This window comes from Phoenix dactylifera, unplaced genomic scaffold (assembly GCF_009389715.1).
Source record: "Phoenix dactylifera cultivar Barhee BC4 unplaced genomic scaffold, palm_55x_up_171113_PBpolish2nd_filt_p 001162F, whole genome shotgun sequence".
Taxonomy (NCBI): Eukaryota; Viridiplantae; Streptophyta; class Magnoliopsida; order Arecales; family Arecaceae; genus Phoenix; species Phoenix dactylifera.
Genome location: NW_024068501.1, coordinates 24635 through 96723, shown reverse-complemented (window position 1 = coordinate 96723; position 72089 = coordinate 24635). Strand labels below are relative to the sequence as shown.

Below are 72089 nucleotides of genomic sequence, written 5' to 3'. Positions count from 1 at the left end.
GACCTGATTAGATTGGGTTCAACCAAATTGCTTTGTTTTAATTCGGGTTTGACCAAATTTGATTAGGTGCAACCCAAGGGGATTAGGCTCAGATGATGTGGCAATTATTGGTGACATGGAATTGGATTTCATGAATTTTAAATAAACCAAAATTATTGCATGGCACATGGACCCATTGCTTGACACATGGCGACATTGTTTGTTATTTGAATTTAAATTCAAACATTAAGCAATGTGTTAAATGATTTTAATCACTCAAACCATCAGCCAAGGTGGCGTCTGAGTTTTTGAATGGATTAAATTCGAATTTCAAGAGGTGATTTCGAAATTATGAAGTGTTTTACCTTGCCGCATGGATTTCAAATTCCTTCCCTCTTGCACATGTGTTTAAAATTTGAATTTAAATCAGATTTGGTTGAGATCTGATTTGGGTTGTTCCTATTCCTTTGCATGTGCCAACTAAAAGAGGTTTTCTGAAAATAAATTTCGAATTTCGAATGAAAATTCGGAGGCCATTAAAAGGGGTCAAACATGGGCACCAAAAACACATCCATTGCAGCCTTCTTCCTCACCCGCCTCCTCCTCCTCTTCTTCTCCATTTTAGATAGGGTTTTCAGGGTGAATATCTAGAAGATTCAAGATCAGATCTGAGTCCTCTACTTCCCTTACAAACCTCATCTCTATCTGCTTCAAGACGATTGATCAAGAGTTGATTGAATCCCGGCGGGCAGATTTCAGCTTTCAAGTGTTCTGCAGCTGCTAGCACTGTTGCGGAAGAAGATCCTTCAGGACTTCGCGTGTACTTCTCGTAGAGGCCATTCGTGTGCGTGGCTGTGAAGTCAAGAATCAGATTCACAACTTTCATCCATCATAAAAGGTATTAATCTAGCATTAATCATTTATTATGGTGTCAAGGTCTAGGTCCAATTCCCCGAGGTTTTACCCTCTTTTGGGGCTCCTCACGGAGATATCTCCAGAATCCATTCGATGGATATTCGGAGATTAATTGGAATAGAGTTCTTAAGTTTCAGATCTGATAGTTAATCATGCATAAAAATTTTAGCATAATTGTTTAAACGATTCCGGCATAATCCTATGTGTTCTTAAGGTGCTGATTTCTAGATTTGATCTTGTAAGCATGCATGAATTAAATTGTTTGATTCGGTTTTTCCGCTGCATTTTAAAACTTAAAAAGAACTACGTATGGCTTGATCCCCCTTATGAAGGGGTACGTAGGCAACCCGATCAGGTTCAGCCATGGTTTTCAAAAAAAAAAAAAAAAATTCAGCATGCTAAACACCGAAGAACCTAGGATTCACTTTCAGTGGTATCAGAGCCAGATTCATGTTTAAACTTTTATGTTTTAATTTTTGTAATTAAATCTGAAATCATGAGCATGCTTAGATTAGATCTAAAGTATTTTTTATGATTAATTTAATTGCTGATTATGCATGATTAAGTAGATCGAAAATTTTGGATGCATATGATGCATGTTTGTGTTAGGATTAGTAACATGAATAAATCTAAAATCATAATATTGTTTAGATTAGATCTAAATAAAGTTTATGATTCATATGATCTTTGATTTTAATGAACAAATCAGATCTGAAAATAAAAGTGAAAAAACAAATACATAAGATGTATGTTGTTTGTATTAATTCATGTTGTTATGTATATGTGATGCATGAACATAAAACATAATGACTTAAACATGAATTAAATCTGATTACATGTGATTAATTACAAAAACTCAGATCTGAAAATGTGTTTTAAGAACTGAAAGATTGTAATTAATATGTAATTAAAAAGAAATATGCAATGATCAAAACTTTCATAAGTCTAAACTTAATTGAGAATTAAGTGTTATGAAATAGAATTGTAACTCAATTAATTGACATTGCATAATTATTTGGGCATATGGGTTAGCTTGAATCAAGTTTCTAGGATTGGGTTAGACCTAAGGTTAGAATCATACATGGACAAATAGAATTAATTGATCAAATCTAATTAAGTAGTAATTAGATTAGGTGAAGGAAATTCTAGGTCAATTTACAATAGTTGTAGATGGATCAAGTCCATGTCTTTGATTAGACCAAGATGGAACTTGATTTAGGCTCAGAGGTGTAGCCCGAGTCATTTGAGTAATCAAATCGAAATTGATTAACCAGTCGGTGTCTAAGGTAAGTTTGGCAGTTTTGACCGGTGGTTTTTAATTGGGAGCTACTCGCACTGATTCGTCTTTGTCGAGTTAATGGCATATCCCTTCCACCGATCTCACTTACCTGGCCGACATGGTCAATCACATTTTGATTGGATCACTTAATGATTCGAGTTAGCCCATGCCTTAAGGAAAATCAGTATGACTGATTTAGGTGTCTCCTTAACCGGTTTGAGTCTAATCTGATTTGGTGAAGTCAGTGGGAGAAATTAGACTAACCGGATCTTCTCATCTATCCTAATTATGAAATCCTCTAAAATTATTAGGTGCTTAAAATGAAATGGTTATGGAGATAACTAGGTCATAGCCTCCCATTAAGTTGGGTGATAATGGGTCCAATGTTTTGATAATTATTGGAGGCGCCACACGCCTGGTACTTATCAAGCATTGGAATTGTCATTCAATATATGATGAGTTAAGTGTACCTTCAATAGGCGGTCAGGTGAGCCGAGCCACACTCGGGCTTGATCGTCTATTAGTTGATTAGACTTAACCCTATCATTTAATGGTTGGACCTGACTAGGGTATTCGGTGGAGGCGCCACACGCCTGCCGAAGAACCTAGGGCAAAATTATCACTAGAAGTTGCTTGGTGAAGCAACCGGTTTAGAACCTACCAATAGGTGCATATGGGTTAGCCGAGCCACACTCGGGCCTATATGCGATCTATTGGGTTCTAGTGCCTACTAAAGAATTAGGAGTAATTTTTCGAATTGGAGGTAGAGGCTACCAATTTGTATAAAATAGTGGGAGTATCTTTAGACTAAAGTCCAAGTCTACTGTGTTTAGTCAATTCATATACTAATAGCCAAATTTTCTTTTATGTAGAAATGGCCACAAGTTTGTCACTTCGCTCATTATTGGATAATGACAAGTTGATTGGTCCCAACTTCAATAATTGGTATAGAAAGCTGAAAACTCAACATAGTCAGACCAAAAGGATTAAGGATGACCAAAGTCAGGCAGAATGCTTCTATTGTAAGAAGCAGAGGCATTGGAAGAGGAATTGTCCTCAGTAACTTACCTCACTTGACCCAAACAGGCTAAGCAAGAGAAAAGGGCAATCAGTTGCTGATCAAGATATTTATATGATAACACCTTGTAATTTCTCTATATGTGATAATTCGACCTGGGTATTAGATACTGGAAGTCCGTTTAATATATGCAATTCATTGCAAGGACTTCAGGTCAATGAGAGATTTGAAAACAGCGAGAGATTTCTGAATGTTGGAGATGGAAGATCTGTTCCAGTTCTAGCTTTAGGAAATCTCAAACTTATTTTCAATTCTCATTTAGTTATTTTAAGTGATTGTCACTATTGTCCTACATTCTTATTGAATGTAATTTCCGTAGGCCTTTTGGCCATGAACGGTTATGAAATTTCAATAAAGAAATGTTCTTGTGATATCATTATGAATGGTGTTACTGTAATGAATAGACAATTGAGCAATGGCATCTACTTGTTATCACAACCTGTTAATGTAATGTACACGTCAAGTAAGCGTCCTAGAATAGATAATGTCACGGATGTCTACCTTTGGCATCATAGGCTAGGTCATATTAACAAGAACAGGATGAACAGGTTAAGTAAAGAGGGAATCCTTGGTGTTAATGATTGTGAATCATTGACAACCTGTGAATCATGTCTTCTTGGTAAAATGACCAAATCACCTTTTACCGGAAAAGGTGAACGAGCCAGTGATTTATTGACCCTTGTACATTCTGATGTATGTGGGCCAATGAGCACAGATGCTAGAGGTGGGTATTCATATTTCATTACGTTTACAGACGACCTTTCTAGGTATGGTTATGTCTATTTAATGAGACATAAATCTGAATCATTTGAAATGTTCAAATTATATCGTAATGAAGTAGAAAAACAAACTGGAAAGAATATTAAAACTCTTCGATCAGATCGAGGAGGTGAATACCTCTCCAGTGAATTTTTGACATATCTAGGAGAAAATGGGATTCTCTCCCAATGGACTCCTCCTGGTACACCACAATATAATGGTGTGTCAGAAAGGAGAAATCGAACTCTGTTAGACATGGTTCGATCCATGATGGGGTTTGCTAATCTGCCCATATCCTTTTGGGGATATGCTCTTGAGTCAGCCTGTTATATTCTAAATAAGGTTCCAAGTAAGTCTGTAAATAAAACACCACATGAGATGTGGACTGGACGTAAGCCGATGCTCTCTCACCTTAGGATTTGGGGGTGTCCGGCGTACGTCAAACGTTTGAAGACAGACAAACTTGAACCCAAGTCTGACAAATGTTTCTTTGTTGGTTATCCTAAAGAAACTAAAGGATATTACTTCAACTTTGCTGAAGAACAAAAGTTGTTCGTAAGCAATAGAGCAATTTTCTTAGAAAAGGAATTCCTTGGTGAAGGAACAAATAACTCTAATGTTGAGCTTAGAGAAGTTCAACATGTAGAAGATCCGACACCATCTACTGAACCAGTTGAGTCGGATTTGATTAGATCAGATCCAGAACCCATATTAGATGCACCATTAAGGCGATCGGGTAGAGTACCATGTCAGCCAGACAGATACTACGGTTTCTTGGTCCGGGATGGGGATCCTATCGAACTTGATGAAAACGATGAGGATCCGATCACATATATGGATGCAATGCAGAGGTATGACTCTGATAAATGGCTTGGAGCCATGCAATCCGAAATGGAATCCATGAAGGTCAATGATGTTTGGACATTAGTTGACCCACCGGAAGGAATTAAATCCATAGGGTGTAAGTGGATATTCAAAAGGAAACGGGGCGCAGACGGAAAGGTAGAGACCTATAAAGCCCGTCTGGTTGCCGAGGGTTATCGTCAACGTTATGGTATTGACTATGACGAGACGTTTTCTCCTGTGGCAATGCTCAAGTCCATTCGGATTGTGCTTGCGATAGCAGCACATTTAGACTATGAAATCTGGCAAATGGATGTAAAGACCGCATTTCTAAATGGAGATTTAGAAGAGGAAGTGTATATGATACAACCTGAAGGTTTTACATCTGCAGATGAGTCTAAAGTGTGCAAGCTTCAAAAATCCATTTATGGATTAAAGCAAGCTTCACGGAGTTGGAATATACGTTTTGATAAGGTAATCAAAACATATGGCTTCATTAAGAATGAAGAGGAACCTTGCATTTATAAATGGGCAAATGGTTCAGTTATTATATTCCTTATTTTGTATGTGGATGACATTCTTTTAATCGGGAATGACATTCCTACATTACAAGGAATAAAGGTTTGGCTATCATCTCAATTTGCCATGAAGGATTTGGGAGAAGCATCTTACATCCTAGGGATGAAGATCTATAGAGATAGATCTAGAAGATTGCTTGGATTATCCCAATCCACATACATTGATACTATACTGAAAAGGTTCAGTATGATTAATTCCAAGAAAGGCTATCTTCCAATGGGCCATGGAATTAACTTCTCTAAAAGGGATTGTCCGACAACCTCTCAAGAAAGAGAGACTATGGATAGAATTCCATATGCTTCGGCAGTGGGATCTATAATGTATGCCATGACATGTACTAGACCAGACGTGGCATACTCACTAGGAGTAGTGAGTAGATACCAGTCTGATCCAGGTAGCAACCACTGGAAGGTTGTCAAAACCATCCTTAAGTATTTGAGAAATACTAAAGATCAGTGGCTTGTCTACGGTGATTCTGACTTAAAACTTGAGGGATATACCGATTCAAGTTTTCAGTCAGATCAAGATGATAGCAAGAGCGTGTCGGGATATATCTTCACTCTTAAGGGTGGGGCCATCTGCTGGAAGAGTTCCAAGCAGCATACAGTGGCAGATTCTACATGTGAAGCAGAATACATTGCAGCATCTGATGCAGCCAAGGAAGCCGTATGGTTGCGCAAGTTCATCACCGAGCTGGGAGTGGCACCTTCCATTGATGGTCCAGTTCCTATATTTTGTGATAACACTGGAGCCATAGCTCAGGCAAAGGAACCTAAAGCACATCAGCGGACCAAGCATATTCTGCGACGTTATCACCTGGTTCGAGAGATTATAGAACGAGGTGATATTGATCTTCAGAAGATTGACACAAAAGAAAATCTGGCTGACCCATTTACCAAAGTCCTCGGCATCAAAGAGTTCGACGAACACAAGTCGAAGATGGGTATTAGATACTGTGCCGATTGGCATTAGGCTAAGTGGGAGTTGTTGGAATTTGTATCCTAAATGTCAATCGTCAGCATATTGATGATTGAATATTGTAAATAAATTGACAAATTAATAAAGTATTATTTGGCATTATTCATCATTTCATCTTCAAATGAACTCTTATATGATGAAGTCCTTAGGACTTATGTTATGATAAAGGAGGATTTATCTTTGAGTCCTTAAACTTGTTCGCGACCAAATGATATGTTGTTACTAGGACGACAACATTATCGAGATTAGGTCGTTGTGTGACATATATGTTGGTTGTCCTCTTAACCAAGGAGTGTGGAGACACTGGTATGCCACACAAGTGAAGTGTAGAAGTATATTTCACTAAACGTGACCAATTACGGAACGCTCTACTGTCGAGAGATGTTCCGAGTGGATATGGGTATAAGTTTGGCCCTCTGACCTGAGACCGCAACCTGTGACTAGCAAGCAACTCACTGTACTTTGGTACCGGACTACCTGAATTTCTAATTCAGTGACGGAAGGTCACTGGGTGCAGTCAAGTACTTGCGTAGTCAGTTGTGAGTCAAGATGGAATTGACCCCTCCTGAAAACAGGAGATAATGTCTTATGATTAATTTAGCAAAACCTTGGCCAGGGTAATCCCAGTGAGGAGTCACGGGATATCTAAAGTTAATCACATAATGGATGTACTAATTATAGGGTTGACAGTGAGCTCTAAGTCATCCTGGCATTAGGAGTCAAAGGGATTGAATTATACAGTAACCATAGTTCAGGGTTCCAGAATATTTGCTTCGCATATATTCGACCTATCCGGACGTCGGGTACCATTGCTAGATGGTCACATCGATTAGTGTAGAAAATTGTTCCTATACTACCGGCTTAGGTTCGAACCTATGAGGTCACACGCATAGAAGATTCCTGATTGATCAAGAAAGCTGATGAATGATTAAGAATCATTCAGGGGTAATTTGGTCAATTTGATTGGCAAATTATCTTATAAAATAATTAAAGTAATTATTGAAGGATTAATTAGTAATTAAATTACTAATAAACTCAATTTGATTGAGTAATTGTGCTAAGGATGAGCCAAATTGAATTGGATTCAAGTTTGGGCTCAATCAGGGTTTTGACCTGGTTGGATTAGGTCAGAACCAAAAAGGACTTAAGCTGATCAAATTAATTTTAAATTAATTTATTCTTAATTGGGGATTGACCTAATTGAATTAGGTCCAACACAAAGTAATAATTCAATTTGATTGAGTTTGCATGAGCCAAAATTGAATTGGATTCAATTTGAGCTCAATCAGGGTCTGACCTGATTAGATTGGGTTCAACCAAATTGCTTTGTTTTAATTCGGGTTTGACCAAATTTGATTAGGTGCAACCCAAGGGGATTAGGCTCAGATGATGTGGCAATTATTGGTGACATGGAATTGGATTTCATGAATTTTAAATAAACCAAAATTATTGCATGGCACATGGACCCATTGCTTGACACATGGCGACATTGTTTGTTATTTGAATTTAAATTCAAACATTAAGCAATGTGTTAAATGATTTTAATCACTCAAACCATCAGCCAAGGTGGCGTCTGAGTTTTTGAATGGATTAAATTCGAATTTCAAGAGGTGATTTCGAAATTATGAAGTGTTTTACCTTGCCGCATGGATTTCAAATTCCTTCCCTCTTGCACATGTGTTTAAAATTTGAATTTAAATCAGATTTGGTTGAGATCTGATTTGGGTTGTTCCTATTCCTTTGCATGTGCCAACTAAAAGAGGTTTTCTGAAAATAAATTTCGAATTTCGAATGAAAATTCGGAGGCCATTAAAAGGGGTCAAACATGGGCACCAAAAACACATCCATTGCAGCCTTCTTCCTCACCCGCCTCCTCCTCCTCTTCTTCTCCATTTTAGATAGGGTTTTCAGGGTGAATATCTAGAAGATTCAAGATCAGATCTGAGTCCTCTACTTCCCTTACAAACCTCATCTCTATCTGCTTCAAGACGATTGATCAAGAGTTGATTGAATCCCGGCGGGCAGATTTCAGCTTTCAAGTGTTCTGCAGCTGCTAGCACTGTTGCGGAAGAAGATCCTTCAGGACTTCGCGTGTACTTCTCGTAGAGGCCATTCGTGTGCGTGGCTGTGAAGTCAAGAATCAGATTCACAACTTTCATCCATCATAAAAGGTATTAATCTAGCATTAATCATTTATTATGGTGTCAAGGTCTAGGTCCAATTCCCCGAGGTTTTACCCTCTTTTGGGGCTCCTCACGGAGATATCTCCAGAATCCATTCGATGGATATTCGGAGATTAATTGGAATAGAGTTCTTAAGTTTCAGATCTGATAGTTAATCATGCATAAAAATTTTAGCATAATTGTTTAAACGATTCCGGCATAATCCTATGTGTTCTTAAGGTGCTGATTTCTAGATTTGATCTTGTAAGCATGCATGAATTAAATTGTTTGATTCGGTTTTTCCGCTGCATTTTAAAACTTAAAAAGAACTACGTATGGCTTGATCCCCCTTATGAAGGGGTACGTAGGCAACCCGATCAGGTTCAGCCATGGTTTTCAAAAAAAAAAAAAAAATTCAGCATGCTAAACACCGAAGAACCTAGGATTCACTTTCACCCGGCTCCTCCGGAGCCTCGGGAGCAGAATCGACCCGTTGCGGGCGTGATCCACACTATCACTGGGGGCTGCTCTCGGCCCGTGAGGAACGCAGGGGGCTCGACGGAAGCGTCAGGGACGGCCGTCGTAAAGAGGCAGAGGGTCGGCAATGTAATCACCTTTTTCTGATGAAGATGTAAAGGGGGTTCAGACTCCCCACGATGACGCCATGGTGATCTCCCTCACTATGGCAAACTATGATGTAAGGCGTGTTCTTGTGGATAGTGGAAGCTCAGCTGATATTTTGTTTTACGAGGCCTTCCAAAAGATGAGCTTGTCCAGACAGTTGTTGCACAAAATGTCCACCCCCCTCGTAGGATTCACCGGTGACGCTGTCCCGGCGGAAGGTGTCGTTGAGCTGCCTGTGACTGCGGGCGTCGCACCCGCAGAAGCCACGGTGCGACTCGGGTTCTTGGTCGTCCGTGTTCCCTCGGCCTACAACGCTATCCTCGGGCGATCCGGGCTGAACGCCCTTCGCGCGGTGGTCTCCACGTACCACTTGCTCATGCGGTTCCCCACGGCGGTCGGGATCGGAGAGGTCCGAGGTGACCAACCGACCGCACGGCAATGTTTTCTAGCAATCCTCAAAGGGAAGAAGCCCGTGGAAGCCCTAAGCGTCGAGTCCCTTGATGCCAGAGACGAGGTGGCCTTGCGGCAGGGGGAGCCGGCCGAGGGTGTGGTCGAAGTCCCCCTCGAGGAAGGCCGCCCCGACCGGGCGGTCCAGGTCGGCGCCAATCTCGACCCGGGAGCTCGGGCCCGGTTGGTGGAATTCCTCCGAGCCAATACCGATGTATTTGCCTGGTCGGCGGCCGATGTACCTGGGATCGACCCGGAGGTCATTTCTCACGCCCTCAACGTCGACCCAACCCACCGACCAATAAAGCAGAAGAAGAGACACTGTGCCCCGGATCGAATCCGGGTGGTCGACCAGGAGGTAGACAAGCTCTTGGAGGCAGGATTCATAAGGGAGGTAAGCTACCCCGAGTGGCTGGCAAATGTTGTACTTGTCCGGAAGGCGAGCGGGAAGTGGAGGATGTGCGTCGACTATACCGACCTGAACAAGGCGTGCCCTAAGGATAGCTTTCCGCTTCCGCGAATAGACCAACTGGTCGACGCGACTTCCGGATATCAGCTACTGTCTTTCATGGACGCCTTCTCCGGTTACAACCAGATAATGATGGCCCCACAGGACGAGGAGAAAACTGCCTTTATAACAGACCAGGGGCTGTACTGCTACAAGGTAATGCCCTTCGGTCTGAAGAATGCTGGCGCCACTTACCAGCGCCTCGTCAACAAAATCTTCAAAGAGCAAATTGGCCGGAACATGGAGGTGTACGTGGACGATATGCTGGTGAAGAGCCGCCATGCAGACCAGCACATCGCGGATTTGGAGGAGACTTTCACCACCTTGCGGAAGTTTCGCATGAAGCTGAACCCAGCGAAGTGCGCCTTCGGCGCTTCGGCCGGGAGGTTCCTCGGTTTCATTGTCAACCAGCGGGGTATCGAAGCCAACCCAGACAAAATCAAGGCCATCCAAGGTATGTCCCCTCCGACCAAAGTAAAGGAGGTTCAGGAGCTCGCTGGAAGGGTCGCCGCGCTTGGACGATTTGTAGCAAAATCGGCCGAACGCTGCCAACCATTCTTCAAGGTGTTAAAACGCCCGAAAGACTTCCTCTGGACAGCCGAATGTCAAGCAGCATTCGACCAGCTCAAGGAATACCTGGCGTCTCCTCCCCTACTGTCCAAGCCGCAAGAAGGGGAGATGCTCTACCTCTATCTGGCGGTCTCCCCAACCGCGGTCAGTGCGGTGCTGGTTCGGGAAAAGGCAAAGCTCCAGAAGCCCGTGTACTACATCAGCCGGGTCCTACGGGATGCCGAGACGCGGTATACGAAGACTGAGAAGATCGCCTTCGCGCTGCTGACCGCGACCAGGAGCCTCCGCTCCTATTTTCAGGCCCATTCTGTCACCCTCTTAACGGATCAATCACTACGACAGATCCTCAGCAACCCCGGGAATGCGGGACGGCTGGTGAAGTGGGCAATAGAACTCAGTGAGTTCGACATCCGCTACCAGCCTCGACCCGCCATCAAGGCCCAGGTGCTCGCGGATTTCCTCGCTGAGTGCACGGTGCAGGAGGCGGAACCTAGACCGCCGGAAACGCCCAGCCTCGACCTCCCGTCCTGGACACTTCACATCGATGGGTCGTCGAACCCCGAGGGTGGAGGAGCCGGGCTGGTCCTTACCAGTCCTGATGGAGTGATAGCCGAGTATGCCTTGAGATTTGGATTTCCAGTGACCAACAACGAGGCGGAGTACGAGGCCCTAGTCACGGGACTCAAACTCACCAGGGAGCTCGGCATCCGGCGTTTGAAGGTCATCACCGACTCCCAGCTGGTGGTCGGGCAGGTCCGTGGGGAGTTCGAAGCCCGGAGCCCGACCATGCAGAACTACGTCCGGAAGGTGCAAACACTCATTCCCGATCTCGGCAGTGTCGACATCCAGCAGGTCCCCAGAAGCGAAAATGCTAGGGCCGACAGGTTGTCCCGCTTGGTGAGCGCAGAGGCGCACAACTTGTCGAGGGCAATCTACCTGGAGACCCTGGAGGCCCCGAGCATCGGCGAGGCTGGAGCGGTGATGGCGATTGATCCGGAGCCGTTCCAGCTCTCGAGGCGTATCCTCCCACGATCTCCAAACGTCGTTCTCCTTAATTGCACTCTTCATGCAGGACACTCCGGGCGGTGTGTATCCCACGGCCCACGTATCTCCACTCGCGCCCAGGCCGCATCCGCCTCGAAGAGCGCGCGTATCGCGGCCGCTTAACTGACACTCCTTGCAAGCAGCAACTGGCGATCCGATTTCCCAGGTAACGCCTCAATTAGCATTTAATACCCTTCTGGTGTTCCCCAGGCGACGCTTGGAGAATAGGAGAAACACGATCGTAGCTGGCCACGGAGAAATTCCGTCGAGCGGCAAGCGACAGGCGCGTGGCCAACGAGCGGAATTTCCCGAGGCTCAGTCCTCGGATGCCAGGCTAACCCGATGATCATCCCGGGAGCAGACTAGCCTGAAGCCCCGACCGGTCGCCTCGGCTTGCGCCAGCCTTGGCCGACCAACGAGCGGAATTCCCCGAGGCTCGGCCCTCGGATGCCAGGCTAACCCGATGATCATTCCGGGAGCAGACTAGCCTGAAGCCCCGACCGGTCGCCTCGGCTTGCGCCAGCCTTGGCCGACCAACGAGCGGAATTCCCCGAGGCTCGGCCCTCGGATGCCAGGCTAACCCGATGATCATCCCGGGAGCAGACTAGCCTGAAGCCCCGACCGGTCGCCTCGGCTTGCGCCAGCCTTGGCCGACCAACGAGCGGAATTCTCCGAGGCTCGGCCCTCGGATGCCAGGCTAACCCGATGATCATCCCGAGAGCAGACTAGCCTGAAGCCCCGACCGGTCGCCTCGGCTTGCGCCAGCCTTGGCCGACCAACGAGCGGAATTCCCCGAGGCTCGGCCCTCGGATGCCAGGCTAACCCGATGATCATCCCGGGAGCAGACTAGCCTGAAGCCCCGACCGGTCGCCTCGGCTTGCGCCAGCCTTGGCCGACCAACGAGCGGAATTCCCCGAGGCTCGGCCCTCGGATGCCAGGCTAACCCGATGATCATCCCGGGAGCAGACTAGCCTGAAGCCCCGACCGGTCGCCTCGGCTTGCGCCAGCCTTGGCCGACCAACGAGCGGAATTCCCCGAGGCTCCGTCCTCGGATGCCAGGCTAACCCGATGATCATCTCGGGAGCAGACTAGCCTGAAGCCCCGACCGGTCGCCTCGGCTTGCGCCAGCCTTGGCCGACCAACGAGCGGAATTTCCCGAGGCTCAGTCCTCGGATGCCAGGCTAACCCGATGATCATCCCGGGAGCAGACTAGCCTGAAGCCCCGACCGGTCGCCTCGGCTTGCGCCAGCCTTGGCCGACCAACGAGCGGAATTCCCCGAGGCTCGGCCCTCGGATGCCAGGCTAACCCGATGATCATCCCGGGAGCAGACTAGCCTGAAGCCCCGACCGGTCGCCTCGGCTTGCGCCAGCCTTGGCCGACCAACGAGCAGAATTCACCGAGGCTCGGCCCTCGGATGCCAGGCTAACCCGATGATCATCCCGGGAGCAGACTAGCCTGAAGCCCCGACCGGTCGCCTCGGCTTGCGCCAGCCTTGGCCGACCAACGAGCGGAATTCCCCAAGGCTCAGTCCTCGGATGCCTGGCCTAGCGCCGAAAGAATTTCCTGAGGCCTAACCCTCGGATGCCTGGCCTAGCGCCGGAAGAATTTAGAATTTCCTGAGGCCTAACCCTCGGATGCCTGGCCTAGCGCCGGAAGAATTTTTTGAGGCCTAACCCTCGGATGCCTGGCCTAGCGCCGGAAAAATTTCCTGAGGCCTAACCCTCGGATGCCTGGCCTAGCGCCGGATGAATTTCCTGAGGCCTAACCCTCGGATGCCTGGGAACTTCAAGAGTCAGGAGTCGGCGAGGTGCTACCGAGAGTTAAAAAGAGGAAGGATGTCCGCCGAAATCCGCAGACCGCCAGATCAGCGACAACTGCCATACGCCATAAAGAAGGCGGGAAGCTCGGAGCGCGCACGCCTTTCCGAGGGATGGCGGCAATCTCGAAGCATCACTCGCTTCACCCGTTCCCCTCCTGGTTCCAGGCTCGGGAGTGGGGGGCTACTGTTACGGGGGAACTTAGCCACCATGCCCCACGTGACCGGCACGCGCGCCCAGGAAGACTACGGCTGCCCCTTGATCCAGCAATCCGACCTCGGGTCGGATATCTTCGGCTCCACAGCCCGACCCCGAGTCGGCTGCCCCTTGATCCAGCAATTCGACCTCGGGTCGGATATCTTCGGCTCCGCAGCCCGACCCCGAGTCGGCTGCCCCTTGATCCAGCAATCCGACCTCGGATCGGATATATTCGGCCCCACAGCCCGACCCCGAGTCGGCTGCCCCTTGATCCAGCAATCCGACCCCGAGTCGGCAATCTCTCGACAACAACAGACTGTTCCTCTGAGGCACGCCGCGGCCCCCTGCTCCACTACTCCCTGCAACGGCCGTATCCGGCGCTGCCCCACGATCCCCTGTAACAGCCGTACAAAGCGGAGCTCCACTATGCCCTGCCATGGCCGTACCCAGCGCTGCCCCACGACGCCCTGTAACGGCCATGTCAGTGGCAGCCCCATCGTGCCACACGATGACGAATCCCCGGAAAAACCCCCCAGCCTGATATATATGAGGCTGGGGGGAAGGGGGAGGGTAAGATATATCTTCCAGAGTATCATCTCACCTGCTACCTTCTCCTTCTCCTTCTCCTTCGATCTCCTCTGACTTGATCGTCGGAGGGCCCCCACTACCCCAGTGGTGGTGCGAGGCTTGCTTGCAGGTTTCACGGCGGAGGGCGGAGCGCAACCAAAGCAACTCAAAGGGAACCCCGTTCACACCGCTGTGCCAATCGTTCTCGGTTTGGACCACCAGCAACATATATGAGAACTAGATACCTATCCTAGGCTCTAAACAGAAATACTAATATCAGCCTAGGGAGTATCTAATGGCTGGGATCTAGTCCTCATCCTCCTAGTGTACGTGGCAAGGGGAGGTCGAGCCTGATGAGACTGAGTCTGGCGTGGAGCACGATGAGCTGGATGACTCTGTGCCGAAATCTTTGACTCAGCTGCCTGTGGCACAGATGGTCGATGAACCTCTCTCTCTCTCCGTAGAGCTCCTATCTGCTCTCTCAGATCACTGATCTCAGCAGTCATGACATCGAGTCTGCTCGTCAGCCTATCAGAGAAAATCCTCGTCTGAGCTGATATAAGCTCAGTCATCCTACTCCAATACTCATCTATGTCTCCCGCAGGAACAGATGACGAAGGTCCAGCCTCTGAAGGTGCAGTAGGATGATCCATATGCTCCTCATCCTCAGGGATAGAGTCTCCAATATCTGGTGCATCACCCTCTAGTGCATCACCCTGAATCCCTGCTCCAGTATGAACCCACTGCCCGTTCACTTTCTCATAGCCCATGCGTATAAGTGATCGTGCAGTGTATGTATCAGTATGAAGTAGCTGCCTGGAGATCTCCCCCTCGACAGATATGTCGTGCTGTCGGAAGATCAAGGTGAGTATCATACCATAAGGCAGAGATACTCTGGAGTTGCAGATCACCTTCCTCATCTGCCTCAGGATCATGGCCGGGAGATTCAGGGGAATACCCTGAATAATATGCTCCATCACTACTAGATCTGGCTCTGTGATGAGATCGAATCTCCCGCTCTTCGGAAGTAAAATCCTATTTATGATACTGAGCAATAATCTCATTTCAGCAGAAAGAGAGCTAGCTATTACCTTCTCGGAAAAGTCGAAGTTTTCATTTTCCATTATCAACTGTAGGGCTCTCATCTTATTTTCAGGCTTTTCTGGAGTGGCTCCTTCACATGGAAGATGAAGGAGCTTACTCAAACTCTCCTCGGAAACTCGAACCCTAACTCCTCGAACTTCCGAAATAAGTCCTCCCATTCTAGTTTTGAGGAAGGCATAGAACCCCCAAACTAATCCGGGGTAGATCATCACATCTAGGGGGCAAAGATACTCCCAACCTTGCCTTTGGATCCATTCCCTCAAACGGAACCCTTCTTGATCAAAGAACTCGGAATGGATCCTTCTCCCCATTGTAACTGGTCTCCCCGCAAATCTTGCAAGTATTACTGAGAGGGAAGGAGGAGGAGGTGGCTCTGCACGTGCCTCACGTTGTGGAGACACTGTAGATGGCTCCGTAGCATGTCTTTCCTCACGTTGGATCCGTGAGACTCTTCCGGATCTCTTGGCTACGGCACTTTTGGGTCCCATTTCTCCAAGATCTTAAAGTAATCTACTGTTTGGAGATGATTGGAGGAGTTTGGAGAGTGGAGAATAGGGTTTTCAGAAGAGGACAAGGGCAAACAGTGCCCTAAAAGAGCTCTCGGGTCCCCCTTTTAACAGTGGGGTCCCGACGTTGGGTCGACTCAAGAATTTTTTTGGGTCGACTCAACGTTGGGTCGACCCTATTCTGGGTTGGATCGACCCAAGTTCAGAAAATTTTTTTTTATTCCTTTTTGCTTCTAAAAATTTTCTTGCTTCCAATCCTTATAAATTCTTTCTGGGACAATGATACATGAGTAGGGAATCTATAGATGACAAGTTTGACTCATGTTTCATGAGTTTTTAGAAATGGGAGGAATGTATCATGAGATAGCTTGCTCCCTTTTATATCTCTTCAATAAAAAGGATCACATATGCCTAATTCCCTCCTTAGCGTGCAGAATCTATCTTCACTCAAGGGTTTTGTGAATATGTCGGCTAATTATTTTCAGTGCATATATGCTCAATACATATGTTTCCATTTTGCACATGATCCCTAATAAAATAATATCGTATTTCTATGTGTTTGGCTTTAGAATGCTGAACCGGATTTTTAGTAAGATTGATGGCACTAGTATTATCACACTTAATAGGAATATTATCTAGCTTAACTCCATAGTCCTCTAGTTGTTGCTTAAGCCATAGTACTTGAGCACAACAACTACCAGCAGCTATATATTCAGCTTCAGCTGTTGACAGTGCCACAGAATTCTGCTTTTTGCTAAACCATGATACTAAGTTGTTTCCTAAGAATTGACATGTACCACTAGTGCTCTTCCTATCTAATTTGCATCCAGCAAAATCAGCATCTGAGTATGCAAGCAAATCTAGACAGGAGTCTCTTGAGTACCATAATCCTATATTCGTAGTTCCTCTTAAATATCTAAGGATTCTTTTAACAGCACTTAAATGTGACTCCTTAGGATCTGATTGGTATCTAGCACATATTCCTACACTAAATACAATGTCTGGTCTACTAGCAGTAAGGTAGAGCAAGGATCCAATTAGTCCTCTATAAAGCTTAATATCAATACTCTTCCCTTTTTCATCTTTGTCTAGCTTACTAGTAGGATTCATTGGAGTACCTACTCCCTTATGATTTTCATTCCCAAACTTCTTTAGTATTTCCTTTGTATACTTAGTTTGATGAATGAAAATGCCTACTTTAGTTTGTTTAATTTGTAATCCTAGAAAGAAACTTAGTTCTCCTATCAAACTCATTTCGAATTCTCCATGCATTAAATCAGCAAATTTTTTGCAAAGAGTATCATTTGTGGCACTAAAGATTATGTCATCTACATATATTTGTACCACTAATAGATTTTTGTCCTTTCTTTTGAGAAATAGTGTTTTATCTAAATTTCCTCTACTAAAGTCATTATTAAGCAGAAATTTGCTTAATCGATCATACCAAGCCCTAGGTGCTTGCTTTAATCCATATAATGCCTTATGTAGTTTAAACACATGATTTGGCAATTCATGATTCTCAAAATCAGGAGGTTGCTCTACATATACTTCTTCCTCAATAAAACCATTTAAGAATGCACTCTTTACATCCATTTGATATAATTTGAAATTCATGAAACATGCAAATGCTAGAAGTAGTCTAATAGCCTCTAATCTAGCTACAGGAGCAAATGTTTCATCAAAATCTATTCCTTCTTCTTGATTGTATCCCTTAGCTACAAGTCTAGCTTTATTTCTTATAACTAACCCATTTTCATCTAATTTATTTCTAAAGATCCATTTTGTTCCAATTACTGAATTATGCTTTAGTCTTTCAGTTAATGTCTATACATTACTTCTTTTGAATTGATTTAATTTTTCTTGCATGGCATTTATCCAATTAGTATCTTTTTCAGCTTCTTCATAAGTCTTAGGTTCTAATTGTGAAACAAAAGCAAGATAATCATTTAAATTTCTAAGAGATGATCGAGTTCTTATCCCTTGAGATGGATCACCAATGATTAAGTCTTTAGGGTGTCCATATGCATACCTCCATTCCTTTGGCAAGTTTTGAGATTGTGGTGGCACGCAATCATCTCCCTTATCTTGAATTGGCACGTCATCAATATTCAACTTTTCAAAGTCGATAATTCCTGTATCATCATCAAGAATATTTTCTTTCCTAACAGACTCACTATCAGACTCATCAAATATGATATTAACTGAGTCTTCCACTACAAGTGTTCTTTTATTAAATACTCTGTATGCCCTGCTAGATGTGGAGTATCCTAAGAAGATACCTTCATCTGACTTGGCATCAAATTTACTTAGATCCTCCTTGCCATTGTTTAAGATGAAACATCTACATCCAAATACTCTAAGATATTTAGCAGTTGGTTTCTTATTCTTCCAAAGTTCATAAGGAGTTTTCTTGGTTATTGGTCGTATTAAAACCCGATTTAGAATATGGCAAGCAGTGTTTATAGCTTCAGCCCAAAAGTACTTTGGAAGATTTGACTCACACAACATCGTGCGTGCCATTTCTGCCAATGTCCTGTTTTTCCTTTCAATAACCCCATTTTGTTGAAGCGTTCTAGGTGCTGAGAATTGATGTGAAATACCATTTTTATTACAAAATTCTTCAAAGTGTTGATTTTCAAATTCAGTACTATGATCACTTCGAATTGCTACTAATGTGAGCTTCTTTTTATTTATGGTATTACTATATAGTTTCAAGAATTCTGAAAATGCTTCATTCTTATGTGCCAAAAATGAAACCCATGTATATCTTGAGAAATCATCTACAATTACTAGTCCATATTTCTTCCCTCCTAGACTCGCAGTTCTAGTGGGTCCAAATAAATCCATGTGTATGAGTTCAAAAGGCCTAGTTGTTGATACTATATTCTTTGATTTGAAAGATGATTTAGTTTGTTTTCCTAATGAGCATGGTCCACATATTTTGTCTTTTTCAAAAATCAGTTTTGGCACATCTTTTATTAATTCCTTCTTGACTAGTTTTGATATTAATTCCATACTAGCATGTCCTAGTCTACGATGCCAAAGCCAACTTGTTTCATTTTTCTTTTCTTCATTAGTAATTAAGCATAATCCATTTTTCTTGCCTAAATCATGAAGATCTACCAAGTAAATATTTCTTTGCCTTTGTCCTACAAGTACAATGCTATTATCTTTAGGATTTGTGATTATGCATAATGATGCTTCAAATGTGACTTTAAACCCTTTATCACAAAATTGACTTATGCTAAGCAGGTTATGTTTCAAACCCTTAACTAATAAGACATTTTCTATAAAAATGGATGGAGTAATGAAAATTTTACCCTTTCCAATGATATGCCCTTTACCATTGTCTCCATAGGTTACTACTCCACCCTTCTTTGATTCCAAGGTGACAAATTAGTTTACGTCACCGGTCATGTGTCTTGAACAGCCGCTATCTAGATACCATCGTTTTTCCACTTTATCAGCTGTAAGACACCCCTGCAATCAAGATCAAGAAAGAGCTTTAGGTACCCAAACTATGTTGGGTCATTTAGGGTTAGTACTTGATGTTCCTTTTGGAACCCAAACTTTCTTGAATTTAATCTTATGATTATTACTTAATTTGTTTTGACTGGACTTTCTAGTTACATTCATATGCTTTATGTCCTAATTTATTGCAGCAATGACAAGTAATATTTTCATTTTTAGCTTTTACAAAAATGTTCTTTAAGAATTTTTGTTTCCTATTTGTTTTATATCCTAATCAAGCCTTATCATATACAACTTTTTGACTATCAAGAATCATATTTAATTTGGTAGAACTAAGTGTAAACTTATCTACTAAGAATTTATATTTTTCAGCATCTTCTTTTAACTTGATATTTTCAGCAATTAGATTCTTGGTTTCATTTGTAAGTTTCCTACTTAATGTTTCATAGTTATGAGATAGTTTTAACTTATCTTTGATAAGAAATTGATTTTCTTCTTTTAGAACTTTATTTTTATTGATAAGTTTCTTATGTTCTTCCATGAGTTCTAAGAATGCATCATGTAATTCATCAACAGTAAAATCACATTCAAGTTCAGAATCTACCTCATCGTCATTGGCCATATGACACATTTGGACCGTCTCTTGATAATCTTCCTCTTCCGAACTTGACTCCTCACTTTCACTCCATTCAGCCAGGAAGTTCTTCTTTTTCAGTTTTCTTGCCATCCATTTCAAATTTGGGCAATCTATCTTATAATGCCCGGGTTTGTTACACTCATAGCAAATAGGAGTTTCTTTTTTCTTTTCTTTGTCCTTACCCTTTTCTTTGCTTGAGCTACCTTTGAGAAAGGGTTTCTTTTTATATAATATGTTCTTACCTCTCATAAATTTTCTGAATTTTCTTCCAAGCATAGCCATCCCTTCTTCATCAAATTCATCATCATCATCTGAATATTTCGATTCAGTTTGTTGTTTAGGGGTGGTAGTCTTTAGGGCAATGGGCTTTCTTTTCTTGACCTCATCTTCCGAATTTTGCCTCATTGTCAACTCATGGGTCATGAGTGATCCTAGAAGTTTCTCTAATTGCAGTGTGTTGAGGTTCTTAGCTTCCTAAATTGTGGTTATCTTGGCCTTCCAAATTCTTGGTAGAGACCTGAGAATTTTTCGCACCAATTCAGAGTTAGTGTAAGACTTTCCTAAACTCTTAAGCCCATTTATAATTTCAGTAAAACGAGTAAACATATCAGTTATGGACTCAGTAGATTCCATTTTAAACAATTCATACTTGTGAACTAATATGTTTATTTTTGACTCCTTAACTTGATTGGTCCCTTCATGAGTGACCTCAAGTTTGTCCCAAATTTCTTTAGCAGAGATGCAAGTAGATATTCTATTAAATTCACTTATATCTAATGAGCAATAAAGTACATTTATAGCTTTTGCATTTAACTGTGCCAATCTTCTATCACTTTCATTCCAATCCATTTCTGGTTTGGGTATGATAGTGCCCTCTATATTAAGTGTGGGTGTGTGAGGCCCTCTAGTAATGATGTACCATAATTCATAGTCTAAAGCTTGAATGAATATCCTCATCCTAGCTTTCCAATATGTGTAGTTTGTGCCATTAAATAGAGGTGGTCTATTTGTGGATTGCCCCTCACTCATAGAACATCCCACTTGGGTTGTCATGATCTTTAACTCTTGATTGTGAGATCAATGAGTACTATTGGAGCATCTTGCTCTGATACCACTTGTTGCCCAAGGTGACAAGCCAAGAGGGGGGGGTGAATTGGTTTCTTTTGATTTTAACTATCTTACTTGTGTTAAATGATGAGTTAGTGAACTTAAACAAATCACAATGCAAACAACAAGAAGTATAGTGGTTCGGTGCTCTCCTTAGCACCTACGTCCACTCCCCAAGCGACCCCTTGGGAATTCACTATAATCCCGCGGATTACAGTTGGATTGTTTTCCGGGCTCACAATCCAAAAACCTTTACACTTTGGTTTTTCGGGTTCACCAAAAATCTATGTTGGTTTTACGGGCTCACCAACGAACCTATGTTGGTTTTACGGGCTCACCAACGAACCTTTACAATTGATTTTCCGGGTTCACCAATCAACCTATTCCGTTGGTTTTGCGGGCTAACCAACCAACCTTTACAAGTAGTTTAATAAACAAAGGAAGAAGATTTAAACTCCTAGATGAGCAAATATAACAATATAATCTACAAAGAAGAGTTTAGAGAATAGTTATCGCTTGATATGACTTCTCTCTTCTTTGTCAAGGATGCTTCACTCTTCACGGGTGGATGGAGCTCTTAATGACTCTTTGAATCTGCTCAACCACTTTCTTTTGACTCTTGAATGAAGCACTTGGATGAAGAAGATTAGGGCACTTTGTCTTTCTTGTGTACTCTTTGATATTCTTGCAAAAGGATGTTCTCTCTAATGAATAGTGCCACTTTAAATAGTTTTCTTCATCCATTGGACAAGCCCCAATGGTTAGAATTCAAAAACTAGCCGTTACTGTTGGAAGGACAAAAAGTACTTCTGCAGAACTAGCCGTTATGCTTCTGCCCGTGTTTGGGTCGGCTCAACCTGTCCTTGGGTCGACCCAACTTTCACTTGGGTCGACTCAAACTTTCCTTGGGTCGACCCTCTCAGAACCACAGAAACTTGCAATTTAGCCTTCCTTCACTTGGGTCGACCCAACATTTCTTTGGGTCGACTCAAGGTTCAGTTGGGTCGACTCAACTTCTTCTTGGGTCGACCCTCTCAGGGTTTCCAGAGAATCTTTTTTGTCATCTGTTCTGTCTTGCCTTTGGGTCGACCCACTCAGGGTTTGGGTCGACTCAAGCTTGGGTCGACTCAACTTTATCTTGGGTCGACCCTCTCAGTATTTCCAGAGAACCATTTTCTGAGTTGTTGAGAAGCTTGATGTTTGGGTCGACTCATGCTTTCCTTGGGTCGACCCAACTTACTGTTCATCTGTGCCATTTTTGCAGAAGTGTGCCAAATGCTTTCTTGATGTGCCGGGGTCGACCCAATCAACCTTGGGGTCGACTCAATCCACACTTTGCTGCAACTCAAGGTTAGATTTATCCATATAAACAATGAAATGCATCTTTATATAATTATACGAATATACTGAGAGTAACAGACTTACAAATGAAGTATCGAATTAACTTATAACATACTCTCGATTATTGCTTGTTAATCATCAAAATAACACTATCATCCTCACAAATTAAATTCACATCATCTCATCCTTCCGAGTCCCTAGCCGTGAGCTTCTACCACGAAATCCATCCCATGTCCACAGATCAAGCTTCCCGGTTTCAAAACAAAGCCATTTCCCAACTCTTCCGACATTCCCCTCACGCCCGTGTTCATCTTCCACGTCATCCTTTTCCTCCCCTGTTTAGCTTCAAAACAGAGTCCCATGATCCACGGAATGAACCCAAATCCCAGCATTCCATCATCCGCGGATCCTCTTCTCCCTCCGCATACCCATCAGCTCCATCCAGCCACTTGCATCCTTATCCCTTCTTCGGAACAAATCCCAGCATCCCCTGTTCCCAATCGGACGACCATCCCAAACCACTTCTCCCAGCCGAATCCAAAAAAATAGAATCTCCCACGTATTCCTCTTCTTCCGCTAGATCCCAGTCAAGATAAGCCTTCCAGATTTCCTATCATCCTTATCCCAAAGCCGTCAACCAAATCCCAGATTGCTTCCCAGCATCCGCGATTCATGGAAAACTCCCAGCTCATCTTATCTTCATTACAGATCAAGCCAGCCTTCGTCCCATTTGCGATCAGCCTCCATAGGTCCCACGGTTGGCCATCCGCGTTTGATCCCAGCGGCATCATCCACTCCTCCCAGCCAAAACCAAACCTCCACGTCCAAAGAACAGAGCCGTTGGCCTGTTCCCAGCTGAATAAAAATCTCAAACCAAATCATTCCCAGATTTCCCCTGCATCCGCGATTCATCTTCATCCCGTGAGCATCCCAAACAACTTGGTCCCAAGCTCATCCACTGCGTTCACATCGCGTTCCATCCGTTCCCAACCTCAAATCTCAACGTCCGAGATCTTCTCAGTTTGCACCTTCATCCCCTGCTTCGGAATAGAGCAATCTCAGCCATAATCCCACGAACCAAATCCAAACACAACCCAAGCTTTCTTCCGTTCATAGGATCAGCTTCCAGATAAGCTTCAAATCCCAGCCATTCCAACTCCCTTGTTCAGCCTCCATCCTTATCCCATCGTCCAAGGATTCTCAAACTTCCCAAAGATTTTTCGTGACCCACCTTCATCCCATTATGATCTATCATCCCCTGCTTCAGCAGCCACGATAGACTCAAATGATACCCACCACGTCCAAGGATCAAGGAGCAAATTCATCTGCCTTATCCCGTAGCTGTTCATTCTTATCTGCACTCGGAACAGGGGAGGAGAGAGGGCTGGTGAAGGCTATAAAAGGAGAGGAGACAGATCCCATGGCAGCTCTTCTCAGGTTGAGTTCCCACAAGAATAAAAGGAGAGAGATTATTTTGGGTAATATGGGAAGAACTTCCCACGGAAAGAAAAAAATGAAATGGAATGAGGGGAGATTAGCCGGAGCTTCTTCCATCATCACGACGTATTCTTCTCTTCTTTCCCGCCGCCACCTCCCTCGGAAGAAGTCAGTCATGCCGTCTTCATCCTGCTGTGCTGCTATTATCCACTTCTACATGGAGGGCTGATCTCTTCACTAGGGCAGGATGAAGCCCTAACAAGGACCACAACGGTTATTGTATCATTTTATTTCTATTCTTGGAATTGTATGAACATCTTTGATCTTAATGAATATTTCTTTTATCCCATATTTAAATTCTGTGATTTCAAGTATGGTGTTTATACAGTTGTTCTTCATGATCACTAAGTAAAAATAAGATAGTTCATTCTTAAGAAAGATGCAGTGTGCTGCCACCTTAGATTAGGGTAGACATTTCATGCTAACTGAAGATGGACTATGCCTAAATTACTTTGGTGAAATTTTATTCAAATGCTTATTAGGCTTGTAGCCAATTTGCATAAAAATCCAAGAATGAAAAAAACTAATTAATCATTGTTGCTATGTTCGTGGTGAATTTCTTGCCCTAGGTTCTTTTATTCATATCATTTTTAAGTACATTTTTCTTAAATTATTTAGTTCAATAGTCTTCCAAAACTTTCTTTTTAAATATTTTTTTTAAAAAAACAACTGTATCCCAATTCCTATGGATCGATACCCGTAATCACTATCCTACCGGATACGTGCTATTGCGTGGTCTTTAAAGTTGACTATCAATTTTTGGCGCCGTTGCCGGGGATTGCTAGCATAGTTGTTTTTCTTTTCATAAATTAAACTTTCAATATATATATATATATATCTAAAATAAAATAAAAATATTTTCTATTTTTTTTACTTTACTTATCTCCTTTTTCTCTCTTACTAATTTTTGGTTTTTTTTTTGGTATTATTTGATCAGGAATCGAAGAGCAAGTCTGGGACGATCAAAAAGGAAACTGCTGGAAAAGGAATGCTGTAGAGGTTTGCCTAAAAAAATAAAAAAATTGCTGGAAAAATTTCTTTTGGTAACCTTTAAACCTTTCTTATTTAAACTGATTTCCAATTAGATTGAAATTTTGTGGTGATTGTTTGATTTTAATTTCAGCAAAAGTGTGAATGCATGCTTGATACACATACACCAATTAATCCGCACATAGTAAGGGCAATCACCCCAACAAGATAAGAACTGGATTTCATCACCAGATTCTTGCCTAAATTAGGTGAATCAATTCTCACATAGCTATCACTTTAATTAAAATCAATTAGACATTGGCCCCTAGGGACATTCGAGCTCAATAGAACGAAGATCACCGAAAGTTTTACCAATTTCGCTCTGTGGCTCAGTTGATGTCTAGGCAAGCTTTGTCCCTTAAGGGAGACAGTTCATCTGTTCGAGGCAAGTGGTTTTTAAGTGGGACCTTTGCGAACGCATCGTGACCCCCCACTTACCTGGGAGCTTACCTAGTCAACTCAATTCATTAGACCGGATTGGAGGCTTAGGTGCCCTCTTCAAACCAGTTAGGAGCTGTCTAGTGATTTTAGGGCAAATACAAGGATTTGATATGTTTTTCTTTTATTGCATGCTTGACTGATCAAGTATTAGCTTATGCAAGGGAGTCGTTCTAGAGTGCGTGACCTATTGCCTTTTGACCCTGAAATAGAACGGACCCTTAGGAATATTCGAGCTGAGATCAGAACATTAGAATCATCCCCACCTCCTGAGATGGTTGAAGAACAATCCAAACTTCTGAGAGAGTACTTTACTCCCACCATTTACACTTCTCCATCTTACATTCGATTACCTGAGGTAGCAGCTGTACAATATGAAATAAATTCTAGTGTGATCCAAATACTCCCATCTTTTTATGGGCTCACCAACGAAGATCCATATAAACACCTAGATGAATTCCTTGAGATTTGCACCACTGTCAAGATTCAGAACTTCACTGATGATGCTCTAAAACTTAGATTATTCCCCTTCTCCCTTAAAGATAGAGCCAAGCAATGGCTGAATTCTTTAGAAGCCAATTCGATTCGTTCCTAGGATCAAATGCAACAAGAATTTCTTAAAAAATACTTTTCCATAGGAAGAACGAACCAGTTGAGACGTGCCATCACAAGCTTCTTCCAAACTGAGGGAGAAGAATTTCATGAAACCTGGAGAGATTTCGGGACCTAATCCGTAAATGCTCACATCATCAAATACCTAAATGGCAGCTAGTGCAATGTTTCTATGACAGATTGACTGAACGAAACCGTCAGATGATCGATGCTACATGCAGGGGGACTTTCATGCTTAAAAATGAACATGAAGCATGGAAATTATTTAAAAATCTCAATGAAAACTTCCTCCACCATGCTTCCTGTTCTCGTCAAGCACCCCCAAGTTCTCAAAGAAAAGAGACCATTTGTGAAATAAGGCATTCTATGGACCTGTCTTAGCAAGGTAGATGCATTGTCCCATAAGATTGACCAACTGATGATAGGAGGACATATCGTTAGCTCTTCCCAAGCACAAGTGTGTGCCATCTGTTCTAACCCATCGCATCTTATTCATGAGTGCCCTTCAGCACCCCAATTTTCCGAACTCGTGCAAGAACACATCAATGCTACTCAAACACAGCCCACACCGGGTAATGACCCATTTTCCAATATATATAATCCAGGATAGCGGAATCATCCAAATTTTTCTTGGAAGTAGCAAGCTTCGAATACTGCCCAACCCTATTCCCAAAATTTTCAACCGTTCCAGAATGTTCATCCAAACCGTCCTCCTACTCACTATTCACAATTTCAACATGTCCCTCCTCCAGCACCCCAAAGAGATATGGCTTTTGAGCAAAAAGTTTTAACTGCCCTTCAAGGACTCGAAGCTAATACACAATTGTTGCACTCCTATACCCAGTCTATTGCCAAATTAGAAACCCAGCTAGGGCAGCTAGCGAGTGCACTAAATAAGAGAGAGGAAGGCAAGCTTCCGAGCCAACTAGTGAATAACCCGAGGGGACAATACATGGCTCAAGAGACTCATCCAAATGATGTTCACCATGAACAAGCTAATGCCATGACTACCATAAGAAGTGGACGTATAGTGGACAATAAGGTTGGAGAACAAGAACATAAGAAAAATGAAGACAGGAGTGTGACTGTGCCTAAAGAGAACCCAAACTCGTCTTTGTCGCCATCTAGTTCATTACCGACCACACCTTTTACATTGAAGGCCCCTTTCCCTCAATGTCTGAAAGCACCTTCTCCCTTTGGCATGAAAGGAACTTCCTTGGAAGAAATAATGGAGGTCTTTAAACAAGTCAAAATCAACCTTCCTTTCCTTGATGCCATAAAACAAGTTCCATCCTATGCCAAATTTCTCAAAGACCTTTGTACCCAGAAACGAAAATTTAGGACACATATGACTAAAAAGGTCTTTCTAACTGAACAAGTGAGCTCCATCCTCCAGCACAAAACCCCTCCAAAGTTCAAAGATCCTGGTGCACCTACCATCTCTTGTGTGGTAGGAGACAATTCTATTGATCGAGCACTATTAGATTTAGGGGCAAGTGTTAACCTTCTTCCTTATTCAGTCTACGAGAAGTTTGAATTAGGTGAATTGAAGCCTACTTTGGTGTTCCTGCAATTGGCTGATCGATCTGTTAAAATACCACGAGGAACAATTGAAGACGTCTTAGTCAAAGTAGACAAATTTTATTTTTCAGTCGACTTCATTGTCCTTGATATGGAACCTGTGCTGAATCTTAAGAAACAGATCCGTATGATTCTTGGTCGTCCCTTCTTAGCTACAGCCAATGCATGTATTAACTGTAGAACTAGGATGATGGATATATCTTTTGGGAACGTGAAAGTCAAACTAAATGTATTCCATGCCTCTGATCAACCCGCAAGGGAAGATGAGTGCTTCCTAGTAGACAAAATGGATGATCTTGTAGAAAAAGCCCTTTCCTATATTCTGGCAGATAATCCTTTGGAAGCATGCTTAGCCCATTTCGATATTGATAATTTTGATCTAGACAAGGCCATAGAAGAAGTCAATGTCCTGCTCGACATCCGTCTTCCACAAATTCTCATCCTTGGCGAATCCGATATGAACCTCTTCCTGCCCTTTCTAGTGCGCCACAGTGCCCCTCCATCGAGTCCCCTCCCAAACTTGAGTTAAAGCCACTTCCGATAACGCTTAAGTATGTTTTTCTAGGACCAGAAGACACCCTAGCTATAATCATCGCGGCTGACCTATCTGACAAACAGGAAAGTCAACTTTTGAGCGTGCTAGGAGAACACAAACATGCAATTGGATGGTCCGTAACCAATCTGAAGAAGATTGACCCATCCATTTGTATGCATCGAATTCACCTAGAAGAAGATGCAAAACCGACCCGTGAAATGCACAAGAGACTCAATCCTAACATGAAAGAGGTGGTCAAAAAAGAAGCAGCGAAGTTGCTTGATGCTGGAATCATTTACCCTATCTCTGATAGCAATTGGGTGAGTCCGACTCAAGTAGTACCAAAGAAGTCGGCATTACTGTGGTTGAAAATGCAGAAGGAGAGTTGATGCCCACACGCACGACCACTAGCTGGCGTGTTTGCATTGACTATAGAAAGCTAAACTCCATGACTAGGAAAGACCATTTTTTCTTGCCCTTTATTGACCAAATATTAGAAAGGCTAGCCGGTCAAGGTTTCTACTGTTTCTTAGATGGTTATTCTGGATATAACCAAGTAGTTGTGTATCTCGATGATCAAGAGAAAACCACTTTCACTTGTCCATTTGGGACATTTGCGTATAGGAGAATGCCATTTGGATTATGTAATGCACCCGCGATATTTTAACGATGTATGATGGCAATTTTTTCTGACATGGTAGAGAAATTTCTGAAAGTATTCATGGATAATTTTTCAATTTTTGGCCCTTCATTCGATGATTGTCTCAATAATTTAGCTCTGGTTCTAAAAAGATGTAAGGATACCAATCTAGTGCTAAGTTGGAAAAAGAACCATTTCATGGTTCATGAGGGTATAGTCTTGGGACACATTGTATCCAAAAGGGGTATTGAGGTAGATAAAGCAAAAGTTGATCTTATTTCTAATCTTCCTCCACCCAAATCTATGAAACAAATCCATTCTTTTCTTGGCCATGCTGGTTTTTACCGTCGCTTCATTAAAGACTTCAGCAAAATCTCTAGGCCCTTGTGCAATCTCCTTACCAAGGATACACCCTTTGTCTTTGATGAAGCATGTAAAGAGGCCTTTGAAAAACTCCGATCTAAGTTATCTACAGCACCTGTCATACAACCTCCCAGTTGGATCCTTCCATTTGAACTTATGTGTGATGCTTCTGACTATGCCATTGGGGCGGTTTTAGGGCAACGACTAGATAAGTTACCTCACGTCATCTACTACGTTAGTAATACACTCTCAGATGCACAATTGAATTACACCACTACTGAGAAAGAATTACTAGCTGTAGTATTTGCTCTGGACAAGTTTCGGTCCTATCTCTTAGGGTCCAAGGTTATTGTGTTCACTGATCATTCTGCTCTCCGGTACCTCCTTTCAAAGAAGGACACCAAGCCTCGCCTAATTCGATGGATTCTGTTGTTACAGAAATTGAATCTAGAAATTCGTGATAAGAAAGGTACCACAAATATTGTAGCAGATCATTTGTCTAGAATACTTCTCGAGCCTCCTCATAACATTTCACCACTTCATGATTCCTTTTCAGATGAACAATTATTTGAGGTACAACAAGTGAAAACATCTTGATTTGCCAACATAGTGAACTATCTCACCGTAGGACAAATTTTCGATCATTGGTCCAAATAGGACAAGGATCAATTCTTTTCGCAAGTTAAGTTCTACTTTTGGGATGACCCCGATCTATTTAAGTATTGCCCTGATCAAGTAATCCGTCGATGTGTCCCTGAATGTGAATTTCAGAGTATTCCTGATTTTTGTCATACCCAAGCCTGCGGGAGACATTTTGGGGGTAGAAAAACTGCAGCTAAAGTCTTACAAAGTGAATTTTATTGGCCCTCATTGTTCAAAGATGCTCACAATTTTTGTCAGACTTGTGAGCGATGCCAGCGAATAGGTACAATCATCCGTAGAGATATGATGCCACTTAACCTGATTTTAATTATAGAAATCTTTGATGTCTGGGGTATTGACTTCATGGGTCCTTTCCCGCGCTCTTTTCGTTTTGAATACATTCTTGTCGGGATTAACTATGTGAGGATGATAGTGTTATTTTGATGATTAACAAGCAATTATCTAGAGTATGTTATAAGTTAAATCAATACTTCATTTATAAGTCCATTACTCTCAGTATATTTGTATGAATTGACATAGATATATTTCATTGTTCATTTGAATGAATCTAACATTGAGATGCAGCAAAGAGTGGATTAAGTCAACCCAAAGATTGATTGGGTCGACCCCGGCACATCAAGAAGTCATTTGGCACACTTCTGCAAAATTGGCACAGATGAACAGTGAGTTGGGTCGACCCAAGGAAAGCATGAGTCGACCCAAACACCAAGATTCTTGAAACAAAACAGAAAAATGGCTCTCTAGATTTACTGAGAGGGTCGACCCAAACAGTGGTTGAGTCGACCCAAGCTTGAGTCGACCCAAACCCTGAGAGGGTCGACTCAAAGGCAAAACAGAAAAAGAAGTCAGGAAATGGTTCTCTGGAATTACTGAGAGAGTCGACCCAAGAAGAAGTTGAGTCGACCCAAGTGAACTTTGAGTCGACCCAAAGAATGGTTGGGTCGACCCAAGGAAAGGAAGGCTGAATTTCAAGTTTCTATGTTTTCTGAGAGGGTCGACCCAAGGAATGTTTGAGTCGACCCAAGTGAAAGTTGGGTCGACCCAAGGACAGGTTGAGCCGACCCAAACACGGGCTGAAGCATAACGGCTAGTTCTGCAGATGTACTTTTTGTCCTTCCCAAGGTCAGTAACGGCTAGTTTTTCAAATCTAACCATTGGGGCTTGTCCAAAGGATGTGGGAAGCTATTTAAAGGGGCACTATTCATCAGATAGAAGAACTTTTGAAAGAGATATCAAAGAGTACACAAGAAAACAAAAGTGCCCTAATCTTCTTCATTCAAGTGCTTCATTCAAGAATCAAAGAAAGGGGTTGAGCAGATTCAAAGAGTCATCAAGAGCTCCATCCTCCCTTGAAGAGTGAAGCATCCTTGACAAAGAAGAGCAAAGCCACTTCAAAGCGATAAATACTTTCTAACTCTTCTTTGTAGTTAATATTGTTTCATTTGCTCATTTAGGAGTTTGAATCTTTCTTTTTGTTTGTCAAACTATTTGTAAAGGTTGGTTGGTGAGCCCGGAAAACCAACGAAGTAGGTTGATTGGTGAACCCGGAAAACCAATTGTAAAGGTTCGTTGGTGAGCCCGTAAAACCAACAAAGGTTTTGGGTGAACCCGAAAAACCAAATTGTAAAGGTTCGTTGGTGAGCCCGTAAAACCAACAAAGGTTTTTGGATTGTGAGCTCGGAAAACAATCCAACTGTAATCCGCGAGATTATAGTGAATTTCCAAGGGGTCGCTTGGGGAGTGGACGTAGGTGCTAAGGAGAGCACCGAACCACTATACTTTGTGTTGTTTGTGTTGTGAATTGCCTTAGCTTACTAACCATCTATTTGACTTGAGTAAGATAGTTTAAATTTAAAAGAAACCAATTCATCTCCCCCTCTTGGCTTGTCACCTTGGGCAACAAGTGGTATCAGAGCAAGGTGCTCTAATAGTACTCATTGATCTCACAATCAAGAGTTAAAGATCATGACAACCCAAGTGGAATGTTCTATGAGTGAGGGGCAATCCACAAATAGACCACCTCTATTTAATGGCACAAACTACACATATTGGAAAGCTAGAATGAGGATATTCATTCAAGCTTCAGACTATGAACTATGGCAAATCATCACTAGAGGACCTCACACACCCACACTTAACATAGAGGGCACTATCATACCCAAACCAGAAATGGATTGGAATGAAAGTGATAGAAGATTAGCACAGTTAAATGCAAAAGCTATAAATGTACTTTACTGCTCATTAGATGTAAATGAGTTTAATAGAATATCTACTTGCACTACTGCCAAAGAAATTTGGGATAGACTTGAGGTCACACATGAAGGGACCAATCAAGTTAAGGAGTCAAAGATAAACATATTAGTACACAAGTATGAATTGTTTAAAATGGAATCTACTGAGTCCATAACTAAAATGTTTACTCGTTTTACTGACATTATAAATGGGCTTAAGAGTTTAGGAAAATCTTACTCTAACTCTGATTTGGTGCGAAAAATTCTCAGGTCTCTACCAAGAAATTGGGAGGCCAAGGTAACCGCTATTCAAGAAGCAAAGGACCTCAACATACTACAGTTAGAGGAGCTTCTAGGATCACTCATGACCCATGAGTTGACAATGAGGCAAAATTCAGAAGATGAGGTCAAGAGAAGAAAGCCCATTGCTCTAAAGACTACCACCCCTAAACAACTAACTGAATCGGAAGATTCGGATGATGATGAAGAAATCGATGAAGAAGGGATGGCTGTGCTTGGGAGAAGATTCAGAAAATTTATGAGAGGTAAGAATAGGTTCCATAAAAAGAAACCCTTCCTTAAAGGTAACTCAAGCAAAGAAAAGGGTAAGGACAAAGAAAAGGAAAAAGAAACTCCCATTTGCTATGAGTGTAACAAACCCGGGCATTATAAGATAGATTGCCTAGATTTGAAGTGGATGGCAAGAAAGTTGAAAAAGAAAAATTTCATGGCTGAATGGAGTGAAAGTGAGGAATCAAGCTCAGAGGAGGAAGATCATCAAGAGATGGCCCAAATGTGTCATATGGCCAATGACGATGAGGTAGATTCTGAACTTGACTGTGATTTTACTGTTGATGAATTACATGATGCATTCTTAGAACTCATGGAAGAACATAAGAAACTAATTAATAGAAATAAAGTTCTAAAAGAAGAAAATCAATCTCTTATCAAAGATAAGTTAAAGCTGTCACATAACTGTGAAACATTAAATAGAAAACTTGCAAATGAAACCAAGAATCTAATTGCTGAAAATATCAAGCTAAAAGAAGATGCTGAAGAATATAAATCATTGGTAGATAAATTTACTCTTAGTTCTACCAAATTAAATTTGATTCTTGATAGCCAAAAAGCTGTATATGATAAGGCCGGTTTAGGATATAGAACGAATAGGAAACAAAAATTCTTAAAGAACATTTTTGTAAAAGCTAAAAGTGAAAATATTACTTGCTATTGCTGCAATAAGTTAGGACATAGAGCATATGAATGTAACTTTAGAAAGTCCAGTCAAAACAAGTTAAGTTATAATCAAAAGATTAAATTCAAGAAAGTTTGGGTTCCAAAAGGAACATGGAGAGAACCCTAAAGGACCCAACTTAGTTTGGGTACCTAAAGTTTCTTCTTGATCTTGATTGCAGGTGTGTCTTGCAGCTGATAAAGTGGAAAAACGATGGTATCTAGATAGCGGCTGTTCAAGACACATGACCGGTGACGAAGATCAATTTGTCACCTTGGAATCAAAGAATGGTGGAGTAGTAACTTATGGAGACAATGGTAAAGGGCATATCATTGGAAAGGGTAAAATTTTCATTGCTCCATCTATTTTTGTAGAAAATGTCTTATTAGTTAAGGGTTTGAAACATAACCTTCTTAGCATAAGTCAATTTTGTGATAAAGGGTTTAAAGTTACATTTGAAGCATCTGTATACATAATCACTAATCCTAAAGATAATAGCATTGTACTTGTAGGACAAAGGCAAAGAAATATTTACTTAGTAGATCTTCATGAGTTAGGCAAGAAAAATGGTTTATGCTTAATTACTAATGAAGAAAAGAAAAATGAAACTAGTTGGCTTTGGCATCGAAGATTAGGACATGCTAGTATGGAATTAATATCAAAACTAGTTAAGAAAGAATTAATAAAAGATGTGCCAAAACTGATCTTTGAAAAGGACAAAATATGTGGACCATGTTCATTGGGAAAACAAACTAAATCATCTTTCAAATCGAAGAATGTAGTATCAACAACTAGACCATTTAAACTCATACACATGGACTTATTTGGACCTACTAGAACTACAAGTCTAGGAGGGAAGAAATATGGACTAGTTATTGTTGATGATTTCTCAAGGTATACATGGGTTTCATTTTTGGCACATAAGAATGAAGCATTTTCAGAATTTTTGAAACTATATAATAATATCATAAATGAAAAGAAACTCACCTTAGTAGCAATTCGAAGTGATCATGGTACGGAATTTGAAAATCAACACTTTGAAAAATTTTGCACTAAAAATGGAATATCACATCAATTTTCAGCACCCAGAACGCCTCAACAAAATGGGGTTGTTGAAAGGAAAAATAGGACATTGGCAGAAATGGCACGCACAATGTTGTGTGAGTCAAATCTTCCAAAGTACTTTTGGGCTGAAGCTATAAACACTTCTTGCCATATTCTAAATCGAGTTTTAATACGACCTATAACCAAGAAAACTCCTTATGAACTCTGGAAGAATAAGAAACCAACTGCTAAATATCTTAAAGTGTTTGGATGTAGATGTTTTATCTTAAACAATGGCAAAGAGGATCTAAGTAAATTTGATGCCAAGTCAGATGAAGGTATCTTGTTAGGATACTCCACATCTAGCAGGGCATACAGAGTATTCAATAAAAGAATCTTAGTAGTGGAAGAGTCAGTCAATATTATATTTGATGAGTCTGATAGTGAGTCTGCTAGGAAAGAAAATATTGTTGATGATGATACAGGAATTATCGACTTTGAAAAGTTGAATATTGATGACGTGCCAAATCAAGATAAGGGAGATGATTGCATGCCACCACAACCCCAAAACTTGCCAAAAGAATGGAGGTATGCACATGGACATCCTAAAGACTTAATCATTGGTGATCCATCTCAAGGGATAAGAACTCGATCATCTCTTAGGAATTTAAATGATTATCTTGCTTTCGTTTCACAATTAGAACCTAAGAATTATGAAGAAGCTGAAAAAGATAATAACTGGATAAATGCCATGCAAGAAGAATTAAATCAATTCAAAAGAAGTAATGTATGGACATTAACTGAAAGACCAAAGCATAATTCAGTAATTGGAACAAAATGGATATTTAGAAATAAATTAGATGAAAATGGATTAGTTATAAGAAATAAGGCTAGACTTGTAGCTAGACAAAGATGAAAAAGGGAAGAGTATTGATATTAAGCTCTATAGAGGAATAATTGGATCCTTGCTCTACCTTACTGCTAGTAGACCCGACATCGTATTTAGTGTAGGAATATGTGCTAGATACCAATCCGATCCTAAGGAGTCACATTTAAGTGCTGTTAAGAGAATCCTTAGATATTTAAGAGGAACTACCAATATAGGTTTATGGTACTCAAGAGACTCATGTCTAGATTTGCTTGCATATTCAGATGCTGATTTTGCCGGATGCAAATTAGATAGGAAGAGCACAAGTGGCACATGTCAATTCTTAGGAAACAACTTAGTATCATGGTTCAGCAAAAAGCAGAATTCAGTGGCACTGTCCACAGCTGAAGCTGAATACATAGCTGCTGGTAGTTGTTGTGCTCAAGTATTATGGCTTAAGCAACAACTAGAGGACTATGGAGTTAAACTAGATAATATTCCTATTAAGTGTGATAATACTAGTGCCATCAATCTTACTAAAAATCCAGTTCAGCACTCTAAAGCCAAACACATAGAAATAAGGTACCATTTTATTAGGGATCATGTGCAAAATGGAAATATATGTATTGAGCATATATGCACTGAAAAATAATTAGCCGACATATTTACGAAACCATTGAGTGAAGATAGATTCTGCATGCTAAGGAGGGAATTAGGCATATGTGATCCTTTTTATTGAAGAAATATAAAAGGGAGCTAGTAGTCTCATGATACATTCCTCTAATTTCTAAAATCCCATGAAACATGAGTCAAACTTGTTATCTATAGATTCCTTACTCATGTATCATTGTCCCAGAAAGAAGTTATAAGGATTGGAAGCAAAGAAAATTTTTAGAAGCAAAAAGGAAGAGAAAAAGAAAAATTCTGCACTTGGGTCGACCCAACCCAGAATAGGGTCGACCCAACGTTGAGTCGACCCAAGAAAAATCTTGAGTCGACCCAACGTCGGGACCCCACTGTTAAAAGGGGACCCGAGAGCATATCTAGGGCACTGTTTACCCTTTGTCCTCTTTCGAAAATCCTTTTTCCCACTCTCAAATCTTCTCCAATCATCTCCAAACAGTAGATTTCCTTGAGATCCTAGAGAAATGGGACCCAAAAGAGCCGTAGCCAAGAGATCCGGAAGAGTCACACGGATTCAACGGGAGGAAAGGCAACCTACGGAGCCATCTCCTGTGTCTCCACGACGTGAGGCACGTGCGGAGGCCCCTCCTCCTCCTTCCCCCTCAGTGATACTTGCAAGATTTGCGGGAAGGCCGGTTACAACGGAAAGAAGGATCCATTCCGAGTTCTTTGATCAAGAAGGGTTTCGGTTGAGGGAATGGATCCAAAGGCAAGGTTGGGAGTATCTTTGCTCCCTAGATGTGGTAATCTACCCCGGATTGGTTCAGGAGTTCTATGCCTTCCTCAAAACTGGTATGGGAGGGCTTGTTTCGGAAGTTCGAGAGGTTCGAGTTCGAGTTTCCGAGGAGAGCTTGAGTGAGCTACTTCATCTACCCTGCATAGGAGCCACTCCGGAAAAGCTAGAAAACAAAATGAGAGCTCTAAAGTTGATCATGAAAAATGAGAACTTCGACTTTTCCACGAAGGTAATAGCTAGTTCTCTTTCCGCTGAAATGAGATTACTGCTCAGTATAATAAATAGGATTTTATTTCCAAAGACCGGGAGATTCGATCTCATCACAGAGCGAGATCTAGCAGTGATGGAGTGTATGATTCAGGGGATTCCCCTAAATCTTCCGGCCATGATACTGAGACAAATGAGGAAGGTGATGTGCAGCAACAGGGTATCACTACCTTATGGTATGATACTCACCTTGATTTTTCGACAGCACGGTTTAGCTCTCGAGGAGGAGGCATCCAAGAGTCTGCATCATACTGACACATACACTGCACGGACACTTATACGCATGGGATATGAGAAAGTGAACGGGCAGTGGATTCACACTGGAGCAGGCATTCAGGGTGAGGCACCAGAGGGAGATGCACCAGAGGATGAGGATGAGGAGCATATGGATCATCCTCCTGCACCTTCAGAGGCTGGACCATCATCATCCATTCCTCCGAGAGATACGGATGAGTTCTGGAGCAGGATGACTGAGCTCATGTCAGCTCAGGCGAGGACTATCACTGACGGGCTGACGAGCCGATTGGACGCCCGGTTGGATGTCATGTCTGCTGAGATCAGTGATCTGAGGCAGCAGATAGGAGCACTCCGGAGAGAGAGAGAGACCCATGGACCATCTGTGCCACAGGCTGCTGAGTCAGAGATTTCGGCACAGAGTCATCCAGCTCGTCGTGCTCCACGCTAGACACAGTCTCACCAGGCACGACCTCCCCTCGCCACATACACTAGGAGGATGAGGACTAGATCCCAGCCGTTAGAGTCTCCCTAGGCTGATCTTAGCATTTATGTTTAGAGCCTAGGCCAGATATCTAGTTCTCATGTGTATTTTGCTTTTATCATGTATCTTTAAACTTTGATTGAGGAACATTGTATTTGTTTTCATTTTGGGGATGACTGTATTAAAATGTTCCTATTTTGATCAATGAAGTTTGAAGTTTGCTATTTATTGCATCTTTTCCATGTATCTTTTTGATGATAACAAAAAGGGGGAGAAGTAAAGTAAGAGTATTTATTTTAGGAGAAGTAAAGATCTTAGGGGAGAGAAGTAAAGATTTTGTAGATTAGATAAAGTAACAAAATGGGGAGAAGTAAAGATATCTTTAGAGTAAGTAAAGAAAGATTGATAAGAGTAAAAGTAAAGAAAGAGGAATAGTAGAGAAAGGAGAAGTAAAAAAAGTTAAAGAAAGGAGAAGTAAAGAAAGAAAGAGAAATAACTTGTAAAACAAATTGAAAATCATATAAGAAAGCATATACATCTAAGGGGGAGCAATTTGCAACAATGAAAATGATCAAGTCAAAAATTTATATCAAATTTCAGAATTTGGCACGCACCTCTCGCACCCCGATACATAACCTGAAACTCATATTTTTTCTCAAATTTTTGAAGTTTCATCGCTAATGAATTATAAATGAAAGGGGGAGCAATTCAAAAAGTCAAATTGGCAACATTTAAATGATATAGGGGGAGATTTCACTCTTATATATGAAAAGCTGAAATTCAGCAAGTTAAGCCCTTTCAAAAACTGATTTCAAAGACAAATAACAATAGGTTCATACTCTTTATTTTGTAATCATCAAAAAGGGGGAGATTGAGGATGATAGTGTTATTTTGATGATTAACAAGCAATTATCTAGAGTATGTTATAAGTTAAATCAATACTTCATTTATAAGTCCATTACTCTCAGTATATTTGTATGAATTGACATAGATATATTTCATTGTTCATTTGAATGAATCTAACATTGAGATGCAGCAAAGAGTGGATTAAGTCGACCCAAAGATTGATTGGGTCGACCCCGGCACATCAAGAAGTCATTTGGCACACTTCTGCAAAATTGGCACAGATGAACAGTGAGTTGGGTCGACCCAAGGAAAGCATGAGTCGACCCAAACACCAAGATTCTTGAAACAAAACAGAAAAATGGCTCTCTGGATTTACTGAGAGGGTCGACCCAAAAAGTGGTTGAGTCGACCCAAGCTTGAGTCGACCCAAACCCTGAGAGGGTCGACCCAAAGGCAAAACAGAAAAAGAAGTCAGGAAATGGTTCTCTGGAATTACTGAGAGAGTCGACCCAAGAAGAAGTTGAGTCGACCCAAGTGAACTTTGAGTCGACCCAAAGAATGGTTGGGTCGACCCAAGGGAAGGAAGGCTGAATTTCAAGTTTCTGTGTTTTCTGAGAGGGTCGACCCAAGGAATGTTTGAGTCGACCCAAGTGAAAGTTGGGTCGACCCAAGGACAGGTTGAGCCGACCCAAACACGGGCTGAAGCATAACGGCTAATTCTGCAGATGTACTTTTTGTCCTTCCCAAGGTCAGTAACGGCTAGTTTTTCAAATCTAACCATTGGGGCTTGTCCAAAGGATGTGGGAAGCTATTTAAAGGGGCACTATTCATCAGATAGAAGAACTTTTGAAAGAGATATCAAAGAGTACACAAGAAAACAAAAGTGCCCTAATCTTCTTCATTCAAGTGCTTCATTCAAGAATCAAAGAAAGGGGTTGAGCAGATTCAAAGAGTCATCAAGAGCTCCATCCTCCCTTGAAGAGTGAAGCATCCTTGACAAAGAAGAGCAAAGCCACTTCAAAGCGATAAATACTTTCTAACTCTTCTTTGTAGTTAATATTGTTTCATTTGCTCATTTAGGAGTTTGAATCTTTCTTTTTGTTTGTCAAACTATTTGTAAAGGTTGGTTGGTGAGCCCGGAAAACCAACGAAGTAGGTTGATTGGTGAACCCGAAAAACCAATTGTAAAGGTTCGTTGGTGAGCCCGTAAAACCAACAAAGGTTTTTGGTGAACCCGGAAAACCAAATTGTAAAGGTTCGTTGGTGAGCCCGTAAAACAAACAAAGGTTTTTGGATTGTGAGCCCGGAAAACAATCCAACTGTAATCCGCGAGATTATAGTGAATTTCCAAGGAGTCGCTTGGGGAGTGAACGTAGGTGCTAAGGAGAGCACCGAACCACTATACTTTGTGTTGTTTGTGTTGTGAATTGCCTTAGCTTACTAACCATCTATTTGACTTGAGTAAGATAGTTTAAATTTAAAAGAAACCAATTCACCCCCCCCTCTTGGCTTGTCACCTTGGGCAACACTATGTCTCCAAATGGGTAGAAGCAGTTGCCACTAGGACTAATGACCACAAGGTTGTGGTTAAGTTTTTACAAACCAATATATTTAATCGCTTTGGCACACCCCGAGCTATCATTAGTGATGGGGGATCACATTTCTGCAATCGATTTTTTGAAGCTTTGGTTCGCAAGTATTCAATCACCCACAAAGTTGCCACCCCGTACCATAACCAAACAAGTGGACAAGTTGAAGTTTCCAATAGGAAGATAAAACACATCTTAGAAAAAACAATACGCCCCAATAGGAAAGATTGGTCTCAGAGGTTAAACGATTCTCTCTGGGCCTACCGTACTGCCTATAAGACTCCTATTGGCATGTCTTCCTACCGACTGATTTTTGGTAAAGCTTACCACTTACCGGTAGAATTTGAGCATAGAGCTTTTTGGGCCATTAAAAAGTTTAACTTTGATATGGCAGTAGCTGGTTCTAACCGGAAACTTCAACTGAACGAGCTTGAAGAGTTACGCAATGAGGCGTATGAAAATGCCAAAATATACAAAGCAAGGACTAAGGCTTTTCATGACAAATACATTAACCGTAAGTCTTTCGAGCCTAATCAAAAGGTTTGGCTATTCAATTCTAAATTGTATCTCTTCCCTGGTAAACTTCGCTCTAGGTGGGATGGTCCATTTTTAGTTAGGAAGGTTTTTCCTCATGGTGCGATAGAAATTCAGAACATCAGTGATGGTCGTATTCTGAACGTCAATGGTCAAAGATTGAAATCTTACATAGAATGTGTTGCAGATGAACAGTTGATTGAATCTCTTGATTTGATGGATCCTATTTATCGGGATAATTAAGGATGTACTGCGTCTGGCTGAAGACGTTAAACTTAGCGCTTGTTGGAAGGCAACCCAATTTTCGTAGGTCATTTTTGCATTTTTTTTCTTATTACATTTTTCAATGTCTTACCAGGATCCCTTATATTACTGATGCAACTACGGTAAAATGCTTTTATCCTCCATATGCATCATATTTTCGTCCAAAATAAAATAAAATAAAATAAAATAAAATAAATATAATATTAAAAAAATATTGAGGACAATGTCTGATCTAGGTTGGGGGGTATAGGATTCGAATTTTTGAAGAAATTTTTTGTATTTTTGAATAAGTTTTTCATTAAAAAAAACCTAATTTCTATGCTTTAGTACTGAAATGATAAACACACAAAGTATATAAAATCTAAAAAGTCCAATGACTAGTCAGGAGTAAGTCAATTTGAGTTCTTTTTATTAAAAGTTCTTTTAGCGAGTTGTAAGATAATTTTTTTACTTTGGAATTTCACAACACACATGACCTGCACTTCTAAGGGTTAGGTTCAACATTATATTGTTAAGTCTGGTAGCAACCTTGAGTCCTGATGAATCATACCAATCTAATTCACTACTATCTCATATTTATGAAAAAAAAAAGAGGTGAATTTAGTCAGGTACATCGAAAAGGGCTATCTATTGTCAAAGGTTAGCGGGCTTGTATGAGGAATCCGAGTATAGGTCCGTAGGGGAGTCTTGATGCCCAACATCTTATGCCATATGGTGTGGGAGTTGTTGACTGAATGCTCACTATACGGAGAAATCATCACAAGAGTAAAAGTGCATAATTTATTTATAAATACAAAATCAAAGTATATATATATATATATAAAAGAGAAAATAATATTGACCTTGGAAAAGATAATAGTGTGAAAGCCGTCGTTGTAAAAATTCAAGTAAACTGGAATATTACAGATAAAGCCCATGAGGTATTAAAGTAAACATCCACAACTCTCGAAATTCTACAAGATAGGATGATTTTGAATCAATGATTAGGTCTTACCTGACTAATTCTTGGAAACTACTAGTTTTAGCAGTATTTTGGAGGATCTAAAGCCTTAGCTTGTGTATGGTCCAGATATCACCAAGCACCCAAGTATAAATACGCCTTACAACTCTCTAATAGAAACTTAATGACTTCAACTTAAGTTGCATACTGATCTAGGATTTGGGCTGACTTAGTAATTAAAACTTTGTGTGCTTTTGTAATTCTTGGCACTTATGCATTTGAAATTAGATTTTATAAAATAAATTCTTTCGACAGTAGTTTGTGGGTAGCTGCGCCGGAAACCCTCACGAGACAAAACTCGTCCACTAGGGCCGCCTAGGGGTTTAAAGCCTTATTGCATACGGTAAATGCAATCGCGATTCCTGCGAAAGTGAGTTAGCTTTTATTTTGCTCGAGGACTAGCAAAATGTAGGTTGTGGGGTATGATAATTGCTAAATAATGCATAAATTAATATCTTACTCATAACACTTATCATTATTTTTATGCACATATTTTAAATTTAAACATAAGAAAATGTGTTCCCCTTCATCATGGCATTATTAAAAATAATTCGAGTTTGCCAGATTTTATTGGTCGAGTCTAATGTGTGTAGGTCAAGTCGAACTAATTGGGATGATGTCTGAACTAATGTGTGCAGGTCGCATTTGCAGCTGAACCCGTATCCACATCACCCTCTAAGTGCTTAGCGATTAATGCTCCAAGTTTGATCCCAGCCGTCCCATGTTGATCTCCCAATATCTCAGCTCACAGATCCGTTTCATTATCCCACATTACAACATCTTTCCGGATTATCTCCTAGCCGACCCAAATTCATCTCTTCTGAATTCCAAGTCCCCTTAAATCCAGTGTCTTCCCTCTTCCGAACCAACCCAGCCAAATTAAATTCACATCATCTCATCCTTCCGAGTCCCTAGCCGTGAGCTTCTACCACGAAATCCATCCCGTGTCCATATATCAAGCTTCCCAGTTTCAAAACAAAGCCATTTTCCAACTCTTCCGACATTCCCCTCACGCCCGTGTTCATCTTCCACGTCATCCTTTACCTCCCCTCTTTTAGCTTCAAAACAGAGTCCCATGATCCATGGAATGAACCCAAATCCCAGCATTCCATCATCCGCGGATCCTCTTCTCCCTCCGCATACCCATCAGCTCCATCCAGCCGCTTGCATCCTTATCCCTTCTTTGGAACAAATCCCAGCATCCCCTGTTCCCAATCGGATGAACATCCCAAACCACTTCTCCCAGTCGAATCCAAAAAAATAGAATCTCCCACGTATTCCTCTTCTTCTGCTAGATCCCAGTCAAGATAAGCCTTCCAGATTTCCTATCATCCTTATCCCAAAGCCGTCAACCAAATCCCAAATTGCTTCCCAGCGTCCGCGATTCATGGAAAACTCCCAGCTCATCTTATCTTCATCACGGATCAAGCCAGCCTTCGTCCCATTCGCGATCAGCCTCCATAGATCCCATGGCTGGCCATCCGTGTTTGATCCCAGCGGCATCATCCACTCCTCCCAGCCAAAACCAAACCTCCACGTCCAAAGAACAGAGCCGTTGGCCTGTTCCAAGCTGAATAAAAACCTCAAACCAAATCATTCCTAGATTTCCCCTACATCCGCGATTCATCTTCATCCCGTGAGCATCCCAAACAAATTGGTCCCAAGCTCATCCACTGCGTTCACATCGCGTTCACAATGCGTTCCATCCATTCCCAACCTCAAATCTCAGTGTCCGAGATCTTCTCAGCTTGCACCTTCATCCCCTGCATCGGAATAAAGCAATCTCAGCCATAATCCCATGAACCAAATCCAAATACAACCCAAGCTTTCTTCCGTTCATAGGATCAGCTTCCAGATAAGCTTCAAATCCCAGCCGTTCCAACTCCCCTGTTCAGCCTCCATCCTTATCCCATCGTCCAAGGATTCTCAAACTTCCCAAAGATTTTTCGTGACCCACCTTCATCCCATTGTGATCTATCATCCCCTGCTTCAGCAGCCACGATAGACTCAAATCTTCATCCGCATGATACCCACCGCGTCCAAGGATCAAGGAGCAGACTCATCTGCCTTATCCCGTAGCTGATCATCCTTATCTGCACTCGGAACAGGGGAGGAGAGAGGGCTGGTGAAGGCTATAAAAGGAGGAGGAGACGGATCCCATGGCAGCTCTTCTCAGGTTGAGTTCCCACAAGAATAAAAGGAGAGAGATTATTTTGGGTATTATGGGAAGAACTTCCCACGGAAAGAAAAAAAATGAAATGTTATGGGGGAGATTAGCCGGAGCTTCTTCCATGATCACGACGTATTCTTCTCTTCTTTCCCGCCGCCACCTCCCTCGAAAGAAGTCAGTCATGCTGTCTTCATCCTGCTGTGCTGCTATCGTCCACTTCTACATGGAGGGCTGATCTCTTCACTAGGGCAGGATGAAGCCCTAACAAGGACCACAACGGTTATTGTATCATTTTATTTCTGCTCTTGGAATTGTATGAACATCTTTGATCTTAATGAATATTTATTTTATCCCATATTTAAATTCTGTGATTTTAAGTATGGTGTTTATACAGTTGTTCTTCATGATCACTAAGCAAAAATAAGATAGTTCATGCTTAAGGAAGATGCAGTGTGCTGCCACCTTAGATTAGGATAGACATTTCATGCTAACTGAAGATGGACTATGCCTAAATTACTTTGGTGAAATTTTATTCGAATGCTTATTAGAATTGTAGCCAATTTGTATAAAAATTCAAGAATGAAATAAAATATAATTAATCATTGTTGCTATGTTAGTGGTGAATTCCTTACCCTAGGTTCTTTTATTCATATTATTTTTAATTACATTTTTCTTAATTTATTTAGTTCAATAGTCTTCCAAAACTTTCTTTTTAAATATTTTTTTTAAAAAAATAACTGTACACCAATTTCTGTGGATCGATACCCGTAATCACTATCCTACCAAATACGTGCTATTGCGTGGTCTTTAAAGTCCTGCAAAGATTGAGGAAGAAAGCTATGTCTACCTATGCATTGCACCTGTCCCCAGCAACTAGCTGCAAGGGAACACTGGATGATCACATGTTCTGAGTCTTCTAACACTTACGTCACAAAGGTCACAACTAAGACATCCTTCATTAATGATACCCTTGCGATGCAGAAGTTTTTTACAAGGCAACCAGTCCCATTACAAATTTACAACTCCACCAGAAGGTTTTCACACTCATTGGTATATTCAATTCCAAATCCATCTGAAATTATATGGAGTTTCAGCCGGTACATAAGGCTTATCAATCCATGCACGTCTTTAATGGTAACTTGATTAAGCCTACTAGTTCCCCAACTATGCTGATTAGACCAGTTTCCTTGCACAAGGAAATGCAACAAATCTGGGTCATCAACTTAGCTGAAAATATAGAGGCAAGTTCCCATTCCATGAATGGTCAGGGCTCGAGAGATTTTGCATATGAATTTCTGAGTTGCACTCTCTAACATCCTATTGAGTAGGCCATATCAGAAGGGGAGCAGTGGATAGCCAAGGATCGTTAAGTTCATTTATACTCGAGCCCGTCCCCATGGTCCATATAAAATGAGGCTGAACTAAGGGGCCGCACTCGCTAATTCTCCTTCAAATAGGGAGCACCTTCGTAGTTTCTGATAATTGTCCCAAGTGCCCATAAATGATACTTAGCATAAACCTATTTGGCCCATAAAGAATCAGGGTTGAGAATGGCTTAGGCTGCAAGCTTACAGAGGAAGGCTTTAGATAGTGGTTAGATTAACCATGCCAAGTCCCCTGGGGTTTTTGGTATGCACATATGATCCCAGGAGATTAGACCCTCTTTAATTAGAAGAGTTTCCCGACAAGAAAGCCCAAAATTTCTTTTCCAAATTAGCAAGAAATGCCAAAGGCAACCAAAGACATGCAATATAACGGAATCGATGACAGCACAGACTGACAAGGGTTGCTCTTCTTGCAAGAGATAAAGCCTTCCACTTCCAATTCCCAATCCTAACTATCACCTTTTCCTGGAGAAAATTGACATTCAAAGTGACTAGTTGCATACCTGATAATGGAACTCCAAAGTAATCCCAAATGCCCTTTCGTTTGGTCATATGAAAGAGTCTCTTGATTTGAGATTTAAGTGCACTCAGGGAGGTAGGACTAAAGATAATATGGGATTTATCCAAATTAATAGTCTATCGAAAGAGATATCAATAAACTTCTATGAATGAACATAAGCATATATTGTCCTTGATAGTTGCCCTTATAATCAGTAGGCAATTATCTACAAAGAAAACATATGAGATAGAAAGCATTTCCCGAACTGGCTGATATGCCCTAAGCATTTGGTCTTGAACAAAAAAATATAAGAACCTTGGAAAAGACATTAGAAAATATTATGAACAAGTATGGATATAATGGATGGCCGTGTTTAAGGCCTCGGGTTGGAGAAAACCAAGAAGTAGGCACCCCATTTATCAATAAAGCAAAAGTGGGCTTAAGCATGCATGCCTTCATTAGCTGAATAAATTTGGGATGAAACCCAAATTGCGTGAACACCTTAAATAAAAAAAGGTGAATGGACTCGATCTTAGGCTTTTCCATATCAAATTTTAACATCATCAGGCTCCGTGAGGATGATGCCCAAATTAATGAGTGCATCAACTCCTGGCTAAGAAGAATCCGGTCAGTTATGTTTCGACCTTGAATGAAGGTTCCTTGCTCCAAGGAAATGATGTTAGATAGTATAGGCTTTAATCTATGGACCAACATGTTGGTCACAATTTTATATATGGTATTACGCAAGCTTATTGGTCTAAAGTCCTAAGCTCCTTCAGGGTTGCTCTTCTTGGGTATTAAGATGATGAATGTTCTTTTCCAGGCATTAATCATGTTAGTAACTCTAAAACAAGAATTGAATAGACCGGATGACCTCTTTTCTAATAATGTCCCAGAAGTCATGAAAGAAAAAGTTTGGCAAACCATCGGGCTTTGGCACCTTATCAGAATGCTTGCTCCGAAGAGCTTTGACAATTTGTTCTTCTTCTACATCCTTGATCAATGCTACCTTCTGGACAATAGTGATCTTTGGCATAACTACATGTAAATCAAGTTCCAATTGCACTAATTCTTTAAACCATCTTTACTGAAAATGAACTAGCAGTATTTTAATAATCTGAGTTGGTCCTCTACTATCTCCCCTTGGCTTGAGTCTCGTGATTCTATTCTACCTTCTTTTGATACTTGTTGATTTATGAAAGAATTTAGTATTAGCATCTCCATCATATTGTTCTGGCCTCTAGAATATTTCCTGCATTTGAATGTTTTGATGATAAGCTCTTGGAAGGAACATGAGGTGCATGTGTTGCCATTCAGTAAGACCTCCTATTGAGCTTCCATTGTCTATAACATATGTATCTGCTCATACAACTACTGCCCCTTTTCAAATGAATTATCTAGACTTCTCTTTCAATGCTTAATGGCTTGCTTTGTGTTCTGAAAGAGCCCTGTCAACTTGACTCCTAGTGAATGATGACCCTCATAATGCCAAGCTCATTTAATAATCCCCTGAATGCCTTTGTACAATAGCCAAAACTTTTCAAATCTAAAAGTTATCAGCCTTTAGGTGTTTCCCAAATTATAGATAGCAGTATAGGGTAGTGCGCAAGGTATATCTAGTTAGATGATTGAGATAAGATTCAGGAAAGAGATTAAAAGCAATTTGAAAGGAATTGTTTGATTGGAGATGTGATTTTAAGAAAAGTTCCAAAGATTAGAATATTTTCGATATACAAACAAAGGACCATACAATCAACATCGATAATTTTGAAATAGATACACTTGTCATAATCATTGATGGTGAAACCAAAAAATAGGATGGTTTTATCAAACTTTTTATTGCATTACGTACATGCTTGTTTTAGATCGTATAAGGACTTAATAAATTTAGAAACTTTATTTTTTTGCCTTTTACAATGAATCTTTCAGGCTATTCCATGTAGGTCTATTTATCTTGATCTTCATTTGGGAACACATTCTTCACATCTATTTGATGAATGATCAACTTATAGATGGAAGTAATGTCAAGAAGTGTTCTAATAATTGTAATTCTAGCTAGCCTATAGAAGAGTGAGTATCAAAAAATCTAAACTCTTTTTTTGGTTATGCCCTTTAGCTACTAATCTAGTCTTATATTTTTCTATTGATCCTTCATATCTAAGCTTTCCATGGAATATCCACTTACAACCTAATGGTTTACTAGTTGAAGGAGGATCAATAAGGATCTAAGTCTGGTTTTGGATTATTGAGTTGAACTCAAAGTTCATGGCTTTCTTCTAGAAAAGGGCATCATGTAAAGATATTGTCTGTACATAAATGGAAAGTTCGCCTTCAACTAGGAGGGTAAATAATCCTTCAACAAGGTTCTTTTTCTTCCTTGTCCTTGTGCTTCTTCTAGGTTTAGAAGGTCTATAATTAAGGTTAGACCTCTTCCTCTTTCTTGAGTCACAAGGTACCTCTTATACAACAAGGCTAAAGTTAGGAGATTCTGATTGAAATTGATTTGGGACTTGGTTTCCCAAAGAAAAGATATTTTCAAAATAAGTAGCATCTTTAGCCTCAATGATAGTATTATTAAAGATGTCACTTATCTCTAAATCTTTTACTAAGAGTCTATTGGTGCGACTATCTAAGGAATATTCTATAAAGATTGTATTTATGATTTTAGAACCATTTTTTTTTCTTAGTTTCAAGTATACCTATCTTAGATAGGCAACCCCACACTTTGATGTAATCTAACCTAAGAGTTTTGGCCTTCTAGATTTTAAAAGGTGTCTTAATTCTATCCTTAAAAGGTTTTCTATTTAGGACATAATATGCTGCTAAAAAGCTTCCTACCACAAGGTCTTTGGTGCACCTAAACTGAATAACATAGAGTTAATTATATCCATTAGGGTATGGTTTTTCCATTCTGCTACACCATTAGACTATGGGAAGTAAGGAAGAGTAATCTCATGAATGATCCCATATTCTTAATAAAATAGGACCATTTTATTCGAGGTATATTCTCCTCCATGATCAGACCTAGCTCTTTTAAAGATTTTTCAGTTCGTGTTTCAGCTTCAGCCTTAAAGATTTTAAACCTATCTAAGATTTTATACTAAGATTGGATCAAATATGTGTAACAATACCAGAAGAAATCATTAATGAATATTACAAAGTAATGATTTTCCTGCAAGTTGGAAATTTGGTAGAATCACACATCATGATGAACAAGACCAAGAAGGTTAGAACTTCTATAAACTGATTTGAAAGATTTTTGGGTACTTTTGTGTTAAACACAAACTTGGATTTGAGGAATCAAGTTTAAGTTAGTCGTGTGACGGATTCGATCAAAGTTCACATGACCAAGCCTACCATGCCAAACATTAGAGGATTCAAGATTTGGAACAAAAAGAATAATCTTCATTGAAATCTTTAGGAATTATACTTAATTTGAATAGACCTTTAGATACAAAACCTTTTCTAATAATTTCGTTATTATGAGTGATTATAGGCTTATTAGATCCTAGTATAATTTTATATCCTTTAGATACAAGAAGAGATCTATTGACTAGGTTCCTCCTTATGTTGGGAATGTACAACACTTTGTGAAGGATTAGGATTTTCCAAATGTCATCTTCAAGTCCACTTGTGTTACACCTCCACTTGATTCCTAATACTTGTGCTGCAGAAATTTTCCCATGTGTTACACCTCCACTTGATTCCTGAATGGTAGAGAACTAGGAGAGATTAAAACAAACATGCACATTAGCTTTAGAATCAAACCACCAATAATAAGAAGAATGAACAAGAAATATCAAAGGGTTTTGATTTCTAAACGCGAATGAACGTCGGGCACCATCTTCACCAATGTTCACTTGAGGTTTAGGTACTCCCTTCTTCTGCGGTTCAATCTTCCTATAGCAGTCACCTTCGCCATATGAATGGTATGCCCGCACATGAAGCAAAAGGTCTTCTTCTTTTCTGGCTTCTAATTGGGATGGTTTTGGTTTCTACGAGGTTTGGAGGAAGAAACTTGGTTTGATGGATTTTAGGGCTTTCTCTTTTTGAAGAATTTTCTAGGGGTTTGAAATGGGTCTGATTGGATTCAATCAAATTTATCTTGGGTCCAAAATCAGATTTGAACTTGTACTTAAGTCAATGCTCTTCTTCGATTTTAATAAGGTTTGTGATCTCTGATAGGGTTAAATCACCTTTCTTATGACTTAACTCACGAGAAAAGCTTGAACAAAATGAAGGGAGAGAATCAACTAGGACTTGAACTTCATAGCTTTTAGTGAACTCGCAACCAGTCAACTCAGCCTTTCTAAGAAGAACTTGGAATTCATGGGTTTGGATACTAATGGATTTGGATTCTATTATGGCATAATTACAGAACTTAGATACAGTGAATCGATCAAGATTGGCATCATCCATTCCCTACTCTACTTTAAGGTTAAGGGCATCCCATAGTTTCTTAGCTGATTTGGTGGGAAGGTACACATCATACAAAGGATCGGAAAGGGTACTAAAGATCATATGGCTGAAATAGAAATCAATCTCTTCAAAAGTTTCTATATGGGGGCTAGACTATTCAAAATCTTAAGGATTAGGAGAAAATTGAGATGTTGATCTGGAGGATGGTCTAGGATTAAAAAATTCTATAGTAAAGATCAACCCTAGTGTGGTGAGCTAATATTTGACTTAGCTTTGCGACCTTTTAAAAATGATCTACTAAATTTCTCAAGTTCACTATGATCATAAAAGAAGCTATTTATGAAGTTTTGGTTAATTATTTTTTTGTGCAAACATTTCAAGAGGTTCAGTATTATTTATTTGAATAGTTAATTAATGGTTTCCAATAATATAATGCTAGGTTTTGAAATAAATACAATAAAGAGCAATAATAGCAGTCAAATTTAATAATTTCATAGTGACAACAAAAATAGCTTTTATTTTTGCACAGTTTCAAAATAGCAAGAATTTTTACGCAGTTTTTAAAGCTACAATAAACTTCTGCACAGATTTTAAACCTTTAATAAGTTTCTGCACGGATTTTAAAGCTATAGAGAAATCTATTTTGCATGGTTTTCAAAGCAGCAAGAATTTCTGCATAATTTTTAAAGCTACAGTAAATTTTTGGATAGATTTTAAAGCTGTAATAAGTTTCTGCATAAATTTTAAAGCTAAAAATAAAAATCTGTTTTGCACCTTTTCAAAGCAATATAAATTTCTTAAAAGACTATTTTTTGCAAAGAAATTAAATTTAATGCAAATTTAATTCTTTTAAGACTAATTTTTGTAAAGAAATCAAATTTCTCATTCTTATGCAATCAACGCAAATTGACAACAATTTCTTGCATAGAGATGGGAGTGGATGTGGGACGCACTCGTGCCTCATGACACAACCAAGCCAAGCCAAGCAATATATATATGCACCATCACCAACCCACCTTCCTCAAAGCTCGATTTGGGCTTCATAGGATTTTCTTTGTTAAGCAAGAGGGCTTGCTTTTACATATCCTATGTGAGATTAAAAAGAAAGATATTTTAAATCTTTGAACAAACTAAAATTTAGGAGATAAAGTTGGTTTAATTTTTCAATTTTTATCTTTTCAAATTAAAACTCCAACACTAACTTCCTGGAAAAAAAAGTAGCTTAGTTACCATTCCAAAAGATGTGATGGCTTGTAATACCGTAGATTGTTGAAATACTTCTATTTTCCATAGTCACCCACTTTGAATTCAAGCGAGCAAACCCTCTAAAGTTATCCTGTTTAACTCAATTGCCAGATACTGAATTACATAAAACAAATTCTTTCTAGATTAAGTTTTATCTGATTGAATAAGTGCTTGTTGGATTCAAGTGGTGCTTGAACCTTTGCAATGAAGTCAATGTTGAGCATGGCTTCACTTGTAGCAATGAGGACACCTTCAATGGCTAGATAGAGATAACATTGTTTATTTGTAATCTGTGGACTTTTCTTGATTAAGTCATGTAAAATAGTAAAACTCATGGACAATTGAAACGTTCATCAATACTACGAAAACAAAGAATAATTCAGGGAGTTGCATAGTTTGACATGGACCTTCATTATATTATAAACACCTCAAATAGAAACCGCCATGTAAAGTTATGTAGGGTGTAACCATGGAGCCCCTGCTTACTAATCATTATATCTAAATGTTAAAATAACTCTATCAATCCTTTTCCACAGTTATAAACACAACCCACTATAATCTCTATTTTTTGATGCCTTATCATGGGAAAGTTCGTTAACTTTTCTATTCAACTTACCCATATTTTTATGCTTCTCTAGATAGATAAATTATTTTTCCATGGGTAGCATTTATCCATAAAATAGAAAAAAAATTACCTACTTAAAACGTGGGCAAGTCAATTTCCATCAGCGAATAAAATAACATTTTTATTTTATTCCTAAAATACCCCAAACTCTAATATTATATTATATTATATTATATTATAATAATATAAAATATCATATATAATATGTAATATTATATATATTATATTATATTTGTTGTGGCATAGAATGACCAAGGTGATGTGGCACAATAAGATTCATCCAGCTCACTACCTAGGGACACCCTTAAAATCTCTTAGGCATTTTGGTCAAGACTTTCGAGCCGACCAAGAGTGTTGGGATGAACATATTAGAAGCATCCGACTTGCAAAGCCGAGATATCGTAGCTCAACCAGATGACTAGTCAGTTGGTGATCGACCTAAGCTGAGTGTTGCTCGCTCACAACAAAGGCAGTCCGACCCTTTCACCTAGATGTGCATCAAGTTCCAGCAATTTCACCACATGCCAAGTAGTTACTTCACGTCCCTAGGTTATTGCACTATAGCAACAGATTATTACAGCACAACCCAAAGTTTATTGGTACATGATTTACTAAAAATGCAGGATTCCAGCTATAAATAAATCTAGAGGCCCTCTTTACAAAGGTAGTGCCAAAAAATGCATAAATCGCCTTAGTTGAGACTTTATCTCTCTACTTCTCTTTCTCCTTCATTTTCATGAAAATTTATGACTTAAGCATCAGAGGATTCAGCCAGAGCCAATCCAATAAGCTCTCTAACCTCTTGTCTGTTATCTCGTAGGTACAAGAAGGCAATCCGTGTTGGCGTCCCAAGATTGGCGATAACAAATTGGTGCCATCTATAAAAAATTGAAGGAAGAAAAGTCATTAAGCTCAGAGGCCCAAGATCTCCATCCCTTCGACTGGGTGCGGATACTATCGAGAAGGTACAAGAAGGCAAGAGCTCTCTAACCTCTTGCCTGTTATCTCGTAGGTACAAGAAGGCAATCCGTGTCAGCATCCCAAGATTGGCGATAACAAATTGGTGCCATCTATAGAAAATTGAAGGAAGAAAAGTTATTAAACTCAAAGGCCCAAGATCTCCACCCCTTCGACAGGGTGCAAATACTACCGATGCTAGGCAGCTTGGCTTGCTAGCTTAGCAAGTATAAGCTCGATGATGGTACTAGACCTGCAACGGTATCAACCCTAAAGGATGAATTTTGATGATTACAAAACACTTGAGATGATGTTGTGTACTAATGACATTGGCTTAATTGTGAAGTCTTATAAGTCAAGAAAAATCAGAAGAATTGAAGCACTGCAAAATCTTAAGTTCTTCGCAAATATCTCATTGGACATGTTCTAAAAGGAAATGATCTTAATCTAGTCCATGAAGATCAGAGATGAAGTCTAAAGTTTTCTGTTTGAAAGACTTGAGTCAACCCCTAAACAAAAAAGGACAAGTTTAAGTTGATTCTGATATGTTTTATTCAAGGAATACAGTCAATGAGTCGATCCCCATAAAACATGAGTCGATCCTTGTATAGTTCAAAGGAAACAGAAAGCTTTCACCGCCTTAGACAAAGTCTGAAGAGTCGATCCTTGTTCAAAATGAGTCGACCCCTGAAATTGAAGAGTCGACCCTTGCGTTTGAAGAGTCGACCCCTGCTCAGTCTCAGCGCCGGCCGAAAAACCAAAGCGTGAGCCAACCCTTGTGTTTAAAGAGGCAACTCCTAATGAAGATGAGTCGACTCTTAAAGATAAAGAGTCAACCCTTTGCAAATATCACAGCATAAGCCTTCTCGACATTTTGAAGTGCCGATCCAGAATGAACATGAGTCGACCCTTGAGTTACATGAGTTGACCCTTGTACTGCTGGAACCACAACGGGAAGCTTTGAACGACTTTTGTCTTCTTCTGTAATGGAAAAAGATTCTCATCAGAACGGAAAGAAAGAATTTCAAATCCTGCCAAAGAATTTGTCTATAAATACGAGAGAACCTCAGAATGAAAACAACAAAAAAAAAAAAAGATTCTATAGAAAACCAAAAGGTTTCCACTGAGAAAAAGAGAAGAAAAGCTTAACAGTTCATCATCCTCGTGGGTATTGAATCAAAACTTTCTTCTGTAAGAAAATCAGTCGAAGCTTCTCACTGCAACGTGAAGAGCTGATGTTCGGACATTGGAACATCCTTCCACAGCCAACTTCTTCATCGGCTTTAGCTTTTATTTTCATTGATTCACTCTTTATATTCTGAAGCTTTAAGTTTACTGGTTACAGTATTTTTTTAGTTGGATTAATTGTTGCTGTAACAGTTTCATTGATTTGAAACTTGTAAAGACTCTTCCAAGCCTCGATTGGAAGTTGCTGAATCGGGAACATTCAACAAGGTTTAGAGTTTTTGGTTGGTTTGTCTGAAAACCAATTGGGTTGTTTGTGAGCCCGGAAAAACAAACGGTGTAAAGTTTTTGGTTGGTTTATCTGAAAACCAACTGGGTTGTTTGTGATCCCGGAAAATAAAAGGTTTTCGGTTGGTTGCCTGGGAAAACCGACTGGATTTTGATTGTAAGCCCGGAAAACAATCAGGCTGTAATCTGCTGGGTTATAGTGAAATCTCAAGCTAGGCTTAAGGAGTGGACGTAGGTGCTGGGAGTGCACCGAACCACTATAAACCTTGGTGTTTGTGATTGTGGTTCTTCTCTTCGTTTCCTCTGTATTTTTCTGACTGCTTTCCTAACTTTATTCACTATCGTATTTGTGCAATCTTATTTCCACTGCTGAATCTATAAGATAACAATAACCCATACTCTCTATACGTTTTATCTTTAATTATTTTTTAAAGAGACCCAATTCATCCCCCCTCTTGGGCTGCACCTCTGGGCAACAAACGTTGGTTCTCCCTGCCTTCAATAGGCTAACTAGATGATCTCCATCTTGAAAGTCATGCAAGAGGCCAAAAATAAAGTTGTTCCCACTCCCCTTTCCGAGCCAGCTCCGGTCTCGGCGAACTCTCTCCACATCAGCTGGGAAAAGCCTCTAGGTAGGAGGCAAAACTCGATCGTAGAATATAGGAGATAGAAAATCATATCAGAGCTTTGCAGCAGTGGAGAGTTGAAGTTGGAGATGATATTGAGACAAGGAATGAACCTCTCTTCACCAAAGAGATTATGGAGGAGCCCTTGCTAAAGAAGTTCAAAGTACTCTGTTACGGGGGAACTTAGCCACCATGCCCCACGTGACCGGCACGCGCGCCCGGAAAGACTACGGCTGCCCCTTGATCCAGCAATCCGACCTCGGGTCGGATATCTTCGGCTCCGCAGCCCGACCCCGAGTCGGCTGCCCCTTGATCCAGCAATCCGACCTCGGGTCGGATATCTTCGGCTCCGCAGCCCGACCCCGAGTCGGCTGCCCCTTGATCCAGCAATCCGACCCCGAGTCGGCAATCTCTGACAACAACAGACTGTTCCCCTGAGGCACGCCGCGGCCCCCTGCTCCACTACTCCCTGCAACGGCCGTATCCGACGCTGTTTCACGATCCCCTGTAACAGCCGTACAAAGCGGAACTCCACTACGCCCTGCCATAGCCGTACCCAGCGCTGCCCCACGACGCCCTGTAACGGCCATGTCAGTGGCAACCCCATCGCGCCATACGATGACCAATCCCCAAAAGAACCCCCCAGCCTGGTATATATGCGGCTGGGGGGGAAGGGGGAGGGTAAGCAAGATTTCCAGAGTATCATCTTACCTGCTACCTCTCCTTCTCCTTCGATCTTCCCTAACTTGATCGTCGGAGGGCCCCCACTACCCCGGTGGTGGTGCGAGGCTTGCTTGCAGGTTTCCCGGCGGAAGGTGGAGCGCAACCGAAGCAATTCCAAGGGAACCCCGTTCACACCGCTGTGCCAATCGTTCTCGGTTTGAACCCCCAGCAACAGTTGGCGCTAGAAGGAGGGGCCCGGATCTCAGAGCGATCGTAATGGCACGGCGAGGTGGTCGTGGAGCTTCCAATGCTTCCGGTCGCGGGGCCTCTCACGCCTCTGGCCGGAAGGCCGCTGCATCTCCAACACACTCTCAGCAACACTCCACCTCCCCACCGCCCGTTCAGACGGTCGAAGCCGCCCAGTTCGACCAACTAACCCAGCAGGTTCGCACCCTCGCGGAGGCGGTGCAGAATCTGCAGGGTGCGATTTCCCGGGCGTCGCAGCGGGCTCAGGAGCCGCCGCGGCCTGAACATTCGCCTGTCCTCCTCAACCCGCGCTCCTTCCTCTCCCATGGGGATGAGCGCCGGCATGAGGAGGATTCTCGAGCACGCTCCATTCTGCCGGGACCTTCCCACCGGAGCCGCGCGGGGTCCGAGAGGCGGGCCCGGGCGCGTTCCCATACCCCCCAATCCTCGAGGAACCCGCGCTCCAGTCGGTCCCTCTCTCGCCGCTCCTTGTCTCCCACCCACCGGTCGCGCTCCCTGGACCGGCGGGTGGACGATCTCCACCGACAACTCCAGGTCCTGAAGGGCCATTCCAAAGATCCCTTCGCCGACTTAGAGATCTCCTCCCAACCGGCACTTGCCTCGAGGATCCTGCGGACCCCGAATCCGCCGGAGTTCAAAATGCCGGCGATCGAGCCCTATGACGGGGCGGCGGACCCGCGGGATCACGTCGAGAGTTTCAGGACCCTTATGCTCCTCCACGGAGCATCAGATCCCCTTCTCTGCAAGGCTTTCCCGGCAACCCTCCGTGGCCCGGCGAGGGCATGGTTCGCCGGGCTGGAGGCTGACTCAATCCGGTCCTTCGACCAGTTCACTCGCCTCTTCGACACTCATTTCACCGTCAGTAGCCGGCGGCGACTGGTCTCCGACTCCCTCTTTGATGTCCGGCAAAACGAGGGAGAAAGCCTGCGGGATTATCTTACCCACTTCAACAGGGCTACGCTGGAGGTCCGGAGCCTGAGTCAGGAGGTAGCTCTTTCAGCCCTGAAGCGTGGCTTCCGGAAGGGCAGACTCACCTTCTCCCTGGACAAACGCCTGCCGCGGAGCTTCCCAGAGCTGTTGTCCCGGGCGAACCAGTATGCGGACGCCGAGGAGGCGGCCGCCCACCGGAGCAAGGAGGCCGCCGAGATCCCTCCAAAGCTTGGGAAGAAAAGGCGGAAAGAGGCACGCCAGAGGAGGAGCCCGACGCCCCAGCGTCGGCGCAGAAGCCTGTCGCCGGCGAAGAACCACGGCGCCCCACGCCCTCGTTCTCCGCCCCGACGTTTCAACCGGTACACCCCTCTCCTGACTCCCCGGGCCAAGATCCTTATGGAGATCAAGGGGCGGGAGGACCTCCCGGCCCCGAGACAGATGCGGAAGATCCCTGGGAAGAGGCCCTCCCGGGCGTACTGTGAGTACCACCGAGACCACGGCCACGACACGGAAGACTGCTTCCAGCTTCGGGACGAGATCGAGGCTCTCATCCGCCGGGGCGTCTCGGTCGATATGTGAGCGACCGACGTCCCCCCGCAGACCCGCGTCTGGCCGACCCGGCTCCTCCGGGGCCTCGGGAGCAGAATCGACCCGTTGCGGGCGTGATCCACACTATCACTGGGGCTGCCCCCGACCCGTGAGGAACGCAGGGGGCTCGACGGAGGCGTCGGGGGCGGCCGTCGCAAAGAGGCAGAGGGTCGGCAACGTAATCACTTTTTGTGATAAGGATGTAAAGGGGGTTCAGACCCCCCACGATGACGCCATGGTAATCTCCCTCACCATGGCAAACTATGATGTAAGGCGTGTTCTTGTGGATAGTGGAAGCTCAGCTGATATCTTGTTTTACGAGGCCTTCCAAAAGCTGGGCTTGTCCAGACAATTGTTGCACAAAATGTCCACCCCCCTCGTAGGATTCACCGTGACGCTGTCCCGGTGGAAGGTGTCGTTGAGCTGCCTGTGACTGCGGGCGTCGCACCCGCAGAAGCCACGGTGCGACTCGGGTTCTTGGTCGTCCGTGTTCCCTCGGCTTACAACGCTATCCTCGGACGACCCGGGCTGAACGCCCTTCGTGCGGTGGTCTCCACGTACCACTTGCTCATGCGGTTCCCCACGACGGTCGGGATCGGGGAGGTCCGAGGTGACCAACCGACCGCACGGCAATGTTTCTTAGCGACCCTCAAAGGGAAGAAGCCCGCAGAAGCCCTAAGCGTCGAGTCCCTTGATGCCAGAGATGAGGTGGCCTTGCGGCAGGGGGAGCCGGCCGAGGGTGTGGTCGAAGTTCCCCTCGAGGAAGGCCGCCGGGGCCGGGCGGTCCGGGTCGGCGCCAATCTCGACCCGGGAGCTCGGGCCCGGTTGGTGGAATTCCTCCGAGCCAATGCCGATGTATTTGCCTGGTCGGCGGCCGATGTACCTGGGATCGACCCGGAGGTCATCTCTCACGCCCTCAACGTCGACCCGACCCACCGGCCAGTGAAGCAGAAGAAGAGACACTGTGCCCCGGATCGGATCCGGGTGATCGACCAGGAGGTAGACAAACTCTTGGAGGCAGGATTCATAAGGGAGGTGAGTTACCCCGAGTGGCTGGCAAATGTCGTACTTGTCCGGAAGGCGAGCGGGAAGTGGAGGATGTGCGTCGACTATACCGACCTGAACAAGGCGTGCCCCAAGGATAGCTTTCCGCTTCCGCGGATAGACCAACTGGTCGACGCGACTTCCGGACATCAGCTGCTGTCTTTCATGGACGCCTTCTCCGGTTACAACCAGATAATGATGGCCCCACAGGACGAGGAGAAAACTGCCTTTATAACAGACCGGGGGCTGTACTGCTACAAGGTAATGCCCTTCAGTCTGAAGAATGCTGGCGCCACTTACCAGCGCTTCGTCAACAAAATCTTCAAAGAGCAAATCGGCCGGAATATGGAGGTGTACGTGGACGATATGCTGGTGAAGAGCCGCCAGGCAGATCAGCACATCATGGATCTGGAGGAGACTTTCACCACCTTGCGGAAGTTTCGCATGAAGCTGAACCCAGCGAAGTGCACCTTTGGCGCTTCGGCCGGGAGGTTCCTCGGTTTCATTGTCAACCAGCGGGGTATCGAAGCCAACCTGAACAAAATCAAGGCCATCCAAGGTATGTCCCCTCCGACCAAAGTGAAGGAGGTTCAGGAGCTCGCTGGAAGGGTCGCCGCGCTCGGACGATTTGTGGCAAAATCGGCCGAACGCTGCCAACCATTCTTCAAGGTGTTAAAATGCCCGAAAGACTTCCTCTGGACGGCCGAATGTCAAGCAGCATTCGACCAGCTCAAGGAATACCTGGCATCTCCTCCCCTGCTGTCCAAGCCGCAAGAAGGAGAGATGCTCTACCTCTATCTGGCGGTCTCCCCAACCGCGGTCAGTGCGGTGCTGGTTCGGAAAGAGGCAAAGCTCCAGAAGCCCGTGTACTACATCAGCCGGGTCCTACGGGATGCCGAGGTGCGGTATACGAAGGCTGAAAAGATCGCCTTTGCGCTGCTGACCGCGACCAGGAGGCTCCGCCCCTATTTCCAGGCCCATTCTGTCACCCTCTTAACTGATCAACCACTACGATAGATCCTCAGCAACCCCGAGAATGCGGGACAGCTGGTGAAGTGGGCAATAGAACTCGGTGAGTTCGACATCCGCTACCAGCCTCGGCCCGCCATCAAGGCCCAGGTGCTCGCGGACTTCCTCGCTGAGTGCACGGTGCAGGTGGCGGAACCTAGACCGCCGGAAACGCCCAGCCTCGACCTCCCGACCTGGACGCTTCACATCGATGGGTCGTCGAACCCCGAGGGTGGAGGGGCCGGGCTGGTCCTTACCAGTCCTGATGGAGTGATAGCCGAGTATGCCTTGAGGTTTGGATTTCAATGACCAACAACGAGGCGTAGTACGAGGCCCTAGTCGCGGGACTCAAACTCGCCGGGGAGCTCGGCATCCGGCGTTTGAAGGTCTTCACCGACTCCCAGCTGGTGGTCGGGCAGGTCCGTGGGGAGTTCGAGGCCCGGAGCCCGACCATGCAGAACTACGTCCGGAAGGTACAAGCACTCATTCCCGACCTCGGCAGCGTCGACCTCCAGCAGGTCCCCAGAAGCGAAAATGCCAGGGCCGACAGGTTGTCCCGCTTGGTGGGCGCAGAGGCGCGCAACCTGTCGAGGGCAATCTACCTGGAGACCCTGGATGCCCCGAGCATCGGCGAGGCTGGGGCGGTGATGGCGATTGATCCGGAGCCGTCTTGGATGGACCCGCTCGTCGCCTACCTCGCCGAAAGGATCCTCTCTGAAGACGAAGATCAAGCTCGGCGACTTGTCAGGAAGTCCGCCCACTACGTACTCTATGAAGGGAGGCTATATCGGACCTCGTTCACCGCCCCCCTCTTAAGGTGCCTCCGCCCCTTGGAGGCGGCCTACGTCCTCGGCGAAGTCCACGAGGGCGTCTGCGGATCGCACTCGGGGGCTAGGTCCTTGGCGCACAAGATCATGAGGCAAGGCTATTATTGGCCTACCTTGTTGGAGGACTCAAAGGATCACGTACGGAAATGCGACGCCTGCCAGCGCCACGCCAACGTCCAGAGAGTCCCTTCTGTCTCCTTGGCACCAATCACCGCACCCTGGCCCTTCTCACAGTGGGGAATGGATATCCTCGGACCGTTCCCCGTCGCTTCCGCCCAGCGGAAATTCTTGATTGTTGCAATCGACTACTTCACCAAGTGGGTGGAGGCGGAGCCGCTGGCCACTATCACGGAGGCGCAAGTCCGGAAGTTCGTAAAGAAAACATCATTGTCCGATTTGGGGTACCCCGGGTCCTCATCTCGGATAATGGTCGACAGTTCGACAACAAGCATTTCCGTGACTTCTGCGAGGAGTTCGGAATCGAGCATCGGTTCACATCTGTGTCGCATCCCCAAACCAACGGTGAGGCCGAAGTGACAAATCGGACAATCCTCCAAGGAATTAAGGCGCGAATCGGTCGAACGAGGCAAGCTTGGGTCGAAGAACTCGAGAACGTCCTTTGGGCGTATCGGACCACGCATCGGACCCCTACCGGGGAGACGCCTTTCGGCCTAACCTATGGCACGGAAGCGGTCGTCCCCGTGGAGCTCGGACTCCCCTCGCCCCGGGTGGCCGCGCACCGACCCGAGGCCAATTCGGAGCAGCTCCGAGGGAACCTGGACCTCTTGGAAGAAGCGAGGGAAATGGCGCAGGTCCGGATGGCGATGTATCAGCGGAGGGTGGCCCGGTATTATAACTCCAAGGTCCGACCAAAACTTTTCAGAATCGGAGATCTGGTGCTAAGGCGGGCCAAAGCATCTCAGCCCGCGAAAGGTGGGAAGCTGGCGCCAAATTGGGAAGGCCCGTATTGGGTTCGCTGGGTAAACCGACCTGGCTCCTACCAGTTGGAGGCACTAGATGGTCGAAAAATTCCAAGGAGCTGAAATTCCGCTAACCTGTGGGTATATTACCAGTAGAAAGACAAAGCCAGAAAGACAGCTCAAAAAATATATAGTTCTTTTCATTTCAATAATTCCTGGTTACAATGGCGTGTTCGTGTGATTACAAAGAATTCCCAGAGGGGGATTGGGGAGTAAAGAAACTAAGGAAGAGGTGGGGACTCCGTGGAGCTGAAGATCTGGGATCCCGAACCCTCCGCCCGAAGCAGCTGCAATCCCACTGGCCGTGGGTGCTTCCCCCCGGAGGCGCCATCGACGCCTCACGCAAAAGACGAAGAGCCGGCGCGGACGAAGAAGAAGTTCACACTGCTTCTAGAGGAACGCCACCTCCAAGGGATATTCCGGTCCTCCCCAGGAGAAGGGGAGGAAAGGAATATAAGGGAGAAGAGCGCGAGGAGGCGTGATCCCGGATGAAACGCCTAGAGCGGAGTTCCACCGGAGAGAATCCTCCCGTTGATCCCAGATGAAACGGCTAGTTGGTGGAAGTCGCGAGGGGCGCGCCTCCCATTCCTCCGGCTGGGATTTCCCAGCCACGCGCCGGAGAGGAGGTCCACGATCCATGGCAACCTGAACAGCTCCGGCTTGGCAGGCTCCACCGCACCTGCGCTTATATTTATAGCCAAACTGTGGCCCCCCGGTCGTTCCGATGCGGGTGGCTCCAATAAATGCGGGCACATCGAATCCGGAGCCGTTCCGGCTCTCGAGGTTTATCCCCCCACGATCTCCTAGGCATCATTCTCCTTAATTGCATTCTTCGTACAGGACACTCCGGACGGCGTGTATCCCGCGGCCCACGTATCTCCGCACGCGCCCAGGCCGCATCCGCCTCGAAGAACGCGCGTATCGCGGCCGCTTAACTGGCACTCCTCGCAAGCAGCAACTGGCCAGTCCGATTTCCCAGGTAACGCCTCAATTAGCATTTAATGGCCTTCTAGTGTTCCCCAGGCGACGCTTCGAGAGGGGGAGAAACACGATCGCAGCTGGCCACGGAGAAACCCCGTCGAGCGGCAAGTGACAGGCGCGTGGCCAACGAGCGCAATTCCCCGAGGCTCGGCCCTCGGATGCCAGGCTAACCCGATGATCATCCCGGGAGCAGACTAGCCTGAAGCCCCGACCGGTCGCCTCGGCTTGCGCCAGCCTTGGCCGACCAACGAGCGGAATTCCCCGAGGCTCGGCCCTCGGATGCCAGGCTAACCCGATGATCATCCCGAGAGCAGACTAGCCTGAAGCCCCGACCGGTCGCCTCGGCTTGCGCCAGCCTTGGCCGACCAACGAGCGGAATTTCCCGAGGCTCGGCCCTCGGATGCCAGGCTAACCCGATGATCATCCCGGGAGCAGACTAGCCTGAAGCCCCGACCAGTCGCCTCGGCTTGCGCCAGCCTTGGCCGACCAACGAGCGGAATTCCCCGAGGCTCGGCCCTCGGATGCCAGGCTAACCCGGTGATCATCCCGGGAGCAGACTAGCCTGAAGCCCCGACCGGTCGCCTCGGCTTGCGCCAGCCTTGGCCGACCAACGAGCGGAATTCCCCGAGGCTCGGCCCTCGGATGCCAGGCTAACCCGATGATCATCCCGGGAGCAGACTAGCCTGAAGCCCCGACCGGTCGCCTCGGCTTGCGCCAGCCTTGGCCGACCAACGAGCGGAATTCCCCGAGGCTCGGCCCTCGGATGCCAGGCTAACCCGATGATCATCCCGGGAGCAGACTAGCCTGAAGCCCCGACCGGTCGCCTCGGCTTGCGCCAGCCTTGGCCGACCAGCGGAAGAATTTCCTGAGGCCTACCCTCGGATGCCTGGCCTAGCGCCGGAAGAATTTTCTGAGGCCTAACCCCCGGATGCCTGGCCTAGCGCCGGGAGAATTTCCTGAGGCCTAACCCTCGGATGCCTGGCCTAGCGCCGGAAGAATTTCCTGAGGCCTAACCCTCGGATGCCTGGCCTAGCGCCGGAAGAACTTCAAGAGTCAGGAGTCAGCGAGACGCTACCAAGAGTTAAGAAGAGGAAGGACGAAAGTGAAATGAGGAAACACTCTGTTTGCATTAACTTTCGTTGCATCAGGGCCGAGACCCATACAACATGGCAAAACGCCAACATACAAAGAAAAGAACAAAGAAAAGTACAGAGAGTCAGTTTGGAGGAACCCCTGAGTCGGGAACGGCGAGCACGTCCACGAAGGGTGGGGAGACAGCTGGAGAATCGGCAGGCAATGGCATCGGAGGGGAGTCGAGGAGGGAGACCCCACTCAGGTCAATTTCGGGGTATTTAGCGGACACCCTTGCCAGGCCTTCATCGAAGCCTAAGGCAAAGGAGTCGGACCCCGCGTCCGACATGTCACGGATGAACTCGGCGGACTGACGATAGGCCTGTACCGCCTGACGCCCGATCTCTGCGCTCTTCTCGGCCAGCGCAGCCTCCGCTCGCTCCGTAATCTGAGCTTTCGCTTCCATGACCTTCGCCACAATCCGGTCGTCCGCCTCGGAGGAGACCCTCAGCAGATCGGCCCGAGCCTCCATGTGCCTCGCCTCAGCCTCCTCCAGGCGCGAATGAAGCTCCTGGTTGCTCGCACGAGTCCCCTCCAAGGCCGACTCCAATTCGGCCAGCTTGGCTTCAAGAGATCGGGTTCGGTTGCGGGCGTTGTCGGCCGACTGCTGGGCCTTCTCCCACCTCTCCCGGAAGTCGGCAGCCTTCCGGGACTGCTTTTCGGCCCGCTCCTCCGCCTTCCTGATCTCGCTTTCGAGACCCGAGGCAACCTTGAGTTGCTCCTGAGCATCCAACAGTTGCCTCTCGAGGACGGCGAAGCCGAGTGCCCGCTCTTCGGCCACCTGGAGCCTCGTTTCGAGGTCCCTGGCCGTTCTCCCCGCCGCAGCCTGGCTTCCCTCCTCTACAGCTTTCAGTCGGCTCTCGGTCCTCGCCAGAAGCCTCGCCTGTTCCTCGTGGCTCTCCTCCAGCCGGATCATGTACTGGGCGAGCTAAGAGATAGGAAAAATGAGAGCGTCAGACGGGGATCAACAGAGCCTATAAACGACGAAAGCGACCAAAAGAACACTCACCGACATGAGACAGACGCAGCTGGCAGCTCCGACTTCAGGGATGCTCATCTGCCGGACCTGCCTACGGTCCCTCTCCAGCAGCACCGTCTCGACGAGGTTTCAGGCGCCGGCGAAAGTGAAGGCCGACCCCGACTTCGCCCCGGAGCCGAACGGTGGTTCTGCAGCCTTACCCTTACCCATCGCTTGGGAGAGAGTCATGCCAACCGTGCGCGGGGCAGGGGCCGCGCCAGAGATCGACAGGGTCCCGCTCGGCCGGGGCCTCGGCGCGCCCCCCCTTCTCGTATCATCCGAAGCCGACCGAGTCGAAGATCGGGCTGGGGACCGACTGCGTCCGACCCGGCCACCCCGGGCGCGCTCGGATGACACCTCCGGAAAAACGATAGTCTCATCACCGGAGGGCTGATACGGCGTCAACTGTCGGTCCGAGCCCGCGGCGTCCCCCTGATCGATGGGCCCGGACCCGTCTGTCGGCGTCGGAGTCGCCTGCTGGCGGGGCTTCTTCGCCGGTGGGACCCCGCTCGGAGGAGTCCGTTTCTTTCTCCGAACCGCTTCCAGTAGGGACGCCCTACTAACAGCCATTGCCTTGTCCGACTGCATGACGTTGTCGATTTCTGCAAAAAGGACGAGATGGTTAGAAACTAAGAAACCGATGGAAAGAAGAAAGGAAAGAGGAGAAAAGAGCTAAAAAAGAAGAAGTGGCGGCGGGCTCACGGTCGGCGGGACCGAGCTCAGACCGACGTTCACCAAGGCATCCTCGAAAATAAGGCTAGCCACCGGGGGGAGCCGGCCCTCGGCAACCAACCCCTCAAGACGGCGACGCCATCGGACTCCTCCCTCGACAACCTCGATAGGCCGATCGGGGACTTCATCGGCGTCTCCCCAGGTTGTCCCGATTCCCCAAGAGGGATCTACGTCGATGAAAAAGAAACGCTCCTTCCAGCCATGAATGGAGGAAGGAGCCTCCTTGACGAGGCCGCACCCTCGCCGCGCCGCAAAGCACCACCACCCTCTGTCCCGGGGGTGGCCGTTCAGGCCATAGCATTCCCAAAAGACGTTCAGGGTGGCGGGAACCTCGTGCATGCGGCAGAGAACCTGGAAGGCCGTCAGGGTACGCCATGAGTTCGACACCAGTTGCGTCGGCGCCACTCTTAAACCTCGAAGCACCTGCACGACTAAGTCCGAGAGGGGAAGGCGGAACCCAGCCCGAAGGATGTCCTCATTGATGGCGACCTTCCCTGGAGGAGGATGGGACATCCTCTCCTCAGGCCCCGGGAACGTAACGTTGCAGGTTTCGGGAAGGTGGTACCGGGCCACGAACCTATCTAGGTCTTCGGGGACCAGCTCCGACTGAATGCGGTCTGCTCTTACTTCGTCCATCCCTAACGGCCAGTGAATCTACGGTCAGGACGGGGTCAAGAGGGGAGAAGGGACCGGAACGACTGGGGTACACTAATACGGAAGGAGAAAGTACGGAGGGCCCTAAATTGCAGAGTGGGGGCAACTCACCGGAAGGGAAGGAAGAACGGCTCCGAGAGCGCCAAAGAAGGAGCGAACGAACAGTCCGACGGCAACGGCAGCAGCACAAGGGAGAAACTCGAGGATGCCTGTGAAGAGAAAGGCGGACAGGGGAGGGCCCCCGGCTAAATAGGCGGAAAGGCGGGTGACGCCAGAGGACGCCTGGCTGCCGAAGGTTCGTTCGCGCCCCAAAGGCGAATCGACGCCATTAAGGAAGGATGTCCGCCGAAATCCGCAGACCGCCAGATCAGCGACAACCGCCATACGCCGTAAAGAAGGCGGGGAGCTCGAAGCGCGCGCGCCTTTCCGAGGGATGGCGGCAATCTCGAAGCATCACTCCCTTCACCCGTTCCCCTCCTGGTTCCAGGCTCGGAAGTGGGGGGCTACTGTTACGGAGGAACTTAGCCACCATGCCCCACGTGACCGGCACGCGCGCCCGAAAAGACTACGGCTGCCCCTTGATCCAGCAATCCGACCTCGGGTCGGATATCTTCGGCTCCGCAGCCCGACCCCGAGTCGGCTGCCCCTTGATCCAGCAATCCGACCTCGGGTCGGATATCTTCGGCTCCGCAGCCCGACCCCGAGTCGGCTGCCCCTTGATCCAGCAATCCGACCCCGAGTCGTCAATCTCTGACAACAACAGACTGTTCCCCTGAGGCACGCCGCGGCCCCCTGCTCCACTACTCCCTGCAACGGCCGTATCCGACGCTGTTTCACGATCCCCTATAACAGCCGTACAAAGCGGAACTCCACTACGCCCTGCCATAGCCGTACCCAGCGCTGCCCCACGACGCCCTGTAACGGCCATGTCAGTGGCAACCCCATTGCGCCACACGATGACCAATCCCCAAAAGAACCCCCCAGCCTGGTATATATGCGGCTGGGGGGGAAGGGGGAGGGTAAGCAAGATTTTCCAGAGTATCATCTTACCTGCTACCTCTCCTTCTCCTTCGATCTTCCCTAACTTGATCGTCAGAGGGCCCCCACTACCCCGGTGGTGGTGCGAGGCTTGCTTGCAGGTTTCCCGGCAGAAGGTGGAGCGCAACCGAAGCAATTCCAAGGGAACCCCGTTCACACCGCTGTGCCAATCGTTCTCGGTTTGAACCCCCAGCAACATACTCCAATTTGAGGAGTACGATGGCACCACTGACCTGATGAATCATCAAGAGATCTTCAAAGCTCTCATGTTATTGCAAGCAGCTTTTGAAGCCATGATGTGCTCGGCCTTCTCAATTATGCTCAGGAAGGTAGATCGAATTAGGTGCTTAAGCCTCCAATCGAGCTTGTCTATTCTTTTGACAAACTCAGTCACCAATTTGCCAATCACTTCATCAGTAGTAGAAAGTGGAGAAAAGTTTCAACTACCTTATTCACTATCGGACAAGGGGAAGATGAATCGCTCTATGATCAGCTGGTTTAACACCGAAGTGCTAGAGATGCAGAAGCTGGACCACTCCATCGCAATAGCTATGGTGATGAATGGGCTAAAAAACTCATGCTTTAGCTTTCCTTAGAGAAGAGGCCTCTCGAGCAAACAAGTACATCAGTGCTAAGGAAACAATTGTTGCCTGGAAGGAAGCAGCAAGGAAAGGAAGTCAAAAGTGCAAAAATCGCTAGGAGGATGACCTAAGAAAAAATACAGCCAAGAAGAACGAAGCATCATATGATCTCAGAGTCTACTATAGAGGTCCGAGAGGTATACTTTCACTTAATGTGCAAAGAACCCAAATCCTCATGGAGATTTAGGACCGTGACTGCATGCATTGGCCTTGAAACTTGCAAATCTTTGCCAAAAAGGGTTATATGTAAGTATTGCCAATTCCATAAAGATCATGGGCACGATATAGGAGAGTGCCTCCAGCTAAAAGATAAAATTGAAGCCCTCATCTAATGAGGATACCTAGGACGACAAGTGAGTGATCACATAAACTCTGGACAAGACAGGTGAATCCATGAAAGGTGAGATAGAATTAGCCACTCGCTAGGGTAGTCACCGTTGCCTTTTGAAATCTACAGCAAGAAGTCCGAGCTCTCCAGCCTAAAGGAAATGGCTATTGAGCCCAACTGTGTTGGATGTGCCCATTTTGAGTAGCCAAACCCGAGAAGTTTGCATCCTAGCAATGGTAGGATGTAAAATAAGTAAGAGTTATTGTTGCTGGTGGTCCAAACCGTGAACGATTGGCACTGCGGTGTGAACGGGGTTCCGTCTGAGTTGTCTTGGTTGGTGTTGGCTGCGCTCCACCTTCCGCCAAGAAACCTGCAAACAAGCCTTGCACCACCACCAGGGTGGTGATGGGCCCTCCGACGGTCAAGTCAGAGGAGATTGGAGGAGGAGGAGAGGTGATAATCGCAAGTAAGAGAGTGCTCTGGGAGATATTGCTCACCTCCCCCCTTTCTCCCCCCAGCCGCATATATACCTGGCTGGGGGGTCTCTCAGGGGGGTTCGTTATCGTGGGGCACGATGGTGTGGCCACTGACATGGCCGTTACAGGGCGTCGTGGAGCAGCACCGGGTACGGCCACGTCAGGGCATAGTGGGGCTCCGCTTTGTACGGCTGATGCAGGAGATCGTGGAGCAGCATCAGATACAGCCGTTGCAGGGAGTAGTGGAGCAGGAGGCCGCGGCGTGCCTCTGGGGAATAGCCTGTCGTTATCAAGAGATCTCCGACTCGGGGTCGGAGCGCTGGATCAAGGGGCAGCCGACTCGGGGTCGGGCTGCGGAGCCGAGGATATCCGACTCGGGGTCGGATTGCTGGATCAAAGGGCAGCCGACTCGGGGTCGGGCTGCGGAGCCGAGGATATCCGACTCGGGGCGGATTGCTGGATCAAAGGGCAGCCGACTCGGGTCGGGCTGCGGAGCCGAGGATATCCGACTCGGGGTCGGATTGCTGGATCAAAGGGCAGCCGACTCGGGGTCGGGCTGCGGAGCCGAGGGTATCCGACTCGGGGTCGGATTGCTGGATCAAAGGGCAGCCATAGTCTTTCTGGGCGCGCGTGCCGGTCACGTGGGGCATGGCGGCTTATTTCCCCCGTAACAGTAGCCCCCCACTTCCGAGCCTGGAACCAGAAGGGGAACAGGTGAAGGGAGTGATGTTTCGGGATTGCCGCCGTTCCTCGGAGAGGCGCGCGCGCTTCGAGCTCCCCGCCCTTTTTATGGCGTATGGCGGTTATTGCTGACCCGGCAGTCTGAGGATTTCGGCGGACATCCTTCCTTAATGGTGTCGATTCGCCTTTGGGGCGCGAGCGACCCTTCGGCAGCCAGGCGTCCTCTGGCGTCATTGAGGCGTCACTTGCCTTTCCGCCTATTTAATCGGGGGCCTTTCCCCGTCCGTCTTCTTCTTTACAGATATTTTCAAGTTTCCCCTTTGCGCCGCTGTTGCTGCCGTCGGACTGTTCGCTCGTTTCTCCTTTGGCGCTCTCGGAGCCGCTCTTACCTCTTTTCCGGTGAGTTTTCCCCATTCTTCAGCTTAGGGCTCTCCATACTTTCCCTCTTATACTAGTGTACTCCAGTCGCTCCGGTCTTTCCCCCCTTCCTGTCCCCGTCCTGACCGTAGGTTTATTGGCCATTAGGAATGGGCGAAGTGAGGGCAGACCAAATTAAGTCGGAGCTGGTCGCCACAGACTTAGACAGACTCGTGGCTCGGTACCACCTTCCCGAGGCCTGCAACGCCACGCTCCCGGGGCCTGAGGAGAGGATGTCCCATCCTCCTCCAGGGAAGATCGCCATCAATGAGGGCATTCTCCAGGCCGGGTTCCGCTTTCCCCCTTCGGACTTGGTCATGCAGGTGCTACGGGGTTTAAGAGTGGCACCGATGCAACTGGTGCCGAACTCGTGGCGGGCCCTGACGGTCTTCCAGGTTCTCTGCCGTATGCACGAGATCCCCGCCACCCTGAATATTTTTTGGGAGTTCTACAGCCTGAGCGGCCACCCCCAGGACAAAGGGTGGTGGTGCTTCGCAGCGCGGCGAGGATGCGGCCTTGTCAAGGAGGCTCCTACCTCCATTCACAAATGGAAGGAGCGCTTCTTTTTTGTTGATGCAGATCCCTCTTGGGAAATCAGGGCGACCTGGGAGACCCCGATGAAGTCTCTGATCGGCCTATCGAGACTGTCAAGGGAGGAGTCCGATGGCTTGGCCACCTTGAAGGGGTTGGTTGCCGAGGGCCAGCTCCCCCCGGTGGCCCGCCTTATTTCCGAGGATACTTTGGTGAATGTCGGTCTGAGCTCGGTCCCCACCGACCGTGAGTCCGCCACCGATTCTTTCTTGACTTTTTCCCTTCTTTCGTCCCGTTCTTTCCTTTGGTTTCTCCGTCTCCGACTATCCCGTCCTTTTTGCAGAGATCGACGACGTCATGCGGTCGGTGAAGACAAAGGCTGTTGGTAGGGCGTCCCTGCTGGAAGCAGCCCAGAGGAGGAAACGAGCTCTTCCGAGCGGGGCCCCACCGGCGAAGAAGTCCCGTAAGGAGGTGCCTCCGACGCCGACCGACGAGTCCGGGCCCACCGATCAGGGAGACGTCGTGGGCACGGACCAGCAGCTGACGCTGTATCAGCCCTCCGGTGGTAAGATTGCCGCTACTCCGGAGGTATCATCCGAGCCTGCCCGAGACGGACGGGTCGGACGTGATCGGTCCCCGACCCGGCCTTCGACTCGGTCGGCTCCTGATGACTCGAGGAGGGACGCGCCGAGGCCCCGACCGAGCGGGACCCTATCAATTCCTGGGGTGACCCCCGCCCCGAGCGCGATCGGCCGGACTCTTCCCCAGGCGATGGATAGGGGTAAGGCTGCAGAACCACCGTCCGGCTCTGGGGAGAAATCGGGGTCTGCCTTCACTACCGATGGCGCCCGAAATCTCATCGAAACAGTGCTGCTGGAGAAGGACCGTCGGCGGGTCCGGGAGTTGGAGGTCTCTGACGTTGGGGCTGCCAGCTGTGTCTGTCTTATGTCGGTGAGTGTTCTTCTGGCCGCTTTTCACCATTTATTGGCTCTGTTGTTCTCCGCCTGACTCCCTTATTTTTCCTATTTCTTAGCTCGCCCAGTACATGATCCGTCTGGAGGAGTGCTACAAGGAACAGGCGGGGCTTCTGGCGAAGGCCGAGGACCGGCTGAAAGCAGTGGAAAAGGGAGGCCAGGCTGTGGCAGGCAGGACAACCGGGGACTTCGAGGCGAGGCTCCGGGAGGCCGAAGAGCGGGCACTCGGCTTTGCTGCCCTCGAGAGGCAGCTGTTGGAGGCTCAGGAGCTTGCCTCGGGTCTCGAGGGCGAGGTCAAGAAGGCGGATGAGCGGGCCGAGAAGCAGTCCCGGAAGGCTGCCGACTACCGGGAGAGGTGGGAGAAGGCCCAGCGGTCAGCCGACAACGCCCGCGACCGAATTCAGTCTCTTGAAGCTAAGCTGGGCGAATTGGAGTCGGCCTTGGAGAAGTCCCGTGCGAGCGATCAGGAGCTTCATTCGCGCCTGACGGAGGCTGAGGCTGCTCGTTTTGCTGCCGAAGCGAAGCACAAGGAGGCTCGGGCTGAGCTGCTGAGGGTCTCCACCGAGGCGGAAGGCCGGATTGTGGCGAAGGTCTTGGAGGCGAAAGCCCAGATTATGGAGCGGGCAGAGGCGGCACTGGCCGAGAGGAGTGCGGAAATCGGGCGTCAGGCGGTAGAGGCTTATCGCCAGTCCGCCGAGTTCGCTCATGATATGTCGGAGGCAGTACAGACCTATCGTCAGTCCGACGAGTTTGTCCGTGACGCGTCGGACGCGGGGGCCGAAGCCTTTATCTTAGGCTTCGAGGAGGGCCTGGCAAGGGTGTCGGCTAAGTACCCCGAAGTTGACCTGAGCGAGATTTCCCTTCTCGACTCCTCTCCGGCGCCATTGCCTGCTG

General features: G+C 45.1%; 1 long non-coding RNA gene across 1 annotated transcript; it reads left to right on the top strand.

Annotated features, from left to right (window-relative positions):
* The first annotated feature begins 25016 nt into the window (after positions 1-25016).
* LOC120108077 lies at positions 25017-44412 on the top strand. The gene is made up of 2 exons (XR_005509588.1): positions 25017-25054; positions 42526-44412. It is a non-coding gene; the product is annotated as an uncharacterized LOC120108077 (long non-coding RNA).
* The last annotated feature ends 27677 nt before the right edge of the window (positions 44413-72089 follow it).